At 34.2% G+C, this 60,948-nt stretch overlaps 4 protein-coding genes across 22 annotated transcripts; 3 read left to right on the top strand and 1 right to left on the bottom strand.

The window, feature by feature from the left end:
* The first annotated feature begins 484 nt into the window (after positions 1-484).
* LOC119081637 (bromodomain adjacent to zinc finger domain protein 2B) lies at positions 485-31,155 on the top strand. Of its 16 annotated transcripts, XM_037190703.1 has the most exons (27): positions 485-1,023; positions 12,615-13,216; positions 15,434-15,655; positions 16,937-17,229; positions 18,172-18,466; positions 18,555-18,720; positions 18,786-18,803; positions 18,936-19,024; positions 19,082-19,498; positions 19,565-19,716; positions 19,825-20,091; positions 20,164-20,439; positions 20,550-20,654; positions 20,847-20,912; positions 21,837-21,881; positions 22,961-23,002; positions 24,090-24,179; positions 24,241-24,469; positions 24,532-27,562; positions 27,706-27,914; positions 27,972-28,084; positions 28,383-28,543; positions 28,675-28,825; positions 28,866-29,104; positions 29,193-29,646; positions 29,710-29,831; positions 29,900-31,155. In XM_037190703.1, exons 2-27 carry the CDS (start codon positions 13,108-13,110, stop codon positions 30,054-30,056), a joined length of 7,518 nt encoding a protein of 2,505 aa, XP_037046598.1. In that variant the 5' UTR covers positions 485-1,023; positions 12,615-13,107; the 3' UTR covers positions 30,057-31,155. The 16 variants fall into 16 exon arrangements, with proteins under 16 accessions (XP_037046598.1, XP_037046601.1, XP_037046599.1 ...); XM_037190706.1 differs by lacking the exon at positions 18,786-18,803; XM_037190704.1 differs by having other exon boundaries at positions 18,936-19,498; positions 24,532-27,559; positions 28,422-28,543; positions 28,884-29,104.
* Positions 31,156-34,622: 3,467 nt separating this feature from the next.
* On the bottom strand, positions 34,623-35,892 carry LOC119081636 (pyrimidodiazepine synthase-like). Its single transcript, XM_037190692.1, has 3 exons — positions 35,741-35,892; positions 34,991-35,586; positions 34,623-34,924 (listed from the first exon to the last, which is right to left on the bottom strand). Exons 1-3 carry the CDS (start codon positions 35,841-35,843, stop codon positions 34,790-34,792), a joined length of 834 nt encoding a protein of 277 aa, XP_037046587.1. The 5' UTR covers positions 35,844-35,892; the 3' UTR covers positions 34,623-34,789.
* A 4,377-nt stretch (positions 35,893-40,269) lies between these two features.
* On the top strand, positions 40,270-41,179 carry LOC119081635. Its single transcript, XM_037190690.1, has 5 exons — positions 40,270-40,457; positions 40,533-40,586; positions 40,649-40,697; positions 40,772-40,889; positions 40,950-41,179. The coding sequence occupies exons 1-5, from the start codon at positions 40,365-40,367 to the stop codon at positions 41,038-41,040; spliced, it is 405 nt and encodes a 134-aa protein (XP_037046585.1). The 5' UTR covers positions 40,270-40,364; the 3' UTR covers positions 41,041-41,179.
* Positions 41,180-57,921: 16,742 nt separating this feature from the next.
* Positions 57,922-60,555, top strand: LOC119081634 (kelch-like protein 10). Of its 4 annotated transcripts, none has more exons than XM_037190687.1 (9): positions 57,922-58,218; positions 58,273-58,521; positions 58,580-58,847; positions 58,917-59,039; positions 59,092-59,242; positions 59,507-59,631; positions 59,688-59,898; positions 59,954-60,296; positions 60,357-60,555. In XM_037190687.1, the coding sequence occupies exons 1-9, from the start codon at positions 58,043-58,045 to the stop codon at positions 60,532-60,534; spliced, it is 1,824 nt and encodes a 607-aa protein (XP_037046582.1). In that variant the 5' UTR covers positions 57,922-58,042; the 3' UTR covers positions 60,535-60,555. The 4 variants fall into 4 exon arrangements, with proteins under 4 accessions (XP_037046582.1, XP_037046580.1, XP_037046583.1 ...); XM_037190685.1 differs by having other exon boundaries at positions 59,089-59,242; XM_037190688.1 differs by having other exon boundaries at positions 58,024-58,218; positions 58,278-58,521; positions 59,089-59,242.
* The last annotated feature ends 393 nt before the right edge of the window (positions 60,556-60,948 follow it).

The following is a 60,948-nucleotide window of genomic DNA, read 5'->3' as shown; positions in this document are numbered from 1 at the left end:
GTCTTAACCTGTTCTTTCAGAACCTTGCGAATATGTTCTTTCAGATATATAAAAAATTTGACAGCTTCCACAGTAGGTTCATTTTTTTGTATGAAACTTGTAAATTTTGCAACATTTTCGCCTTTAAGCGTAGAAGCTCAGCTATAATGGAAGTTACTTCTGTTTTCCTACTGGAATTATTATTATGAATGAAAAATTGATTATCTTTCGATTTAGATCTTAACTCGCCCTACCGTATACATATACAATTACTGGCAACTGTTTTGTTGCACCATTAAATTACGCAAAAAGTAAAACAGTTATCAATATTTATTATCTCACTTTGATACTTCACAATGCGATTAACAAACAAAACATTCAAACGATACGAACCCAAAACAAAACAAAACAAAACAAAAAAAACATCTGCTGCCGGCCCTGCATTTTCAGATGTAAATGCCTCTAGATTTGTGTACATATATTGTTTTATTGTTAGTATAGTCAGTCTTTTGATGCTTTTACAGTCGTGTTATGCGAAAAAATAAAAATGGCTGAGCGTATATCTTCCAAATTAAGAAGAACTCAGTCCAGGTGAATATTTCGCAGTGAATTTCAGTAAATTCTACCCCAATTTCGTGGGCAAACTATCGAATATTGACTGATAAATAAATGTGTAGTGTTTTGCATAGATTTTCGGACCAGCAATCAATGAAAAACATTGAATGAAAATTGTGCAAGAGAAGTGAAAAGAATTTATTGGGTGTTTTTGATACATTTTTTTTGTGTGTGGTCTCGGTTCACGAACGAATTTAAAGACAAACTTTTTTCTTGTCTTTCGATTGAAAAATGCTTTAAGTGAAACGATAACGAGATTATCTATTGGTGAAAAACAACAATAAGAAAATATTATTTGTTTGACTAAAACTTACAAACATCAAAATAACCGAAGAAACCAAAATTCATGGGTTTTTGGCTGAAAAATAAAATCTTCACCTCATCTTAATGTATTTCCACCTCTTGAAGGAATTATTGATTTTATTAGAGGTAAGTCAATATTTGCTTTTATTTTACAATTTTCTTTCATGTTTCGTCCATTTGTGTCGTCGATATCAACGCTTAATTATAGCTGAAAAATTTTATCTTTCGAAAAAAATCCATTTCACAATAATTATGAATGCTTTCTTATTACACATTGTACGTACGTAACATCATCATCAACATTATAATTCATTGTATCTATCATGATTTTGTGTATTGGCGGCCATATTGATTAACGCGATTCAGATTTTGTAGTACAAATTTTATTGTTTCGATGTGAAAAAAATCATTGAACAATTTATAAATCGACCATCACGATCGATGGCAATGTATGATTTTTCATTTAGAAATGAAAGCGGAGACTTTGACCAGTGATTTTGAAACGAAATTCGCCTGTTTTCCTTTATTTATTTATTTATTTTTTTTTTTTAAATTCATAAATCTTATCGTTTGTAATTATAATAAATTTCAACTTCCTTTCGGTTTGTATATACAAATTTTGTTAAATGCGATGCATCGTCACTTGGTGCGACCTATAACTAATAATAGAAAATATTATGTCGACGAACATTTTTTTCTTCATTTTTTTTCTATCTCACTTACTGCCACACTCAAAGTTTTATTCAAATAAATTAGTCACTCTATACCTCCATTACACCATGATGTTCGTCTATTCAATTTTTAAGTGTAAAACATTATTATGAAGCGTCACCTCTTATTATATTTCGACAATATTCATTTGACTTCCTTAGTGTTTACCGATTTGCTGTCTTATTCATTCGTATCGAGATTTATATAGTATCAACTGGTCCGGAGTGTAATTGCTTTAGTGTTTTGCGTTCGATGGGAAAATTGTGATGATGGAGCGGAATTTAATGTTCTGAGTGACTTATCTATCTAATAACGCATCCCAATCTTTGTCGACATTGAAGTATCAATCATATTTTAGATTAAGAATCAAAATTATACAAATTTTCCTGCTACTTTTCTCACCGCTAAGTAAATATGACTGCGAAGGGATGACCAAAGTATCTTTCTGGATTTCCTTTTCAATTTTACACATTTTGCATATTTTGTAGTCCAAACCGATTAGATTTCCTTCCACAAACAGAAAGGTCATGCACCAACAATACACAGTCTGGACTTTGAAGTATGTAAACATAAACAAAACCTTGCAGCAGGTCACTCTTATAATTTCGTTACCTTGCACCTAGAGTGTTTTGGCCATGGCCATGAAAGCACCACTCGTAAAACTTATCTGTAATGGGTCAATGATTCCTGACCATCAAAGTAAAAATTCCTTTGAAACTTTGGTCAGCTTGCATTAACTTGTTGAGTGACGATGCAAAATTTTAGTTTTGTGTGTACTAATGAGGCTTGTTAGTTTTGACTCAGCTGTTTTCTGTTTATTCAGGGAAAGAGTTTACTTAAAACTTTGTTTTTAAACTGATTGTGTGTCGCCAATTCTCTCTCAGAAGAGTGTTTCTTCTGCTTAATGCTGACAGAGATTTGGCAGACACTTTTGCTCCGTTAGCTAGTTTGAAATTGCATGTACGTTACATTTTATCAACCACAACATTTTGATCAGCTACCACATTTCTGTCACGAGACGGGCTCATGTAGGCTCTGGAAATGATAATTGTGGGTGGCCCTGTATAAAAGTAACACATTTTTTAGCTATCATACTAATGATAAGACTTATCATGTTAATTCAAGTGAACAATTTGATTTGACAAATTATTACACTCATTGTTTGATTGCAGTTCGTCACTTTCACCTCTTATAACTGCAAAAAGAACAAACTTGAGTACTTTTCTTCCCCAAGTAATATCTGTACATACGAGACCATTTACATTCGAAAAATATTTTCTACTAAATTTCGATTCCACTTCCTTTCGTAACTGCTACAAAATACCGTCAATAAATTCTGCCTCCAGCACTGTATTTCAATTTCATATTGATAACTGCTGGAATAATAAAAAAAATGCCATACCGAAACCAATACATCTTGAATGCTACTTCCATTTTTATATGTTATTAAGTTTAGTTTGAATTTTATATTTCAACAAAAAACCAATAAAATTGTGTACAAAAATATTTTTCTGTAAACTCTGGGTGTACCGTGTGTGCTTTTGTAATACACACCATCAAACAATCGAAATGGACTCGACGAGACGACGACCTAACCGATGGAATTGAATGCAAGCGGCAGGCGCGCGTTTTACCTAAAAAGAAAAGACAGAAAAAAATGGAATAATTTATATATATATGAAACTCTGGGTTTTGTGTGAATCACTTTCCGTATGAAACGAACATACTCTGAATAAATGAGAATATACACCGAAAACTACAAACACCACATGCTTATAACCATGGCAAATGTTGTGGTGTTAGTGTTTAGCATTTTTAATGATGGTTGAATGAAAATCATAAAAAAAACAAATTTGGTATTCGGTATAGCCTAGTCTATCAATCAAAATTATGTATTTTAAGCCGAACAATAAAGTGCGTATGCACTATTAGGGTAAAGTTTACTGACAACTGCTTCAGCTCGACATACGAATGCTGGTAAAGACGACAATTATTGATTTTTTAAATTTTTTTCCATTTATACACCACATTTGTGTGGAGGTACATGGCGTACGATACTATACACAACAGCAGCAACGAAGAAGGAAAATTTATTTTCCTTGTTGTCTTCCATGTTATAAAGCGAAAATGGAGAAAATTTTGAGAATTTGTATTTATAGAATGTACATCACTCTCCGAAATGAAATTCACCACCGCCCTACAGAAAAGCCAAATGGTATGCGATACAAAAGATGTTGGACACCAATATTTGGGGTAGAATTTTCTGTACTTCATCGTCCACACATTAGTTTTCCGATTGGTACAATGGTTTTCTTGGTTGCTATCGATTTATAGCCGATTTTCATATTTTTATATTATTTTTATTCCGATCTGGATGTGCGCTTGCAAATAAATACTGTTTTGTACGAGCATGTCTCTCCGGTTATAGAGCGCAATAAATGAAATGATATTGACCCCATACCATGTGTGTAACCATCATATTCGTTGTGTGTAGCATAAAAGCGGTGTTTCAACAGCATTATTCGTTGTAAAAATACAATAATTATGCGACGCTGAATCGTAACCGCATTGTGTTATTTCGATTTGTTGTTTGATTGGAGCATTTAATACATATGATGATATGTACACACATTGTACACAGCGTTCGCTATATTTAAAAATCATGGAATGGAAACTCATCTGTCTGATGATATTCTTATAATAATTGTGATGTGCGTGTAAACTAAAATAAAATAAAATAAGTAAATTGTTAGGACGATGTTTATTGTTGTAAGTGAAAGAGTTCAAATACTCTCGTTTCTCTTACAACATGAATTTCTAATACAATTATGTCCTTTAGTCTGCGGTTTCCTAAAAATTCTGTGTAGACTTTCAAAGTTGAGTTTTTAATTTTTACACCAATGAAGCACAAAAGTCATCTCGCAAATGGTATTTATACACACTTCAATGCCAACAGTGTCGATTTTATTTTACTTGTTTCACTTGTGGTAATTGCAATTAAATTAACTTCAGTGATGTTGTCAGTTTCATTTTATACTCACTGGTCTGCAAATGATAAACTCTGTTTAATCGCGACTATAGATAGAGACTGTCATTTACGCTCTAAAGAAGCGACTACAAGAGGCTGAGAGGTAAACATTAAAAGTTACCTTAACCTTTATAGTCCTGCTATCGAATCACTCCCCGAATTTCCGGTTCGTTAGTTCGAGAGCTGTTACGAGGGTTTCTATTCAAAAAAAGCCGACCGAAATCGGACGCATTTTCCAGTTGAATGTTTTTATGTGTCCAGAAAGGTATTCGACCTTAGAAGCCAAAACCACTTTCAAAAAAATTCTTCGAAGCTTGTGTGGCTTTGTGGCTAGTGGAAGGTGATCAAAAAGCAAAAACATGCATTTCTCTTACAGAAATTTCTCCAGTTACACGATCCGTTCAGGGTCGTGTGGGGTGTCATTAGAAAGGTAATTGCATGTACTTCCGGGGTAAGTAGGGTGGAAAATGCGTCTGATTTCGGTCTGCTGTTTTTCAAAAAAAAAATCCCTCATATTGTGCATGTCATGTACATTTTGCTAATATATTCAATTCATTCAAGACGAACTAAAACTAGGGAAACCTTCTTTAAAATGATAATCATTCAGTCTAGTCTACAGACTCTTCTATAAGGCTTTGAGATCATCATCTCCAGTCTATTTGTAATAGTTTCCTGATTTTATATAGACCTGCTAAGTGCGACGGTAACATAAGGAGTTCAAATGCAATGCTAATAGTTTTTGAAACAAATTACAGACATGATGGACTTGATCGTATTATACTCATTCCGATGAGTTTTTAATTTCCCAACAACTGTTCATAAACTCATCTTCACTGTAATTATGCTAAAACGAAAAGAGAACATAACATCACATCTTACTTGGATACAATTTTTAAAACGAATACTAATAACGGCAGAACAACCGAACGATCCGATGTTACATGCTCTTTATTTGAGAGTTTATTACCCAGCAATAGTAATTTTAATCTCCAATATGTATACGAAACCTCTGCCTTTCTCGTACAATTACTTGCGTTTGTTATAACAATCTATATATTATTTTCCAAATTGAATAAAATTTATATTTGTGTATCTTCGTCGCCGCCGCCTTGTAGTCGTTGATGTCCGTCACAAAGCATAAAGATGGTTTTTAGTTTATACATTAACATTGGATGTATATGTATGTATAATATGCTTATATCACATAAAATGGTTAAAACATTTAGATGATGTGGTGTAGTTTCAAGTCATTTTCAAGAATTATATTTTCCATCAAACTGAAGTCGAAAAGTGTATACAACATTCGTAGGTTACAATAATTAACGTGACGTGTAGACAGTTTGTTTTATACGATGTTATGGATGGTAATGTCATTGTTATAATAGAAAATAAAATTTAGTTTTTTTTTTACTTTACGTAATTCAATTTTAGTGTGTGCGGTTTGACTTTTAATTGATGGATTTGGTAATAAAATGTTAATTCATATAATTTACTAAATAATCGAATCAATTTTTTTATTTAATTTTTTTTTATGAAAAATTGATACAAATAAAATGAAGTGAAAGTCTCGTTTAATTTCGTGGTTTTGTAGATTTTTTACATTTTGTATACAGTACTGTTACGGTACACACCTAATTTCAATGCTCATAAAATAACGAATTCCGAAACAAACAACGACTTGTCTGAGAAATAAAACAATCTCCGAATTGTGTATACATTGACCGCTCGCCGTAAATATATTTGACTATTGTAGCACTTTTTTTTGTTTAAAATAAATGACGTCATTTCCATCTTGTACAGTCAAGTTAAATGTTAGACTCAGCAGTAATAGTTTTACGATGTTTTTTCTGAACGAAACGGTCATTTGATGTTTTGTTGAATTCGAATGTTTAAAATGAAAAGTCTGAAAGGATTCTATTGAAAAATTCTAGACTATTTTGTCACTGTTTTTGGATTCTATTACTCCAACGGAAGAACGGACAACCCTCGGTACGTACCTGACTTGTAATTGTATTTGTAATAAAAAGAATTTCATGTATCCGTTACTGATGGTCGTTTGCACATTACAAGTGACAAGTTGGCATTATGTAAATCGATACCAGTTTTATAATGTACACAACTAAAATGTTCGGTGCGATTCGTTGCTATTATTGTGGGATCATACCATATTCGATGTGAATAGGTACATTTAGCTGAACTTTATTGGATGAAATTGCGGTCTAACAACACTTAAAGAATTAGACTTAGTGGTTTACGTTTCAGTTAAGTTTAAAACGAAATTTATGTTCTTGTTAATTTCGAGACAAGCGTACAATTCATTCGAAGGTTTTTCCTAGAATCTGGACTTATTCTGATCTAGTTTTACATAATGCACTGGAAATTATGCTTGCTGTTAAATCGCTGGATCTGAATCAAATGTAGAATGTTGATTGTAATAGACCGGCAAGATTATTTCAGTTTTCCAAAGTTTCAACTCCCCACAATTTTGTTGCTCTATAAAACGACCTCATATGTTCCTTTTTTATGTGTAATAATGTCCGTTGAATTATCATCTGAGGAAGTATCTGTTAACATAAGCAACCATCACTAAGAGAATCAAGGAAATATAGGTCGTTGGTTGTCAAGGCACAGTATCGAGCGAGACATACACGTACAAAAATATGATACAAAAAAAACACGTCGGATGAGCAGAATTAAATTTATTTATTGAATGTGGTAACCGCACAATGAAAACCCGAAACTGCTTTCTACCGGAGAGACGAATCGATTTCGTATACCTACACGGATAATATTTTGTATCCGATGTTTTGATATTGCGCGGGATGTACGAATTAAAATGGGTGAAACACGGAATCATGAATATGCTGAAGATTCGTCAACTTTGTTGGTGGTTTTATTTTTTTTTTTCGTCTTTTTTAATCGAATTGTTTTTGATAATAAGTTGGATGTTAGACCGAACACAAGTCGAAAGGGATGGCGAACGTAAATGAGAGGGAGATTAAAATGAATAAATTCTACGAAAAATAGAATGAAATATATTGGAGGTTTTTTAAAACCCGAAATTCGTCGGTAGACAGGTAAAGCATAAACATGAGAGAAAATTCCAGATGTTTTGTGCGGTCATTAGTACATTTGACATTTATTTTGAAATTCGATATGAATGCATAACCAACATAAAACGTTATCTGCTTCATGCGCACGTTTTACAGCGTACATTTTTCACAATCAAATGCGACTACAGCTCTGGGCTTTCGTATTATTAAATTACATTTATTTGGTTTATGTGAGTACCTGATATTTGTTTCTCTTTGTACTTGTATTTTTTGTAAGAAATGGACTCATAAATATTGCAAATGTACGTGGACAAGTAACAACTTTTGTATTTTATCGAACACAATATGATTTGAATAAACGTTCCGATATTCTTAAATGTTTCTCGAACATTTCGACAACATCGCAGCCTTCTTCTATTTGGCTTATGATTACAGGTATAGCGATGAGGGGATCGCACATGAAAGTGGGAACCTATCTCATTAACGATATTTTTACGATGGGCTGTGGGGAAAAGAAATTGATATGCCCACTCATCTCGAATTAAATTCATAAAAAAGTCAACAAAGATTCAGAAACCGCCAGATTTCTATTTTATGAAGTTTTAGTAGGCACGCGCTTGCAACAGAAATGAAACACTAATTCTAAAAAAATCTACCTCATCGGAAAACATCGGAGAATTTCTCTCCCTGTACTCACTAGAAATCTTTTACTTCGTTTGTACAATCACTTATATTCCTCGCTTTTTTCGACAATAGATGCTTCGCCGGTTCTAAAAGCTTTAAAGTAATGATCACAGCTGATAAAAAAATCTGACAAAATAGCTACTTTGTCAAGTATTTGAAACTTGAATAGAATTTGACTTAAATTGTGGAATAATTTATTCAACAATTCACCCGAGAAAATGCAATTTCCAACTTTTCTTAACAGTTAAACACAAATTTTTAACAACAGAGGCTTCCGATATTTCAGAGAAGGGAAGAAAATGATTATTTTCCCACCTGCATTGTTAAAAATAGTTGAATGTATCCGTTATTATACGTTTACTCCGTTTCCTTATTATTTAATTATTTAATTTCGCAAGCAATAGACGTAAAAGTTGTGTTGAGATAGGTCATGAGCTAAAATCATGTACTGTTTACTAAACATCCTTATCGAAATTCAATAAGTACAACAGCAAAAATTTCTGATAATTTAAATATTAAAAGTATTCTCTCGTCATCAATTTATCTCTGAAGCTAAGCCCTGTGGATCACATTTTAAATAATAATTGGAAAGAACCATTTTACACACTGTATAGTACACAGTCTCACCCTCACGAACACAAATGATAGTCCAAACTATTTATACCAAAACGAAACAGAAATATTTTCGCACTATTCTCCGTTTTCCTTCATTTCATTAAATGTTTCACGAATATAAAAAAAAAATTTAAAGAGTAACTTTTGTCATCGCACATCTAGAGCTTTACCCACTAATTTGTTTCTCTTTTTCATATGCTCTTTCAACACAGTCTACTCCAGCGTTACACAGAAAATATTCTCAACATGAGACTTTTTACATAAATTCACCGAGTGTTTCATGTGCATATATAAAACATAATGGGCATGATTGTGTATATTACCTCAAAATGACTGGATATATATATGTACAATATCGCCAAACTCAAACTCAAGCTTGAATTCTTCCTATTCTGTATAATATTTCTCAGTTTCTCTGTTCGAAGCCATCTTAAACGTTCGCATTTTTTGTTCGTTCCTCCGTTTTTTCTTTCAAATCGATTCAGAATGGCAATTGTTTCCATCAAAATTATTAAAAAAAGAAATTGTCATCTTATGTGATGTGTGTATACATTAGTTGTGTAGAATATGTGTAACGTAATCAAATGTTTAACAGTTAAAATAATATCTAAAATTCATCAGCAAAATAACGATATGACCAAAACATTCATGTAACCGGCATACAACTGTCGATGGAAAGAAGGAAAAAAAAACCAACAATTATGTGTGATATGATGATCAAAAAGAAAAATAATGAAATGATCTGTGGTGGTGTGAGTGTTTTGTAATATTTTAAGATGCATTCCGTGCATCGTAACAGACAACATTTTAATAAAAAGTGCTAAACCAGATGCATTTTTACTTTTTTTTCCGTCATGTGAAAGAAAGGCAGCCATTTTGACTATTCTTTTGGTCATTTAGGATTCAGATGAATAGCGAATGGGATATATAATTATCGTTTGGAGATTATAATGGATTGATAAAATTCGATTTGAATTGGTATGACAATTTTATAAAAACTTTGTTTTTTTTTGTATTTTGAAGAATTTATTTCCTTAAATTTTTAATTCATCAAAATATCAGCAGATTCATATTTTCTATATATCCAATCTATACACATTAAGAAACGATGTATCTTAGAAATTCTATAACAAATTCTCAACCAATCCGATACAAAAAAGAATTTGTTCAAACATAAAAAAATCGATTTTATTTCGAGAAAACATTTTTTTTTTCCTTTGTGTATTGCTCGTCGTTTTATACCGTCTTCCATTTGCTATGGCATTTAATTTCTCGTTTTACTACTCTTATACAAAATCCATAAATATAACATTGCATTGTAACTCTCCTTATAAATCCGCCCAAAGTCATCATCATGGATTCTTCCTTTTCTATCCTGTGTGTAGATGTTGTTATTTATTACGCCATACACTCAGTTAAACAGTGCCACATAATATATGTAATGTGTTACTTTATATTTGGCTAGCTCCCTATATCGAAACACACATGTATGTCACTTAAATAATATCTATCGGTTCTACATCAAAATTATTCATGAAAACATTCAAATTGTTACCAGTATTTTAATATGAGTTCACTGGGTTGAAGAGAGACTGACACTTATCATGGGTATATGTGTTCGTTGGAGGGTTGGAAAACAATATAGTTAGATCATTGCTTATGAGGGTAGATGGAGCGTGTATACAATCTACAGAAAAAAAAACCGTCAAACTCTTTTGATTCAATCAGTGTATATGAGTGACTTACGGCCAATTAATAAGTTGAATTTCTTAAACCAGCGACGACAAACGAAATTAACGATTTTTTTTTTCTTTCATTGCCTTGTGCAAGCAAATTCAAACCACACATACTGTGGTACAAAGTACATGGGCCAACCGTGAAAATGCTAATTAAAATATGATCCTTTACGTTTTTCGTTGCGGTTCAAGGATCGATTTCGTTTCAACTCAAGCAATCATAACCATGACACATGGTTCGACATTTTCTGAGAAGCAGTTGCGAATAATTCGTTTTTTTTTTCTTTAATTTCATTTCGTTTGCAATAATTTTTATTCATTGTGTGAGAGAGGTATACCATAAACCATAGACATATTAGTACTTTTGTTGTTGCTGTTGTTGTTTTTCATATTTTTTTTTTCTGTTACATACTGCGAGGTGTGTATGTGAACTGTATATATAAATTCATAAACCAAAAACTTAAACATTTAACTCGGGGGGAGAGCGTTCGATTTTTTATTCTGTACTCAACTTCAACTGTTCAGTGTTAAGCCGTACAGATAATAATCAATTTGTTTTTGTAATAATAAAAACGAAACGAGTTTTATATTTCAGACGAGGTTGAAAAAATAAAAAAAATTGTGTATGTAGAATGGATGTAAATACCTTACTACATGTATAGTTAATAAGAAAAGGTTTCATTTATACATTTATTCGGTTATTGTGCACATTTTGTTAGCTCGCTTTATAATTTAAAAAAAAGGCCTGTGCGTGCCCTATGCGACTTTTTCTTTGATTTTTTTTTCAGCTTGTATTGCTAGCATTCCATTTTATGTTAAAAAAAAGTTTTTTACCAAGAAATTAAGAAATGAAATTACAGCTACAGCCACTAACTAATTTATTTCTTTTTTTATTTGTCCCGTATGAGAGTATCAAACGTTAAATTTTTTTTTTCCGCTAGGATGTCGTTTTCGTGTAATTTATTTACGACATGTTTCTATAACGACAATTCCATCGGTGTAGTACATGGTGAAAAAAATCGATATATCGTCACATTATAATTGTTTTGTTTCATTGGTTTTTCTATTTTAAATAACCCAACGAATTTATGTCCATACTCCAGTCAGAGTCAATGGTCAACTGGGTAGACGTTCACTTAAACTATAAACTCAAAATACATAAATTTCAACATTAGTTTATCACTGGTATCGTTTCGACGTACAGACCTTGTGAAACTCGTTTCTTTTAAATATAATGTACTTCATGTATCAATTCTGCTGATTGTATAAGCAATTGAATGATGAATTTTTGTATTGTTTGAATTAGATCACGTATATGTTTTAATTGGTTTTCAAATTAAGTTCGTTCTGATTCCCCATTCATTCAGTTGAGTTTGCTTTTGTTAAAAGTTTTTTTTTCGTAAACTCTCTCTCTCCTGATGGCTGGGTAGTTCAAATAAAATTTGTCTAGGTCGTACAATAGTCTTCCTATCTTCACAAATCGCATGATAAAAAGTGCAGCATGAAAATAGTTTTTACTCGGAAATTAAATGCATCGGCAGTCGGTATATACTTATAACAATAATAATAGTGCAGCTGCAGCTTGACGATTGCCTGAATTCTGGATTTTGTTGGATTAAGCAAGAAATGTTTAGACATGAATCATTAATGATCCAATTAGTATTTATTTTTCAATCGATTTGACTGTGTACGTACAATATTAACAATTTGTTGAAAAAAATAGGCAAGACCGACCATATATTTTTATGACGACAACTAGTCTCGATAATGTTTAACACGAATTTAGATTTTAACTTTTATTTAACAACAAAGTCATGCAATAACTCCACGTAAAATAGGCTTGTAAAAGTTGGATTTTTTACTAATTCGTTTTTTATTTTCTATTTTCAGAGTAATTCAACACTGTATTATTGGAGTCTTATCAGCAAGGTGTTACTAAATAACCATCACAACAATCACGATTAAATTTTTCCATACGTGACACTGAAATTAATCTTAATTCTATTGATACGCGTACGTTTTTACTTAATTCGTATTGTGAGAGTGCTACTGAACTTAATTAGAAAATATATTACATAATCAAATTATGTTACTTAAACAACTATAACTATTGCCATTTACTACAAACAAAACAAAATTTCTATCAATTTATCTATGCTTCGGTGTTCATGATAAAGTAAATAACGATAAGCTTTTAAGTGTTAATTCCTACATTGAGTGTAATAGCACAATATGTGTTAGAGTGAAAAAAAATTTGGAATTATTTTTTTTTTCTCGTGAACAAATTTCATCAATGGAGGTACATAATACAACAATTTGTGAAACATAAACCAAGCGTTGTGTGATTGCAACCAGTTTTCGGAACAATTCGGATTACCAAAATATGGATAAAGAGAATGGCGACAATAATGAGAAAGGGAAAGGAGGAGGTCATTCCGGTGGAGGAAGTGGACAGGATCCAAGTTCACTTCTTGATGCAGCTTCCTTATTCGGTAAGTTAATTTGGTGTGAAAAAAGAGTGCTGTCCACGTAAATTTGTCAACTGAGTTTGTAATTGAAACACACCAACTTGACGGTATATCTTAATAGTTCCGATAGTCAGAAGGCAGAGTGGTTGTTAAAAGATTTGCTGAAAAATTGACAAAATTTCTTTTTATTGAACAAGAATGAATTTCATATTCAATGAAAAGAACTTTTTTGAATTAGATGTCTTTCAGCAAATCTTTTAACAACCACTCTGTCGTCCAGCGTACACTGACAATCGCAATTATGAATCAGACTAAATGATAAGGGGAATTAAAAATCGAATTAATGACGAACATTGCAAATCTATTTATTGGTTTTTGTTTTTCTGTTGTCAAAGTTATTGTTATTGTAAATGTCGCTAGTGTGCCGAATTTGCAACAGCAGGTATATCATCGGCTGGTTCTCATGTTATTGTGGTAGTTTATTTGTCGGCTTACTCACTTACGCGTGTACGTGTGTGTGAATAAACCGGCTAATGATACACTACTGATATAAACAATAACATGAGCACCAGCTGATTAAAGACCAGCTGTTGCAAATTCGGCAGTCCAGTAAAATTTGCCAAGTATACTCTGCAATAACCTAACAGTTATATGAGATCTGTAATTTTGCCCTTTCCCAGGAAGAGCTAAAATTCAGCCTGAGATTAGAGATTTTATTTGTAAGGATTGATTTCCATTTATCAAAATACTACTCCGTGTGATAGACAAAATTGAATTTTTTCAATTTTTGCTTTGTTTACTTGACAGCTCGCTCTCTCACGGCTCTCACATGGAGTACTTTTTGTTGAGTGGAAACCATTACATAATTCGCGAATCAGCTCTAATCCAACTCATTTCTATAAAATATCTGTCTGAATTCATAGGCAAGGCCTAGAAGCTAATTTAATCGTTGGGTTTTCTCCATTCTCATAATATCACAAAGCTACACCCTGCTAACGATTTGCTAGAAATTGGCCTTTGTTTTTATTCAAAAATTCAACCCATAGCCTTATCCTGTGAGTAAAGAAACATAAATCTAATAAGATCTTGAATTCTTCTGAATTTGGTCCACTAGATGAGATAAAGTTTCCATGAACTTTATCCAGCTATTTCTAAACTTGCCATATTAGGTACATAGAAGTAATTAAAAGATCCAACAATTTTAATTACTTAAAACGAAAAATTAGAATTAAATCGTTGATCTAAGGCTAACTGAATATGAACTTAGGACTTAGGATACCGAAATCACAATAAACCATAAATCAAGGTTTTCTGTTGATTATTTACTGGTCTGACTGTCCCTGCTCCCTTCAGCTTGTAAGTAAGGTTTGAGTTTCAGTCATTTGACTGCTATCCTATGTTATGTGCCATTTTGATGTAATTTAATAAGTACCGAATTTGCAACAGCAGGTCTTTCATCAGCTGGTGAACATGTTATTGTCTTTATCAGTAGTGTATTAGCCGGTTTATTTACACTCATATGTGTACGTGAGTGAACTACTATTATATACAATATCATATAGACACCAGCTGGGGAAAGACCAGCTGTCGAATTGTCAATATTTTTTTCCACTACTTCATTAAATGAAGTTAATTCTAAAAGCGATTGCGGGTAGTCAACGGTAATTCTACATATAGTTACACTAGCTGTACAATGTACAGTGTAAAATCCAGATATAATATTGTTAACCTAATAGGTTTGCTTCAGATGTTTTGCCAGCTGGTACACTAATACAAACACAGTCTTTATTCCGGTTTCGTAGTTATACGCAGGCGCGTGTTAGTGGTAAATTCATGTAAGAACGCATAGCAGTATGATTATATAAGTTGATCAGCTGGTACAACAGCTGTAGCAACATTAGACAAAAATTTGGTTTAAATTAACTGTAATTCCAGATCGAAAGTATGCAGAACACACTTCAAAAAATTCCTCTAATTGATTTATATTTCTGTTCATTTTTGGAGTATATTTTTTCATCAAAATCACAAACCGTGTGAAAAACTAAATGTTCACATTTAACATCTCAAACAGAGAAATTTTAAATGCGTGTCTTAATTATGATTCCGAAACTGTTGAACTCATAAACTAATCCATTTCCTCTTAACCAAATTCGTATCATGTGAAAAAAGATTGCAAACCAGTTACCATAAATTTGTTTCTCGATTCATTATACGATTTAAACAATTTCATTATTATTACAGCCTATTGGGGACGTGACCCGACTGCAGCTCAAGCAGCAGCCGCTGCATCCAGTCAATTATTCGGTTCTCCATTTGGAGCCGCTGCAGCTGGACTGGGACTACTACCAGGATCTGGTGGATCGAGTAATGATCGATATTCGATGAACAATCATCAACATCATCAAAACACAATGGCTGTAGCGGCATCACAGGCAGCCAGTCTTGCTGGACTCCATCCTGCAAGTAAGTTAAATAATCATGACATTTATAGCAAGTAAAGTGTGGGTTCAGTCCATGTATTTAAATATTCAATCTATAAACACAACCGTTGACCCATTGTCACAACACGCGAGTGGCCGATTTTCTCAGTTCACGTTGATAGTCAGATTATGCGAAGTATTATGTCATTTGGGTGTAGGTTGTTTCATTTCATATAAACGTTAAAAGAATTGTTCCAAGTCAATTTTTGATTATTTTCGGTATGTAACGATTCAACAATTGTACTAACACAGAAGTAGAGGCAAGGAGATTCTTCGATTTACTTTTTTTTAATCTGATAAATAATATTGTTAGCTAGGCGTCAATAAACTTTGTGTGTGACGACATGCAAATTTTAATCAATATCAATGTCAAGGTTGTACAAACGTACGATATTTATAAATAAACTTGAAAATAAAATCTTTATGTAAAACTTAATATATAATGAAAAGTATGGGTTAGTTAGTATATAATGTAAGGTCCGTGTGTACACACATATGTATCTGAAAACCATTTTTTGACCAGATTGCACAATCATTTACGTTATGTATTCAGTCAAAAAGATCCGCAATTAACTTAAACAAATCCTTGGTGAAAATGTGGCAACCGTGTAAATACAAACCATCAATGTATGTTTCACTAATTAAAACCGAATCAATGAATTACCATGATTAATGTCATTTTGGTATTTTTCTTTATTATTTTGTTCGTGTGCTTGCATACATACAATTATATTCATAAAGAGAGATAGCCATTACGTTGCTTACGATTACTTATATAGTCAATGAAATTAGCTCACACATACATGCACGGTTCAGCTATGTACAACATTTTCTTCATTGAAGAGTTCAAAACTAAAGTGAACAGATTCAAGAGCATTTTCTCTCCGGAAAAAGTTCTACTCATTTTAACAGTAAGAACGGTAATGTGAGTGCGCATTGACAGATTGAGCGTATTGCACTGTTGCCAAATTGACGTAAACACATTGAAAGCAACAAACATTTTGGTATTATATACAAATGTTTGTCGAGTTGTTAGGGATGTGTGCGGTTCACATGTGCTTTTTGTTTATTCTGTAAAGCGCTACCTGGATTTTAGTTTTGTAAACAAATGCATATGTGTGCATCGGATAAGCTGTACCTCTGTACATAAATTGTTTTGTGTAAATGCACTCGTAAATTTTTATCTTATTTCTAATAAGAAAAATCGTCGCATGACTCCCAATATTAATAAATTAATTAAACAAAACCGTATTTACTTGTCCAGGTTGGTGGTCTATGGCACAATTAGCTGCTCAGGATTATTTCGCCCGATTGCAAGCGTCAGGCCTATCACCATTTCAACATCCCGAATTAGCTGCATTTCCTGGAATGGGAATGGGAGGTAATGTCGGTGGTTCATCATCCGGCACCGGTAGACAAGGTGCCGGCGAAGGAAAAAGTAGCACAAAAGGTCGTAAGGAGAAAAAGTCCAACAACAGTAACAATTCAATGGGTGGATCGAGTGGAAATGCATCGACTACGGTAACATCATCGGCAGGCACTTCATCCGCATACAAGGTATGGTATAAATTTGAATTATTGATATTATGTATGCACCACCAAAATGCTATTAAAGTTGTATCCACCCGAAAACCCTGTGGAACTGATTTTATTTAAAAGTATTATTTTGTGTTAGCGTTTGAGGGAGGGTTGTGAATCCGTTTATTTCCGAAAAATAATTTTCATTATTGCTGATCGCTGTTATATAGGATTAAATGCGTGTATAGCGTTGATGCAACATTTTGATTTGAAGGGTATGAGAAGAGCAATGACCCATTCACGCTAATTATTTTGATTTTCTGTGAATTTATGTTTTTTAATGTTGCTGGTCGTTGCTTTTAAAATTATTGGTTGTCGGTCCAGCCTTTTCTACGAATTGTTTAAAAAAAATATTCCCGGACATCATCAGCAATTTTTACAGCTTAACAGGGCAGTGAAATGAGTTGAATAAAATGAGAAATTTTTGTTTAAAATTCCAATTTTTATCTGTAATCTTCTCATTATAAATGTTCACATGCGGATAGCTTGATATGGTTGGTTGTACTTGCTGCAATAACTTTTTAATCGATATGAGTGAGTGGGGCTGCACATATAGAAATAAAATCCGGAGCGAGCATGCAAAAGCACCACAACGAAATTCATACGCACACCTTTCGACAACCAAATCCACCCCACAACATATATCCGCAATGCATTGACAAAGTACCCATCTATTTTATAATTTTATTAAATTCGTTTACTGAGTGCCATAAAATAATATTTATTGTGCATCACACATCATTTCTCTCGTCTATCAAATAGCCAACCGTTTTTCGGCGAATGTGTTTCAGTTTCGATTCGTCATTATAATCAATTACATCGAACATTCGCATAGAGAGAGAGAGCTCCCTCTGTCCAGATAATGTTTGCAGTAATTACATTTGGAAGAAAATATTTCACATTTCCATAACGCAATTTCAGCAATCATCGTCACAATCCTACAAATCGGCTGCCAATCAATACAGTCCGGCTACGTTGCACAAAGAACTGCTAGCTATGCAGGCAGCTGCTGCTGCGTCTGGTTCCGGACATAGCTCGTCCAGAAAATCCAGTCAATCAAGCCATAAGCAGCATCAATCGTCTGCACATCATACATCATCCTCCGGACATGGTTCAATGGGAAATCATTCGTCTGGGCGTGATAGTCATCATGGTTCGAATAGTGGAAAAGAGTCTTCATCGAAAAATAGCAGTAGTGCATTGGCAACGAGCTTGGGTGAGTTTGACTAGCTTGACTCATGCGATAGGAGGAGTTTTTCGTACGCATATTCGAACGTCACTTTATGTTTCCTTTCCACTTATAGCATCGTCCAACGCAACATTGACAATGAACGCTCTTAACTCCTTATCGCAATTCGGTAACTTGGGATCGTTATCATCCCAACACAGTATGCAAGCCGCGATGAACGCACTGGCAGGAAATAGTTCGTCGAAATCCTCAAAGGATTATATACCATCAGGCATTTTAAGGTAAGGGCGTGCGTAAATTCTATGAATCTTTTAATTTTTAAACGAAAAAACGCTCTATTTATTAGTGCTGCCTTGGAGAGGAAGTAAGTATGATAAGTGTTGTGTGTTACGCAAAATTTATAATTCGGTGTCTATGTCCATTGTGAAATTAACCCCAGACTCGTCATTCATCACTTACATCCATTAACAAAAATATTCACCTTCACTTTTTGCAGCGATCCATCGTCATTGTTAGGCGTCCGCTTACCACCCGACACCGAAATCATCAAATATACATCATCCATAGTTGGCCCAAAAATACCAGGTACAACAAATCGTGGTCGTAAGAAAACAATATCACTAGATTCAAATCCATTATTAGCTGGCATACCTGGTTTGACAGCAGGAACTGGTGTGAGTCCGGCCAAACGAGCTCGGCTCGAAGCCGAATATGGTAATATGGTACAAAGTGCTCATCAAAGCGATCGCGATCGCGTTGAAGTGATCAAATTGCCATCCACGATTAATTCAAACGGAGCGTACAATTTATCTAAGTCAAATGCGCAAGCCAAGGACACCAGTTTCGATTCGTCGAACGAATGGGCGACGGGCTTAAATTTAAGTGGTAAAGCATCGACCACATCTAGTACAGATGACGGTGATGCTCCACTGAACTTGTGCATGAAATCGGACGGTAAAAGTGGTGATGCTGGAACTGGCACTACTGGCAGCAATAGTTTACAGAGCTTGAGTCACATAACGGCTGCCTTGGGCTCGGGGAGCGGAAATGATCGAATGTGTAAGTTGTTTTTTCAGCCATTCAACATGAACCGATCGACTTTGATAAAGTGATTTATTATCGCAGTGCATTACAAGGAAGGTCGTCCTCGTAATTTGGGGCGTGGCGTATCTAAGCCGAAAAAGAATACCGTTGCCTCATTGCTGGCTCAAAGCAGAGCTGTTGGTCTGAAACCAATGTTAAATACTCAGCAGCTGTTGAGCCAAGGTGCCGATTTGGTAAGTCAAAATTTAATTTCTAAATTTACGAGTTGGTTTCGTATGTCGTATCTAATCTAGCCACACAAAAATATAAAATGGAAACCTAAAATCTCATAATTTGTTTAGGAAAAAATTCGCCAAGCAATTGCCGAAGCTCATTTGGCTATGGAAGTGTCAACCGATTCCGAAAGTTTGGCCGATGCTAGTGGCATGTCGGATTCAGAAGGCGAAGAAATGGTAAACTTGGCTGAATTGCGAGCACCGTTAGACAAGGGATGGAAACGCGAAACAATTATCCGCGGTCTAACAAAGAACATGCAAATTCGAGGTGACGTTTGTTATTATGCGCCTGGAAGCCAAATGAAATTGAAGCACATTGGTCAGATTCAAACGGTAACGTAGCTTCGCTTTTAATCGTAATAAATGACGTCCGCTTACTCTTGCTTTTTCTGTTTCCGTTATTAGATCCTTGAACAGCAGTCATCCAATTTCACCACCGACAATTTCAGTTTCTCCGCTCGACCAATTATTGGTTCCTTTTTACAACCATACAGCAGTGCAACAGACGCCGAATGCATTCGTATGACCGATTCGGAAGTAGCTAAACGTTTGGAGGAGTTGAAACTATACACCAAACAGTCGTTGAATGTTGAGCAACGAATTGAAATCGCTCGACAGCAACAGGCTTTGCGTGATGCCAAGAAAATGGCCAAGGATGACATGAGCCGAACTAAAGAAAAGGTACGTGTCTTCCGAACCTAGATAACTTGAACCAATATGTTCGTTTCCCACAAGCTGTGTGTAAGTGATTCTAGATGTGAGCTAATCTTTCTATTTATTTTGATCGACAGCCCGTATCTTATCAGAGAGGCAAACAAAATCGAGATGTTGAAAAGGTCGAGAGATTGGAGGCACAACGAAAGGAGCGCGAATTGAAGAACCAACAAGCTCTTGAGGTGAGTACTTTATTCCGACATATTTTGCATAATATCATAACGTCCAGATCAATGTTAATTAGTGCTTGTTCAGTTTTCGAGAGAGATAAAAAGAAACCTTCTAATGAGACAGGATTATTCAAACTTAATTACGAAGAAAATCACAGTTCCGTTTTTTATAATTTTATCATTTCTTTAATGTCGCATGCATAGGCTCGTCGCAAGCGTCAGGAAGAGATCGAAAGACTTAAGCAAGAAGAAGCATTGCGAAAGCAACAGGTAAACAATTTATCTATATTGTCTGACCTGCTTCCATCCTATAACGGGAGCCTGTATGCGTATTAGCCTTTCATTAGGCCATGGTTTGAAGACTATGCCATTAAAAAAATTATATCGTGTCAGTGCCACACAAGGTAAAAACATGAAAATTGAACGACCAAACTTTCGATAAAAATATCGTTTTCAAATTCTTTCTTCATTTGGTTACTGATCATTTCATTTTACCACAACTTTGGATTTTCTACAATGTGTGAGGTCTGGAGAGACCCACCCTTTTGTTTAAAAAAGTTATGTAACAAATATTTTTTATGTGCGCACGGCGTGAATAAACCATTTTTATCCACGAAACGCATCAAATTGTTGCAACATTTTTCAAAACCAAAAACAAGGTGACAGCTCGGGGGCGAAAATTACTGTTTTATCCCTTGAACCTTCATCAGACGAAGCGTTAAAAAATAGTTATTTGTTCACATTGGGAAAAAAAGTTGGAAAGTTTTGCTAAACTCCGTCCACAAGTCACCAGAGAAAATGTTTTTTTTTTTACTTTTTCCCAAGGTCCACACAACGTTTTTCACAGCAAATGCACCTGAAGTTTGAGCTTAGAAGAAAATGACTATTTTCTCGCTTGCGTTGTAAAAACGTCATTTTCTTATGGCATTTTTAGTGGAGAGAATTAGATTATTCACGCTGCACGTATGAAAAACGTTGCAGTCACTTCGGGAAGAAAATGGAAAATTACAACTCGAGCGATTTTCCTATTTTCGTCCCAAATAACTATTTCGTATGGGATATTGTAATAGCAGGTTTCAAACCGTGGTCACTGAATGAGGGGCTGACATTACCCTTAAAGATCCGAAATTTTTCAAAATTTTATTGTTTTACTGAAGAAGATTCACATTGCAATTTATTGTTTGAATTTTCCAGGAGAGAGAAAGAAAAAGACAGGAGGCTCTTTTGCAGAAGGAACAGGTAAAAATCTATTACCTTGGAGTATTTTAGGGTTTCTTTGATACTGTAAAGTCATTTTACAATACAACGGCAAGACAAGACAATTGGATGGTTTAGACATTTTCATTTTGTTGTTCAGTTCCTGAATAAGATTGTGTCTGCCCTCCATATATGCTTTCATAACTGAGTATGGACTAACATGATACTGATACACGTATATTAAATAGGTTAATTGCAAAGCGAAACTGACTTGCCCCTCGACCATCAAACTCGATTTTGGTCGTGGTCTGGTCAGGTCATCGTTAACCTAGAGTATGCAAGAGTATGTTTTCGTTTAAAGTGTCAACTTGATCCAGAATTATTTACTTCATTAGCTTGACCATACAAAAAAAGACAGGTCAGAGCTTACCTTTGTCTCAGTTAATTTTACACATCCTTCACTTTTTCCTCTTTACTCACTTCAATAAAAGCTACTTTGGCTGATGGTTACCACAAACTTCCTGATAATTATCAATGCATTTACGCATGATATTCAAGCGTAGGGTTACGGTACAATTGAACCAATATATCAAGGATGTGAGACAAAAATAATTGCCCTATCCTACAATCGCTAAAACGAACTGGTGTGCATACGTTATTTTGCACCAGCTGGTCCCATTTGTAATTGTATGTGACCAGCTGGTGCAAAATAACGTATGCACACTAGTTCGTTTTAGCGATTGTAATAATCCGATTGCTTGGGAACCTCCTAAAATGTCTTGTCTTGAACCGAGGTATTGCTGGATAAAATAACTGAGTCACTGTTCAAGTGCTAATGTGTTGTACGATTGATTTAGTTTATATTTCGTGTGTGTGTGCGTGCGTGCATCCTTAGTTAATTCGTTTTGTTTTCGAAATAGTTTTGTTTCTATAGAACCGAAAAAGAAACCAAAGTCCTTCTCTTCTGTGCACCATTTTTTATACGAATCGTATTTTCTGTTCACTTTATTATTATCCTTCTTTTCATAATTGTCCATTTTTAATATAAAATATTTACAAAATAATATCGAAAGAAAAACCAAACAAACAAAATTAATGCTCATACGCAGATCTATCTGCAGGATCTCAACAAGCAAAAGGAGTTACTCTACACCGTTGAATTGGTATGAGAAAATTGTTATTCATCACAAATACAAATTTTTTTTGACTTGAAACTTTTAAATTTTAACATTTTTCCGTTCATTGTGTATATCATACCCTTTGGCTTTGTTTTTAAAAGAAAATCTAATTTGCTCACACAAATTTTAATTTTAATTCTTTATTAACATTTTTGCCTCTAATCTCACATCAACCAATTCCTAAACGATTGATAATAAAAAGGAAATTATTTGGATTTGTTCAGAGACAATTTTAATGAGAAGAAAATGATCAAAACTCTAGTTCTTGCATTAAAACTTTTAACGAACAAATCATACATGATTTTCCTATGGAACTAACATACCAACCAATAATATGCTCGACGATACTTTTTCTATTCACCGACTAATCATGAAATTACATTATTGCATGAGTATGATCTTTATTCTCTACTAGAAATTGGATTCTCGCGATATCAAATGATTTGCATGAATGATTTTATGTCTTACCTTAGGTAACTATTGGTATGACCTTGAGCTTTTCAAAATCGAAACCAATACCAGATCAAAAGAATCTTAATTATTGTCAAGTGGTACCAAATGTTTAAATGTTGGAATAAAGGTCACTTAGTACCCGATATGGTTTCCTCAAAACTGGTATTCGAGTTGATTTCTTAAAATGACTGAAAATCATTTTGAATTGTTGATTTGTGCCTTTAAATTTAATGAATTTTTATATTCATTATTCTATAACCAATGTACGACCGATAAATGACATCACGTTTTTTCAGTGCCCATCAGATTGACTGGGACATACTAGTGACCTAAATAAGGATGTACTTCAGTTCAGTTATTACTGATTTCAAACTGATGGAAACACTGAAAAACTGTGACGTCATTTATGTATGGTTGAAACTATTCATCCAAGTCTAACCTTCTTTCTATCAGTTTGACATAATTTTATAACCCATTTTATAAGTGAATTTTTCCGCACGTTTCTATTTCGACACGCTTAACACTCTAGCTGCTTGTTCATGGTTTTTGATCTGTCATTCAACTAAAACAAAATTAGCATTTCAATTGTGAAATAAATTTCTATTTCAATTATCTAAAGGAGCGAGAACGTCGCCGTCAACATATGACTTTGATTCGTCAGCTGGAAAATCGTCGAAAATATGAGGAACGAGAGAGGAAGAAGCATCAGGTAAAGAACCATTATCACCGATTTGACCAGATATTTTATTTACCGGAATTATGACTTTCAGATGGTTCTCGACAAACTCATCAGCCGTGAAAAGAAATTAATGGTCAAGAAGCGGGATGCTGAAATTTTAGCTGAACTACGAAAACCCCAAGAAGACTCAGAAATTCCAAATCAGAAAGATTTGCCTGAACTTCAGCGATTGCCTGGATTGAAACTAACCGGCCAAGCATTGTCAGATCTACTAATGGTTTTTGAGTTCCTCCATAACTTCGGTGAAACGTTAGGTTTCGGTGAGTTGTGCTGGCAACGTGATCTCAGAATTTCGAAACTAAAATTCCGTTTAAATTTCCAGACATGGATTCGCTTCCAACCCTTCAAAGTCTTCATCAAGCCCTGTGCTCCGATGGTACGGCAACCGACGCAGAAGATGAATTAATTTCCGTCATGACACATCTCTTAGTATGTGCGATTGAAGATCCAGGCATACCCAATCCAAATCGACACACAACTCTGCTTGGCCAGTCATTACGAACAGCTGATATAACCAATTCCAACATATCGGAAATTCTACGCATTTATTTGTATGCAGTCGCCACTGGTGAAGTACGTCAGACCAGTGGTCTGACGTTCGATCGGGATCGGGAACGTCGTGTTGCTGATCACCATTCAACGGAACAGTTTGACATCTCCACCAGCAAGAATCAACAATATTACGAACAGCTGCATGAGAATACCACTTGGAAGTTATCCGAATGTTTGAAGGAAAATCCATTCGTCTCGTTGAATTCGACAGTCAAATCGCAGATTTTGGCCCATTTGTGCAATGATTTGCTGTTGAACAAAGCAGTTTCTAAACAGATCGAGGGTAGCTTGGAATCGATGGCTCAATATAAGCGTGAAAAATATCTTCTAGACAATCGAATCCGCAAGTACAAGCATTTGCATACGAGGAAGATTCGCATGGAACAGTTTGAAAAGCAACAAATGCTAGCCAAACAATCCGAATCGATTCCGAAAGACGGGTTTGTTGAACCGACACGCCAGGGTCCGGTCGGCGATAATTTGGTAAACGAGAACAACAACGAAACGCCAGACAAATTGAACGAATCTGTGTCAAACTCCAATTTGATCAGGACAGCGTCTAATTTAACGAATGCTTCCAGCATTGACAATTTGACAGATGTATCTGATTTGGCAAACCACAAAGATGATTCTTTGCACAGCACCGACGTAGCTTTGACTAAGAATGGTGATGAAATGAGTCCAGTTAAGTCGGTTGATGACATCAAGGCGAATAAGTCATTGGACGATTTTTCATTAATTGACACTCCACGATCGTTGAACAACGGAACCAGTACACCAGATATGAATAGCTTGTTGAACAAGAAAATTATCAATCGCGAATTGAACGATGTCTCATCGACTGCTGACTTGAATTTAGATGAAGATCTGAGCGATTTAGAGAGTGAAGGAACAATCCTTGAAGAAGATGAAGACAATCGAATGACCGCTGAGGAAGTGTTGAAGAAGCTGGAGAAAATTATGAAGGCTGGCCAGCAGAACAAAATGCTGTTGGAACAAAGTTGTAATCAATTGAGAGCAACGTGCTACGGTCAAGACCGATTCTGGCGTCGATATTGGTATTTACCGAAAGCAGGTGGTATATTCGTTGAAGGACTAGAATCAGCTCAGCCAGATATATTGAAATACCATAGCTTGGACGACGAAGTGTTGTCAACATCTAGTCATTCAGTGTCAGTACCAGTCGGTGAAAACACCGAAAAGAAAAAGCGTGGAAGAAAGCGAAAACATCAAACCGATGAAGAGGAGTCGAGTAGCAAAAATGTTACCGAGGATGCCCAACGTGTCAACAACGAAACTAAGCCAACGAATGAAGTGAAACCAGTGACTGAATTGAAACCCGGTGATGAAGTAAAGGCAACAAATGATATTAAGCCCACAAGTGATATGCATCAAAATGACGACGGAATGATGGACATCGAAGACTCTATTCCACGTGCAATACTCGTACAGAAAGCCTGTACAATAGACGATGTAGAAATGAACAGCAAAATTAGTGGTGTCAGTTCTTCGGTTGTGGATCATGTCTCCCAAACGGCAACCAATTCGACTTCTAATCCGATTTGCAACCAAGAAGAGGGTAGTAGTAATAGTGGTGCTTCGTCGGACGTGGTTGTGGTCGCTGACGATACTCAGATTGCCAAGCTCGAAAATGGAGCAGTGAAAGAGGAACCAGCAACAGAAACAGATGCGAATCCTGATCCGTCAAAAGCTGGATCCGAAGTAGCCGTAAAACAGGAAATAAAAGATGAAATCAAAAATGAAGGTGACGATGACACAGATGGAGTAGTAAAGTCAGAAACGTTAATGGAGAAGTGGTTCTCAATTGCAAATCGAGAACTGCAACTCACATCAACGGAATGCACTCCGACGATGGCATGTCAAGCCTCATTCTCAAATGTAACATGTGATAATACAATTCAATACCAAGGAAACCGATGGGAAATTGGCAACAATGCTCAGTACTTTAATGTACCGGTTGAAGGTTTGACTTCAACTCTAACATTCAATCGTGATTCATTTTTGACGCTTTCTGGCTTAGACGAAGACATGATGAGTCAAGCCCTGAATTCTACGTTGAAACCGAAGGACGATACTCTCCAAGATGTGACGATGGTGGATGACGAAATTGCAAAATCAACGATCAATAAAATTGATGTCAAACAAGAGGAAATGCTCGTACCATTCAATTTGCCGTCATTCATAAATATGTCCCTGGGCAACATAAGTGCCTACATTCAATGTGATAATCCTAGTCCCCTTCAAATGACTCCCGACGAACAAAAACTATTGGAGGAAGTCAAAATAAACGGCTTACCGAAGCGTTTGGAACGCAATTTGGTGCCAAAGGATCTACGATATGGATGGTGGAAAATTGATGATATCGAGGTGATCAAAGAAATGATTCAATGTTTGCACGTCCGTGGAGTTCGTGAACGAGAATTGCGTCAGCATTTACTAACAGCGTTGTCCGAAAATTTGGATCTGACGACCCAATGTCATGTGGCTCATGTACGCGCACCTCCTCCATCAAAAGGATACATCGATCCTGAGCCGATGAACGCATGGAATCCTCAAATTGCCAGACGCGTCGAATTGAATCTGTTGGATCAGGTGGAAACGCTTGAAGATAAGATTGCTAGCGCTTCGATGCAAATGAAAGGATGGCAAGTGCCAAACAAAGACGATGTGGAGAATGGAATGGATATGATTGGTGGAATTTCGTTGATTCGGGAGAGAATACTCGGATTGGAGGCAGCCATTGAGCGCAGATACTTGAAACCTCCACTAGGCACCAGGTAGTAGTACAGTTTTTATTTTCGATGTCATTCAGTCAGATTCAGTTTTTCGATTTTTGATTTAATTTACATCTTGCTATGAAATTGGTTCTGTTGTTATGACCGACACTTTGACTGATTGTTCTTTTTTAACAAATCCAAAATAGCACGGCTGACGCTCATATTGCCGCAATCGCAACTCAAAACCAGAATCAGGCAAATCCACCAACATCAACATCTCAGGCCGCATCCTCATCAACAACACCAACTTCATCCTCTGCAACAAGCGCAACAACGAATTCCGATCAGCAAGCCAATGATACTGATCAAGATATGGATCGGGAGGAATCGCCCGAGCCGGAAGTCCTACCGAAAGGTAAATCAGTTGCTGTGGCTACCGTAGACTTGAAACATTAAACAAATATTTCGATAGCTCTTCAATCATGGCGTGAAGCTGTAGCGCGATCTCATACAACTTCGCAATTGGCAATGGCCTTGTATGTTCTTGAATCATGCGTTGCATGGGATAAGAGCATCATGAAAGCAGTAAGTCTCGCTTGAGAAAGTTTTAAATTTAGTAATTTTAGCGAAAACACCACCAATCCTACGTTTGCTCTAGTTTTACTGTTTATTATGATTTCCGTGCGCTTTCGTTCTTCAATTTTTCGCATGATTTTTGGTTGACTATTTCTTTCGAATATTTTCTTTCCTATTTTTGTTGTTACTAATTTGTCAATTTCGATTTCTTTTTCTTTTCTTTTTTGTTTTTGATTTGCATCGGGGGCTTCATTGGTATTTTCGACTAACAAATTTTTCATTTTCTTCTTGTGATTGGTGTTTGAAGCCCACTCAAAATGGGTCTAACACACAACGTTCCTTACAGAATTGCCAATTTTGTTCATCCGGCGAAAATGAGGACAAACTACTTCTGTGTGACGGCTGTGACAAAGGCTACCATACGTACTGCTTCAAACCTAAAATGGTGAACATACCGGAAGGCGATTGGTAAGTTCAGATTTTCATAAATATGGATCTACCGACTTATACGAAGCCGGTTAAGATGAGACTAGAATCAAGGACCTGAATATGCACCACCCACAATTATTTCCATTTACAAATTCTAACCAATTTTGCAGGTATTGTTACGAGTGTGTTAACAAAGCGACTGGTGATCGTAAATGTATCGTTTGCGGTGGTCATCGACAACAGCCTGTCGGAAAAATGATTTATTGTGAAATTTGTCCACGCGCCTATCACCACGACTGCTATATTCCGCCAATGATTAAGGTAATTGTTTGCTGTTCGCATGACATCCATTTGTTCTTAGTCGGTATTACTTTCAAAGGTTCCACGCGGTAAATGGTACTGTCATGGCTGTATCTCGAAAGCTCCACCGCCGAAGAAAAGGGGACCAAAGAAAGGTCATAAGGAGAAAGGAGAAAAGAGTGAGAAGGGCGAAAAGAGCGATAAAACGGAGAAAGCCGACAAGGCTGATAAAAGCAGCAATTCCACGTTGACTGCCACTCCGACATTGAACTCTTCAGGGCAAGAAGATGGTGCATTAAGGTAATTATAATTACATTTCGATGTTGGCAGTTTCTCATTGTCATTAAAATTCACAATCGAAATCATCCAATCGAATCATTTGTTTCAGTCCCACTCACTCAGTTGCATCGACATCTTTCGAAGAGCATTCAACTTCGGTCGATTCAAAACCACCATCCACAACTACGGCACAAACTGCACCAATCATTTCAGCAACCACATCCGCCGACATTGTCGATGAAGAAATGCCAATCGCTGATGATGTTTCAGACAGTGCCGCACCATCGAGTCCACCCCATACATCACAAACGGTGGCATCAGTACAAAGTCCAGCATCATCTCCTCCACCATCGTCGCCGCCGCCGCCACCACCACCACAAGCTGTTCAACCGACTACGGCACCAATAACAACAGCAGCCGCAGCAATGGAAGAGCTCAATCATACAGCTGCATTACTGAACGAAGCCAAAGAAAAACTAAAATTGGAGAAAAAGGAACGTCATGCTGCCAAGAAGTTGATTAAAGAGTTGGCCGCTTGCAAAACGATGCTGGAGGCAATGGAGGTATGATTGACTTTACAGCGAATTCGATTTGAATTGAAAATCTAATTTTGCATTTCATTACAGTTGCACGAGGACTCATGGCCATTTTTATTACCTGTAAATACGAAACAATTTCCCACTTATAAGAAGATAATCAAATCGCCGATGGATTTATCGACCATTAAAAAACGCATACAGGATTTGCAGTAAGTGTTGGCTATACGGGACAAATTTGAGACTTAAGATGCTGACAAGATCCATTCTCCTATTTCAGGTACAAATCGCGTGATGATTTCATAGCCGACGTTCGTTTAATATTTGACAACTGTGAAATATTCAACGAAGATGATTCACCAGTGGGAAAAGCTGGTCATGGAATGCGAAAATTCTTCGAAGTTCGCTGGGCAGAGTTGACCGACAAACACTCATGATACAACAATATGATGCATTTCAAATATTTGAGTGAGTGAGGTGGAAATTATTTCGAAAATATTCTACGCGTTTGCCACAATTATTTTACCGTTTGATTCATTTGAATCAATTTTTATTCAATTTCTAATTTTGATTGGATTTACTTAATGAACTTTATAACAAATAATTCCTAGATAGCAACATTCATGTCCTGATTATTTATGTGTTGGTCAAGAATAATTTTTCTGCAACCAAATAATACGAGACGTTTGCTTTATTGAGTGATTGAGTCACAGAACTCTCTACTTTTATTTAAATGAATTAAAAACTTTGGTTTCATACTCGATTTGGTCATTTCATTAAAGCTGTACTCCTCTCCGTTAAAAACCATGCCAAACGATGTAATTATGAAAGCGTCTTTGATGTAAATAAAAGGTAAAATGAACATTGGATGGGAAACATGTTCCATTGTGGAAGCGATTTTTTTTAAAGATAGGAGAAAACCAGGCCCATTGGACATGATGATCCATTAACAGAAATATTATTAAGTATTAGCGAAAATAGCTGTTTGAAACGGATGTATTTAAAGTGTTAAAATTAGAAACCAAAATAATTTAAAGGAAAAACTAAAACTCTACATTGATGGATGATCAATTGGATGATCAATCGGCTAATATTTAAATTAAAAAGAAAAAAATAAAATCGATTTGATAATTCAATCATTCCAATTCACAATAAGCGGATTTTTTTTTGAAAGAAAAGAAATTGAAACTTATCTAGATCGGAAAGTATTATTTTACTGTAAATATGAACGAAAGTATGGAGGAGAGACGCTGAATAGGATTGCAAAATATCTTCTTTTTTTTTAAATGTGTTATTAAACGAAGTAAAAAATAAATAAAAAATGGAAAGGAAGTTAAGGAAGAAGAAGAAGAAAAAATATTGACAAAAATAGACTGTTTAATTATAGTACACACACACACTCATAACGATAATAAATGTTTTCTATGTAAATATATTTTTATTTAAAATGGTAATTGATGAAACTAAACTGAATGTTTAGTTTTAAAAATAATTATTGAAATTAATGAAAATGAAAAAATAATTATAAAAAATAAAGAAAGCCGTTCAGTAACAATAAAACAAAAAAACAAACAAAAAAAAATTTATTTTTAAAATATTTATTTCCCTAGATATAAAAAGAAAATTCTTTTTTTATGTTGCCAATATTGTTAGAAATAAAAGTAAAATTGAAAAAGCAAAAACAAAAATTATTTAAAAAAGAAAGAAAACCAACTCTATACGCGTAATAATACATCAACGATGCACAATTAATTTAATAAAAAAGAAAAAATTAAAAACAAAACAAAAACTCAATAAAATCTCATTATTAGGTAGATCGAGTACTTATTTTTTATTATTTTCCTTATTTAAAAACAAAACAACAAACTAAAAATAGATTTTCGTGATATTTTTCTTATAACCAATAAAACTATAACTAAATGTCAATACACAAAAACACACAAAACAAAAAGAAGTGATCACCAACATCAACACGAAATTTTTTTACATTCTCTTCGTGGACTCAAAACTAAATTTTTCCAGCGAAATGTTCTGATTAATAATTTGAATTATCGTCATTTGCAGCAGATTCGATTTAATTAAAATCTTTAAAAATTTCATCCGAGAATTCTTAGTTCTGTGGCGGCAGTCGGAGCTTTATTTTTAAACTTTCGTATCATTTGATCCATCACCCAAAGCTCTGTCCTTTTCATTTTGTTTCACAGTTGTCCTAACATTCAAGACAACAGTTATGTATCAAAGAAGGTATGCAGACTGATGATATAAGGGTAATATTGTTTGTTGTGGAGGGTAATATTGACCAAAACGTGGTACATTATTGCCTCAAGCGAATTTTTTACTGTCAACCCGATAGATCTGAACATATATTATACAGAAACCTTCGGCTATGCAGGCTGTTTCTTCACTGTGTATAAACTTATTCCCTAAATCTATGGGATTTATCAGGGTGGGACGATCACTAAGTACTCTGGGAATACAGATCTAATGATCCTTTGTTTCTTTGCAACCTTCCAGTCGCCTCCAGGAACTTGTCTAAAGTTGTAGGTCCCAGAGCGGCAGCTTCGGAGGATTGCACAACGTAGTCTCCAACGAGCCTACGTCTTAGTTGAATGAGTTTAGGACATTCACTAATGATGTATATGTCCGTTTCTTCTTCTAATCCGCAGGAGCACCTACTAGCCACCTAGAGCTTATTGATTCCCATTACATTTATAAGTTCTAACGATGACGAAAAGACGTATTATATTGTCTGATGTCTGAATCATTTTAACCTTGTTTTCTACAAGGTAAGCCTATCGAGATGTTATAACAAAATCTAGTACTTCTCTTGCTTAAACTATTTGTGGTATTGAAACGAGGTCTTCTACGTAAATAAATACATTTTGCTCAAAAAAAGCACGCTAATTCAGAGCTTATCGATTATTACTGTGACTGCTGTCGATAACTACCCGCATAATCTGTTTTGTTAAGTTTGCATTATATCAACAGCTTAAACGGAATAAATAACAAAACAAAAAATGACAAGAAATTGTGAATCTGCATAGAATTACCGTCGTATTACGAATTTTCAAATTGTTTTACACTCATGTGCTAGACTATTCAATGTGTTGATATTTGTGTAAACTTACAACCGGTGATAAAAACAATTTTTTTAGACCAACAAAATGGAACATAATAAAAACTAATAAAATTTCATTATAAAAATAGAAATTTGTAGATGGAAAGAGACGTGATGCTTAAAAAAAATGAAATTTTAAATAAAATAAATTGCAAAAAAAAATTAAAAAGAAATGAAAACCAACTGAAAAAAAATGGAAATTTATAAAGAAAATTATGTGTAAAAATAAATTAAGAAAAAAATGAATTTGAGAAACACAAAATAAAAATATGAAAAATTGTAGTGTATTTATTAATTGTCAGCTGAAAAAGCGTATTTTTCTTTTGTTTTGAACGTGTTATCTAAATAATAAATTTAAAAAAGCAATTCTAATCATAACATTGACTTGTTTCTTTTACCTGGAAGCTACATTCGATTTATCCTAGAGCCAGTGGACTAATTAGTTAATGTTTCGATCCCTGTATCTCACAGCAACTGGAAGCCCCACATTCAACATGACAGCAGCAACATTTGAATGGTTCACTCAACCATTGGTTCAGTCACTGAACTTCAGCGCATTTTTTCATATAACATTTTCATCCGTGCGATGTGAATAACCTTATTTTCTCCACTCACATGCATAACGTGTTGTTGACAATTCGTCTGATGACAATTCAGATGAGAAAATTCATGTTTTCTTACCGCTCTCTTCTGCGAAGAAAGAGAAACAAGAGCAGAGTTCTCACTTTGTTTTTGTTTGTGAAATGGTCGGTGAAACAAAGTGATGTGATTCTTTCGTGGATAAAAGCGGTTATTCACGCTACGTACGAATAAAAAACGTTCACCTCTGATAGAAATATAAAATTCCAACCCGAGAAAAATCGCTCCACTCTGGCCGCAAACATCGCTCTTGTTAGATTTTACTATTTTGTCCATCTATAATCATCAAAACACTAGTTTTGGACTCCTAAGTCCATCGAGTAGCGCTAGGTTGTCGTGGTCTGAACATTTTCACTACACCTTTTGCAATACAACTCTGTAAGCTCAACTTGAGGCCGAAGAAGCTTCTGCTTCCATAGGTAGGCTATCAAAATTTACTGTGATATCAAGATGGCAAAGGGAAGAGTTAAACGTTCTTTCAAAAGTGCAATTGATGTCGGAGTTGAAGGTTCACTTGATGTATTATTAGTTACGAAATCTTCTGATCCTGAAGCCATTGGAATGAAAAATAATGAACTGATATGTAGGGCTCTTTCGATCTCGTGTAGGGCGATCAAATAGTGATGAGCTTCTGAATTTGACTAGGTCGGAATTAAGGCGAATAGTTGGGGTGCTGACGAACCACTACAAGCTTAACGATCATCTCCTTCTCCATAAAATAGATAGGTCAATCGATCCTATATGTTCTTGTGGTCTTTCACCTGAGACTTGTGTAAACAGATATTGACCGGCCTCAGGCTTAACATCTTCGAATATAACAAACTCAGCGATAAGTATTTGTCATCTTTAGATAGTGCTTCAATATCACGTCTTCGTCGCTCTTTTCCAGAACACTATAAACAAAACGTTGGTCCTAACTTATGCTAAGTATCTCAATCGCTAGAAAAGCTGAGAAAATGGTTGTAAAGATGTCGAATGTTCTGTGTCGAATGTGTTCCCAATTGGGACCATCAATTTCTTTACAAATATGATTCGATTTAACTTCAGCTATAACATACGGCCAATCAGCTGTTATCGATAACGACAACAAAAATAATGAAAAGCTCTGGGTAATATGGTCCTTTGTATAGTAAAATGGATCTTAAAAAAATTGAAGTAAAAGATTTGATCAACCGATTAAAAGTACTTTGATCGATGGAAGTGATGGAAGTAATAGACTCGATAATAATACTGGTCGTACGCTTGTTTCAGTTTTTAATTTGCAACATTTATTGTCATGGATACACGATCAAACACGGATACAAAATTTACTTTTTAATGATTTTATAAGTGACATCTATCTATCGCCAAAATCGTTAAAACAATTTGTGTATTAAGTACGATGTGCACTAAATTATAATACTGCCAAACGGCTTACGATTGACCCACCAATATATTGTAGTTGGGAATTCCACCGGGTCGTTCAAGCGAGAATTTCGTGTGAATTTCATTCGGGGCATAATGTTTTTGCACAGCAGCATCGGTTACCATTGCCGCAGTCCATTTCGCCTAAACATTAATAAATATCTTGTAAAAGAGTTTCTTACAGCGCGGGTAATGGTAATGTTGTCTTACCAAACTAGGAAACGTCGAGTCGTCGATTTTAAATTTATCTCCGACGACCGCATTTAGTACACCGAAACGCTCGAACCATGGCCAGATTCCATAATCAAAAATATTCGGTCTATCACCGCCGAAGTATTTAGTGCCTCTTTTTAGCAATTCTTCTTCGTATGCCTTTAGTCCGGCGATCAAATCACTCAACAATTTTCCATTAACTTCTTCGTTGTTCTTTTCGAAGACCAGACGATAAAAGGCACCACCTATAGATCCGAAACGATCGATCCACAATTTCGTTTGAGCTTTTTCCAGTGGATCAGTGGGATAAAGTTTGATTTCCGGAAACTTTTCGTCCAAATATTCACAAATGGCAAGTGATTCGAAGAGAATTGGATCACTTTTTTCGTTGACCAATTGAATTGCTGGTACCTTGCCACTCGGATTTATGTTGTTGAGGAACCATTCCGGTTTTTCGGACATATCCACATTGAAAACATGGTGCGGAATGTTCTTCACATTCAATACAAGATGAGTTCGATGTGCGTATGGACAAAAACGCATCGAATACAATCGCAATTTGTTATCATTGGGCGCTGTCGGCTGTTCAGAACCTTGAATTTAGATGCAAAAATTGATCACGTCATCGCATTTATAAATAACATTGTAAGTAACTACAACACATTAAATACTCATCATGATATCAACACAAATAACTCGAGTAATTTTGATAACATATTTGCTGTTCAACCGCAAAAATTTCATTACCTTTTTTATAATGACTGTTTGTGTCCATTGTCATTGACTTCGATAATTTTACAATGGTTTGGTTAAAGTTTTTAGTGAAAATGGTACCAGGTCGTACGAACATCGACTAATTCCAGTTCTTACAATTAATGAACTGAGAGGCATAACAAATGCATTGACGTTAACATTAGGGATAGTCCCGGATATTTGTAAAGTTCGTAGGTTAAATCTAACTGTTGAAAATTTTATAACAATTTTATAACCAGTTAATGATGAAAAACGTAAATTTTATGGAATTTCAATTGAGTCAATTGTGGTGGGTTGAGTTATTAGGATCTCATGCGGATATTTTAATGGTTTAAAATAATTTGCACAACATTTTGATACCCAAATTATCTAGTGGTGCCTCCACTATCTGGAAAATATCCACTGAACCGTTTAAATTTGGGTGCAAGCTGCCTTCGAAGGTGAATTAACCAAGGTAAATATATGAGCGAAGGTTATGCCAAATATAACCGAATCAGATGTGCAGTGGCACGAAAGTTCGCTATAAACTCCATCTCTCCCTTTTAGAATCACAAAATTTCTTAGAGACTTGTAAACTATATCTAATCAACCAACGTCAATTAGAATTTTATCTTTAATGACTTACTGTTTTATCGGTTTTTAGATATGAAATATAATGAATGCACACTAAAAATAACATTAACATTACAATTTACCAAAGAAAAGCTCGTTTACGAATCAAAAGATTTACCCCTAATATATGCTGCATTACCTTCAATTCAAAGTTTTGTTTGTAGATGTGTTTCTGCTTATTCCATTCAATTCCATAAAACTATAAACTACCATGCATGTATATGTATTGAAAGTCAGTTTATATTTATTCAGAACTAGTTTCAACTATTGAATGGCAGATGGCGAATCATGATACAAAAGGGGTAACGCAGCGTTTTTACTGAGTGAATGAAGGTAAAAGAATCGTTTAATAAATTTTGTTTTCAGTAAATTTGCACCATTGATAAAAATTGGATGGAAATTAGGAAAAGACTTGAATGGAAGATTGTTTTCAAATAACAGCTTATCCTGTGTTGAACGACAATTATTCTGAAATTCTAAATCAAATATGGGTCTGTACAGAATTTTGAATCATTTATAAGCGCTCTTATACGACAGGTGCTGCAAATTCATTCACGTGCATATTCAACTTAATTTGCCAACATCCGCATAACTCCGCAAGTATTCATCATAATAATCAATAAACAGGCAAGCAATGGAATTGCATGTTATTATGCGATTGTTCGATTTTATTTTCTTTTATTTTTTCTCTCAAAGTACAAACAACAATTACCTATTTACTGATGCTAAACTATTTGTTTCTGTTGTATCATCTGTTAGCATCTTCTGTATATAGTGTGCATAACATTGATTCCATCGATTTGGTGTTTTGCTAAGTACATTAGCTGTACAATTTTATATAAATGATACGGATTATTATGGTTATTTACTTAATTGATAAATTACATGCTGTTATAAATGACGTGCAAAAGATATCGTTGATTTTCTCAACTAGATCAACTTTAGTTGGTAAATGATGCTAGAATTTATGCCAATATTATGTGCATGTTAGGTTGATGGAAGGAAATGAAGATTGATAGCGACAAAAGTGAGTTGTTTTTCTTCTTCATATTATGTTTTTCTATGGCAAAAAACATCGTCCGTTGTCGCTATGTAGTGGTACTGAGAAAGCCAATAATAAATTAATTATGAAAAACTTAGAAATGCGTCAAATGTCCTGTGATGAAGTTAACTATCTGGTTTTCTTTCGTTGTTCCAATTTGTTTTTTTTTACATTCTAAACATTTTTACATTTTACATCCGAAACTATTAGAGAGGGATTATTTCATAGTTCCCCTTTTTCCGTTCATTGCTATCGGTAAAAATTGAAATGGCCGTCAAAGAAAGTTAAATGGCGAATTCTGGTTTCTATTCCAATTTAACCCAGTTTCCAACTAACAATAAAACCGTTCTAATCTACTGATAATCTGAATTTCATACGATGCATTAACACAAAGTATACTGAATGCATTGATGTAACATACAACCCAATGTACATCCAGTAGTTGCAATAATTCATTTATTTCCATCCACACTTTCTAAGAAGAGAATAACTCTCAATTCCTTTTGCTTTTACGTTACGTTAATTGTAGTTGAACGCGGCATTCAACTATCGCACAGCAGTTCTTTCAGTTCAGTGCGATCACTATAAGTAAATCTTACAATTTGCAACCTAAACGAAACTGGATCATTTTCCACACTGAAAAATGGCTGGTGTAATGCCACACGATATAATCTTCCTCGTCTACATCTCTAAAATATTCAATAAATTCATGAGAAATAAGATTGTTATCGGTTCGGTTTTCAATTACAAAATAAATTATCGATTTGTTAAAGAAATGTTAAAATTTTATCCGCTTAGCATCCGACAGTTTCTTGTTTCCTATCTTAAATGTATTTAATATCTTTAAAATGTAGTTTTCGCATTCGGTTTTGTGCATCTCTTACTTTTTAAGCTGACTTTTATCTCACTCGCCACATGATGATGATGATAATGATGATGAATGAAATAAAAATTCCATCATTCACCGAATTAGAAATAACAAAATGAAAATGTTTTTAAATACTTACACAAAACACAAAAAGTAAATAAATAATATTTACCACCTACACGTAAGAGAAGAAAAAAACATATCTTACCTTACACACACAATTCTTTGTCGGTACCAATTGACTCTTTGAAGACAGTATTCTATTATTCAATTTTATAAAACTTTCTTGTAATGTTTGCCGTTTTATTGTCTGCTTTTATCGCATTATCTTAAGATTTTTCTGTAATTTTTGTGTACCCATTGAAATAAGATAACAAATGATTTTCTGTATATATACACAATATTTTATGGAGTTTGTACACCTCTATTCTCTTTTTGCATAAATCTCAATGTTGTGACATGAACTGACCACATTATATGACAAAAGGCAAAATATTTTCTTAGATTCTTCTCTATTTTTTTTTACGGATTTGATTGATACAAATCATTTGTTACGAAGCGCTGCAGGATTGCATAGGCCACCCACGCTTCGGTAAATGAATTGAGCAAGTGAATCGTGTGCACAATTGACAAATTTCTTGTTTATGAAATAAGGGAATATGCCTGCTCTCTGGATATTATTTATAATATGGAGCGAGCAAATATACTCTACATTCAACAGCTGGCATAAGAAGTTCTGCAATAGTCATTTGTGTACCTGTTTTGGACGATTGATTTTTGGCAATTTCGCGGATTGTAGGCCGAACGAAGTGAGGTCTACAAGCGAAAGTGCCTTAAATCAACCGTCCCAAACAGGTGCACATGTGAGTTTTCATGCAGAGGGCCGGAAACCCGAGAAAATTCGAAAAATTGCACTCATTTTCGGCCCTGAAGCATGAAAAAATCAACACTATACGCTTAGAGTTCCACTGACAAACAATCACCCTCGTGGTATCCATTTTCCATTATTTCAGCGTACGTCTGTGAAACTGATGTTTTGTTGACTCTTGTCTGATGACAGTTCGGGGGAGAAAATATCTATTTTCCACTCTCTAGTTGTGACACCTTTAATATTTGTTTTGTTTTGTTTGGAAAAATTGTGTAACAAATTGATGTTTGTGGAAAATAATCGGTAATTCTAAATCGAGCGATTCGCGGTCTTTTCTCCGTTCTAAGCGAAAAACCTCGCTTATATTGAAAAAATATTGGGATTGATCGAGGGATTGATACAGAGGTCGAATGTCTTGCCCTAGATGTATTTATTCTCTTGAAAAAAATCATCAGTTTTTAATTGAAATTGTCAACCAGGACAGTACATTTCACATTCCAACATTGCAGATCAAGGTTTCCGAGATGTGGATGTAAAGAACTCATGCAAACTCGTACATAAAGACTGATTATAATTATTCCATCTGTTATTGACAGAACGGCCGCAATGAACGATGAATTCTTGCTATTGGTGTTTTTATATATAACAAAATACTTGATCAAACAAATGAAGTGACAGATTTATCTATTGAAAATGGTTTGATCAACATGGTTTGACAGTGCTATGTTTGATTGATAAGAACTATCAGATTTGGTAATTATTCGCTTGACATGCCACATGTTAAACGCTGATGCTCATCGTATTATATACACAACATTTACTGAAGAGGTTATTAGGCTAAGAAAATATTTCGTTGAAAGCCTGCATGGAACAAATTAGTACAACGACATGGCATTCAATTTGTACAATAAAGATAACGTTTTGGAGATCGTAATTTAGACTTTACGTTCCATTTTCGGAAACGTTGATCTGCTGGCTCACCAGTCGAAAAGAAAATTATGTTGAAAACGAACTGTTTCAGTGTTACAGCGGCTTCAAGAATCATATGTTGTCCATTTTTTGGCAGCTTTTTTAAAACAAAGGAGCCTCTGGGTCAAATATGTAAATAAATGATTTTACAAGTTTGAGAGGTTTTGCATTTTAGTGCACTTTGGAGCAGGCAAAGCGAATAAGCTATCTGAAATATTTTGACTAAGTAGATATAATCGACTCATACATTGAAGTTAAAATGTTTTCGAAGCCATCAAAGCAAGAGCACCATGAGCAGCCAATCCTTCATGTAGCTTCCCGAGAAGCTCCTAATGATTTTAAAGAAATCGCGGTAAGCTTACTTTTATTGTAATTGAAGTCAATGGAAAGTAGATACCAAAATTTCTTAAAAAATACTTGATTGTAGCTGAGCAGTACCAATAATGTGTTTTTCAAGGCATTGTTCGCTATAATGAATGACGTAAGCTTGAACTAAGATTTTTAATTGATTCTGTTCTCAAACGTTATTTTTTGCATGCAAAGTTTGACGAAGTTGGTGAGGTCAGCGAAACCAGTTTAGCGAAATTTCGAGGTAAGAAAATCAGTCAAATAGCGACATTTTGAAAGGACTCTGTAAAACAAAAAATGTTCCGATTAATTCGATAGACTCCAATCCTTTGGCAAGAAAACGTATTAAGGAGTTGAAAGGAATGAAAAAAACTTTTTTCAAAGAGCTCGAAGTTGAAGCAAAGAAAGGAAACGAAATGATTCAAAGAAGTCTGAGGTAATATAAACGTTAAATGTTAAACATTTTCCAATAATTTCTCCACACAATACAACGCAGATTCTACGAAGCATTATTGGAAGCCGACAGACTTCGATCAACTAAAGATCTTAAACGGAAAATCAAACCTGCCCCATCTGAAACAATGTAAACATATAATCCACGAGGACCGTCAGTAGTGAACGGAACAAGAGAAACTTATTCCAAAATGGAATTACATTTTTATTAATTTATAATGAAAATGTTGCGGAACTGCATTATGCCCATCATTTTAAATAAAAACTTTTGGATACATGAAGAAGCTGTTTTAGCTGAGGAAGATTTCGTAAACTATAAAGGATGATCCCGATCAAATAAGAAAACATGCAATTGAAATAAAGGCTGATGCGGTTGTCAAATAGGATATCAAATTAGTTTTCCCATAGATTATAACGGGTATGGCTTATACGCAACGCTCTTAATTGAAACAAATCGGCTCCGATACTAAAAATAAATGATGAGCTCCATAGTAATATTCTCTTATAGCCGAATGCATGACATGCATTGCAAGTTGACATTAATGAAGTAATAGATTTTGTTTTAACTTGTTGAAAATATTTAGACGAAATCAATTAAATGATTCGATACTAGTCTGCGTGGTTAAAGTTGCAGCTTTTACGAAACATTGGGAGGTTTTTATTTATTTATCGTATGGTTTGACCAATCGTCAAAATTCAAAAAAGAAGGAAAAAAAAGAAATTGAATTGAAATACCGTGACATTTAGTGATCAGATTTCTACATTCAGATTGTTCAGCTACTCGATTGGGAGGTTATAAAAGTCATCACAGTAAGTAGTTAACCTCCACTCGTGAAAGATGATGTGCAATAACGAGGCACTGTGGAGCAAAAGTGCTATTAGTACACGAGATGTTTAATTGAAGTTTTGTGACGAGACGATATCTATAAAAATTACTAAAACTGTGGACAGGTTCAACTTTCAGACAGCCTCTGAACAACCCATCCACTCCGATCTACTAATTTAATTAACAAAGTTCAGAAGGTGTTTGAAAAATTACATGTCTAGTTGCATTTAATTAAAAACTTCTTGTTACGTTAAATAAAACCGTCGCTCCTATGTATGAGTTAATGTGTGCACATTACACACACAGCAGGTTTCAATGATGTTGTGGAAAATTAAAACATTAATCGCACGCTATTACTTAAATAAATTATCCAAAAGAAAAACGAAAGACGAAATAAATTGCACATTAAAAGCGAGGAAAAATATCCTCAACCGTGCATGTAACTATTAAGGCCGTAGTGCATGCACATATTAATACTCAAGCAACGCATATACATACTTATATACTACACCAGTAACGCATTTCATTTTTTTCGAATCTGTTTTTTCTTTCATTTTTCCTTTTAATGAACTGGCTGAGATGGATATCTCATTAAAACGCTATATCATCGAGTCACATTGTACAGAAAACTCGCGAACGTACTTCATATGTGTGATTAAATGGAAGAATAACTTGATAAACGAGTATAATAGAGAAGAACCCGGCCACAAAGCAGTTAAGACGATCACCGAATCACGTATATCTTAAGGTGAAGTAATTATGATACGTTTTAATGATATAATTATATAAAAACTGAGAAATATACATCAACTGTATCTACTAATGATAATCTTCTTTTATCGCCCCGTTCGCCAATGTAGACATATACTTCTTTTCTGATTGTTATATAAATTTTCAACTCAATCAAGTTTTTCGTTCTTTCTTTTCTTCGGTTTTTTTTGTTTTCTCCTCTTTAAACACATAACATAACTTCAACTCAAACATAACATAAGCAGATTATTTTACAGATTCACCACTCTGTTTTGCGGTTTTAATGCCCAATCTATGTTAAATGTTAAACTCCGCACGGGAATAATATTCTGTCTGCGGCCCGATGTGTATGCGTTGTTACTCAAGTATACACGAACGAGTTTATAAAATGCTTTTGTTCGTTATAAATGGACGTCTAAAGTTATTTAGTCATTATGTACCATCGTGGTTATATAAAGTTGTTTTTCAAATTGGCAACAACTACACATAACCGCTTTTCGATATACTTGTATGAACTTGACGGTTTCATACACAATTTTTTTTTATTCGTCTACTCTTCGGATATGTTTATAAGGAGCTATGTGTAGTCACTGTCGATTCTGTAAATTCTTTTTCTTTAAACAAAAATTGATGAGAATATTTTCGAATTAGTCGATGTGTATCGATATGATGTGATACTGTACGGATATAACATGAACAAAAAAAAAATTATCTTCGCTATACCGACTAATTCAATTATCTCATGTCCGTATCGGTTGTCTATTAAAATCTGTTTTTGGTCAAGAACATGATGTTTTGTTCATAGTTGGGATCAGTATAAAAATGTGTATTTCAATTACACATGAAATCATAGCTGTGGGAATAAATTGGATCCACTTAAAATGAGTGGTGAACCGAGATGGTGACCGGCTGGAATGACCAGAAGTTGACTGTGACGTAAATTTTGATAAAAACGATTTTCAACTATCGATTCCGAAATTGAAATTTGGTTAAACATAGTTATTTATGCCACCGAATAATAATAGTACCTAGGACTAAAAGTCTTTTACGAAATGTACTATTACATTAAGGCGAATCAAAAACGTCATATCTCACCACATAGAAAGCCAAAACGAAATCAAATTTTCCCCGTTTTTCATCGTGTCAAATTTTGTTTGAAATGAGATTTTTCATACCTAGGACCTCGGCTTCGGCTCTGTCTGGAAACTTCTCACACTCTAAAAAACACTTTTAGTACTAGGTACAAAATGTATTATTTCAATCACATTTTCGCCTGAATATAATAGTAGATAACGTCCATGTTTAAAACATTTTATTTTGACAAGTGTGGCAGCTCGAGCTGAAGGCGAGAAATGCAACCACACATAAGTCAAAATACAAAGTCGTGCTGCCTCCAATTTGTAGGATAAAAATTGTTTGTTCAACGAAAAACTATAACAAATGGCATCTACAAAAATCGATTTTCAGCTATATCCTGAATTCTTCTTATTGAAAATAATTTTGTGTAACCCACAACCACAAAATGCGATGAGTGTGAACAACTACGTTCTAAACATTTCAATATATCATGATAAGGTCACACAAAAAAAAACACGAAAACCGCCATCATGACATTGTATAATATTCGACCATTCTTCAATATTTCTGCTAAAATTTCCTGACAATACAACATTGCTTGTAACACCAAAATCTGGGTAACCAGCAGATGTTTCAAAGTGGTTGTCTATATTTCATACAGCAATATTATACATAATGCGATCATCGTAAGAAATTATTGAAGTAAAAAAAAATATTTCAAACATGACAAACCGACAAACCCTCTTTCCTTTCATACATAAAGCATATACACATGAAAGAGGAAAAGGCAAACGTGTATCCATCGACAAACAAAACCGAAATATCTTTTCCACAATCAACACAGACAAAATGATTAAATAAGGGATGATGATACAGCAATTTCATATTAGTATATGGATATGGTTTACATGTGTAACACCCTTCGTTGAGTAGACAATGTGCGACGAATTAAGGGTGGATACTGTAATGGTGTATCCTACACACATTTACGTATGCATATACGTACGGCATATGGAATATTGAAAGTACCGTGTACCATTCCGAAATGTTTTATATGTTTTTGTCGATTGGTTTGAACAATTTAGCGAGTTCTACTATTAGCAAATAAACATATCTACATATGTTGTCGGATTGAATAAATTTCTTTAGATGAGAAATAAAATTGAATGTGGCGCAAATATCTGCTGGAGTTATCTGAAGAATTGTAATAAAATGGAAGTTTGTGGTGTTATTAGGTTTTGGCAGCAGATTTCCTTAAGTGTTTTTTCTTTCTTGTTACATCCGGCATATGTAATATTTCATTGGAAAAATTTTCAAGTAGATGTCGGAAGAAACTTGTAGAGGTATCGAGTCATAACAGAAGCAAATTCCTCTATAGTCTTTTTTACGTTACGATTTTTGCAACGGACCAAAAGCAACAATAGGGCTACCCACAGCACGAAGCTATTAAGCTAATTTCAGGTAACTAAAACATATCCTCCTTTTACAAATTTATTCGGGGACAAGAGCAAGGCAGTAAACACAAATTCTCCTTTCACAAATTTATTAGCGGAAAAACAGCTGAGACAGTAAAACAAAATTGCTCGAATTAAAACGTTGCGTCCTATTTCTGGACGTTTGGAATCATTGAAACCTTTCCCATTAGATATTATACATGATTTGAAAGGTTAAAACAGGCCTCAGACAGTCTCGATCTACACCTGGTTGCTGGTGGAACATCTCCGAAGGTCCAAAAGGGTGTTTTTTCGACTAATTTTATGACCGCTAAATAATATGAGCGATGCTGGTGGGAGTGGGCTCGTTGGAAAGTACTTTCAAGTACTTTCAGTGCATGACTAGTTTGAGAAGATCCATTGATATATGTTAGAAGAAATGTACAACAAAAATTTTCAAAATTCCCTGTGAACTTTAGACAGGTCTGGGCTGGCACTGATGACGGTGAATGTGAACCTAACATGCTATTTCTAACGTACATTATCTAAGCTTTCAATTGATACCTCGTGTGCAGTGCTGGTGACTGCCCACACTACAGGTTTTTATGTTAGTACACCCGCTACTCGTAAAATTCACCAGGAATCTTTCATAGAAACTTATTTTAAGTTCATTAAGAAAAAGCCAACTTGAAGAAGACTTAAAGATTTGTTGTCGGTGCTTTCTGAAGAAACGACGTTGCTGGTAGATATTCTTAGCAGCCACATTATCATATAAGACTTTAAAAAAATCTCCACCTTAGAGAACATTTCTATGCTTACCAACTGGATTTTTCTTTTTACAAATATGTTTTAGCACTTTATCGTTATTCAACTCAATTTCGACCAATATTAGGAATAACGATTAGCTTTGGCTAATGTAGCAAATTCATAAAAAGTTACTGAATCAAAAGAAGTCACAGATTCGATAACTTGAAGTGGTGCTATCTTGCCGCCTGTGAAAGATTAGGCGAATAAATATTGTTCAATGAAAAATATCTAAGATTTGACTAACAAATTTCTTAATGTGAAAGAAATTATCAAAATATGCCTGACTCGCCTAAATATTTTATGTAATAAGTAAAAAAAAAGAAACTTGTAGAACCTGTTCGAATATATTGTTACCACGAAAATAGAAGAGATAATTTCTTTTTCTCGTAGGATAATAAATTCAGTTAAGTCTGTACAAAGAACATATTGATTATATAATTCGAACAGAAATAAATATAAAAAAAGAAAGAAAGAATAAATGTTAATACCCGCCCAATGTATAAATGGTAATAGAAAGCCGCGATAAAATATAGATAACATAAATAAAAAGCCATTTATAAGTCAGCCATGACCATTACATATCATTTTATTTTTCCTTCAATTTCTTTTTTATTCCGTATCTGAAATTCTATTCTAATTTGGAGGGTTAATCTAAAGTTTCTCAGATTACCTATGGCGATGGAGGTTTAACGTTTTAAACGAACTGAAATTTGTAGGATGATTATGTAGTTTTTAAATGTAAATTAATCATTTTGGATTTTCAATTATGTTTGTTCTCATCCATATTAATACATTGTAACCTGGACCACTATTGTAAGAGGAGAGAGAGAAAAAATATGGAAGACGCTTTATTGTAAACATTCATTTGTATTAAGTCGTAGGGCGTTTTAGTAATTATTTACGATTTAAATAGCTCTCTGAAACTTTGAGACTGGTAGCTGAAGCTGAATGGTACAATGTTCGAACTTATTGTAAAACTGAAGTGAATTTTAATTTATTTACATGAATGTGGATCAAAAATCGTACAATATAGTAAATTTCAGAAACTTTCGACAACTCTAGCATATAAAATGTAATATATAACTCGAAAGTTGAGTTGAATGTCGCGCTTACTTGGGATTATTGAACTCGGCTTCGCCTCGGACATACAAAAGTCACACGAAAGTTTGATTCGAATTTTCCTTTCTAATCACGTAAATGATTATTATTCACTAAGATCCTGTCAAATACGTTTTTACGATCATGTCAAAGAAGTTGACAATGTCAATGAATACTCATTTGCTTCATTACACTGTTATATAGGTGTATTTGCCTAGTCGGTTGGCCTGTAGAGGCGCCACATTTTTTTATAGTACTTCATTCTCACTGTACTATTTTTTTGTGTAACAACTTCACATTGATTCATTCCCATGAAATGTCACTGCAGTGAAGTTTGTTCATGAAAAAATAATTCAGTGAGAGCAGACTTTTGATGAATTAAACTACTAAATTGTAATAGATTTTACCCTTAGTTTCTAAACTCCATTCTCCTATACTAGTCAGAGCCCGTTGTATATAACCGAGTATATAACAGATAACTCGTCTTTCCGGAACGGTCTCCGCACAAATGAAGTGTTTAGCTTGGTGGTTTTATTATCTACTATGAGATAGGAAGCTATACATTTTGGAAGTTGGTAGAGAATTATTGACTATGAGCGTTTGAGCTACAAGCGAAATTTCCTAAAATTAGTCGACCAAAATGCGCAAATAACTGTAAATGAATACGAACGAAGTGAGGGCGACAACCGAAAGTGCCTAAAACAAATCGCCCAAAAACCGATGCGTATACAACTTTTCATGCTGAGGGCCTAGATTACGAGAAAAGGTCCGTAATTTATGTCCAAGGCATGAAAAAGGTTATTACTAGGTAATTTAGGTCCACAATCAAATGAGGCGCTCCTGTCTGGTTTATTTTACTCTGTCGTGGTTGTGAAAAATATTATCCCCTCGAGGATCGCTTTCGTGTTTATTGATTCCTTCGATTAAAAATTGCTGGGCTTTTTGAATTGCGTCAAGAGTTGCAATCCACAACAGATCGTCATACAGACAACAATTTATGTCTTAAATTATTTGATTATTTTTTATTACAAAATGGCCGTGATTCATTAACTGTGTTATGTACTCGGGAATTAATGAAGTCTCAAATTAAGCAGCTATAAGTGAAATCACACTCTGTATAAATGGTTGTACAGTAAATCAAAACAACATAATACTCATAAAGCCAATAAAAAATTGAATTTAAAAAGTAATTTAGAAAATATGTTTACGATCAATGACATCAAACAAAATTTATTTGACCCCACTAAAATAATACCCGAGTGGAAGTAAAAGACGAAAAAAAAACAAACTCAAGTATAAAACGCAACCAATAAAAATGTGCTGGTACATATAATGATTGAAATTAAAATGTTTGCGTATGGTAATCATCACAAATCACAATCATAAATTGAAATAAAAAAAACACCATCGCCGTCCATTAAATATTTTAATGATATTGTTTAAATGTATTGTATAATCCTCATCGCATTTAAACTTTTATGTAAATTATAAAACACTTTAAACAAGACGAAGGCACCTAGTCGCATTACGAAAACATGTTAGATGCTTAATAAAGCTCTTCATTTAATACCTGAGGTCAAACACGGCATCCCATTCATTACAGTATATAGGATGGGATTTTCATATAGAACGGAATGCCATAGCACAGAGATAAAAAAGAGTTCTCTGTGCTTAGTGCTAGCAGTTCTTCTTTTTATGATGAAAAAATTACTTGCTTGCAATATAACCCGAACGATACTTATTTACCATTAACATATACACATGCAATTCGCGATATGAGATCGTTTATTAAGTCAAAAAGAAAATTATATGAAAAATAAATGCAAAAATCTTTTTTCTTCTGCACAAAAAAAATATGTTGCTCGCTTGACTTGATCTGCCCTTTTATGTGGTACCATGCGGTCTGATTTACAAAAGAGTTGAGAGATAATGTTCTGATTTATTGGTTGCATTTCTTATGGCATTTATAATGCAAGTTATTATTATTTATAACTTATTTATTTCGATTTTTGCAATTGCAAATACATCGATTATTCAAGTGTAATAATAATTATTGCTATTGTCGAGCTGATATGACCTTTAATGTGAACTTATTTTATTTATGGCATTTTTATTGTCTGATTGAAGAGAATAAGTTGTTAATTAGTACGAAAGCGATGCTTATATATTTTGAGAAAGTCTATAAATTCGTGAGATACTTTTAATACACTATACTCAGTGAATATTGAATATTGATGTGATACTGTAATTCATTCAAAAATCTTAGACCTGGTGATCCAAAGTTTTCTTGATCTATCCCCTTTTCAAAATCTTTCCTTCGTTCTTTCGGTGTGTATAATACAGAAAAAAACCGTGGATATTAAATTCTCTTTTCTACAAAGTTTCCAACTACTTTTACACTAATTTTGGATGTAATACTAAAGTTTAACCCATAGTTGATGGCAATCATATTGCAAGAACTATGATGAAATCTATTACTTCAATTTAAAAATATTACAGTTTTGAGCAACAATTGACCTGCACCAATCTATGTAATGCATGTACGTGGTATATCACCAATATATAATACCTATTTGGGCACGAATTTGACAGAATCCTACTACTACGATCATGTGTTCGATTCTGTAGAATTCTGCGTTAGTCACAGTTTGATATGTTTTTGCATGAAAATTCAGCTATTTTGCTAACATGTGCCTTAATGGAAACATGCGCAATAGATGTGAAAATTGTCAACCCGAGACGAAGCCGAGGTTGACAACACATCGTATGCGCAAAATTCCAGTTTAGGCACAAGTTAGCAACAAGATTTTATGTACAGACAAGCCAGTATTCATTTCAATTATAAACTGGCCAAAATCAGGACATCTGCTACCACAATGTTGTGTTTCCGTTTATTTCTAGGTAATAAATGTTATCAGTAAATGTTTGTGTAGTGAGAAACAGGACTCATTAATATGCACATATGGGATATTATTCCTTCAATTTGTGACTTCCTTTTTCAAGTAGAAAATCGGACAAAATAATCTACAGATCGTAACAAAATTGATATTGAAATGAGTTCTCGAATACCAAGATAAATGAAAAATAATCAGAATCTTTAGCCTTCTAGTGAATTTTAAAAAAATTGTTCGAAGACCCTAACATATTTATTAAAATATTAATCATTTTTACAAAGAATGAATACCTGTGGTGGAAATAAAGCGATCCTTATTGACCTTAAATACCAACCAGTCAAAATTAACATATAGAAATTTGTAAATAAATACTAATATAAAAAAACAGCTCAGTCATGTGCCTGATGTTATTCGTTCCTTAAATGTATATAATAAGCCATTGAGCCATACTTAATGCCAGCAATTTGATTTATACTCATATATCAAAATGGTTTTTGTTTTCGGGCTTTAGTCGTACTTTTTAAACATTTTTATTCACAGACATATTTTTGGTTGTATACTGTAAACATTAAGGTTAATAATTTACAATCTATGATCTAGGAAGAGATAAGCATATTTTTTTCGTTCTATTACGAAACCGCCCTGTAATAATTTATGAACGATGAGGATGCATTAACTATCCTTGAAAATTGTTCGTTTTCCTTTTGCTTTGATCGTATCCATACGTTGTCAGCATAAGATATATGAATAAAATAGAAACTCGAAGGGCAATTCTTATTTGTGAAATAAAAAATGAAAAAATGTCTATTACAAATACTACCTTTGGAATCAGGACAAAACGTTTAACGAAATTATATACTTGTGCAACAATTACAGTAAAAAAAAAGAGAGTAAGTAAATAAATTATTGTAATGATAACTATTGCTAACGCTAATTTTTGCCCGAGTTTTATTTTCCATTTTAATGTTTCAAATAAATAAGTTTGTGAAACAGGACTCGTGTTGCGGGACTCATAACATCATAACTTCAGCATTAATAGATGGTAAATGCTATTCGCACATTACGAGGAAGTAGCCTTTTGTCAAGGTCGAACAAAATGAGACGCAATTCGTCAAAGGATAAATTCAATAAGAAAACTGAACACCTTCATCATTTAATTTGTAGAAGGATGAATTCTGTTGATCAAAGAGACACCTTCCTCATACAATTTATGAAAGTATGAATTCAGTAGATACACACCAGACTCATTCTTTACACAGTTTGTAAAAGGATGAGTAAATTTGGAACAAACCAAACTCCTTCCTTACACAGTTTGTAGAAGGATGAATTCAGTTGGAACAAACCAAACTCTTTCCTTACAGTTTCTAGAAGGAAGAATTCAGTTAGAAAAAATAAAACTCTTTCCTTACACAGTTTGTAGAAGGATGAAAAACCAAACTCCTTATTTACACTGTTTGTAGAAGGATGAATACAGTAGGAACAAACCAAACAACATCTTTACTCAGTATGTAGGTAGAGGAATGAATTCGGTAGGAACAAACAAAACTCTTTCATTACAAAGTCTGTAGAAGGATGAATTCTGTAGGAACGAACCAAAATCTTTCCTTAACAGTTTGTAGAAGGATGAATTTAGTTGTATCAGACCGAACTCCCCCCTCACACAATCTGTAAAAGGATGAAGTAGGAACAAAACAAACGCCTCAATCATATGATTCATAAAAGGTTAATAAAGGCTGACTATTTTATCTATTTAATATTATAGTTAATATTCTAGTTAATAAAGACTGGAGAAATACATTAATAATATTTGGTTTCGAAAGCTACCAATACATAACTTTTCTGGCACGATCATCTTCTGGTCATTTATATCATCATCTCTCCATATATTTTCAGTTTCTGAACGAATACTGTCCTTAAAATAATATTTGGATTCATGCTTTTTACCTTACAGTGTGCGAATAGCGAAGAAGAGGCTATGAAATTTCATAAATTTTCCCGAAGTTAATACAAAATTTTTCACAACAAAGACATCCGAAAGTTTTGTCAATTTTTGTCTAGTAAGTATTTTAAGTTAGTTTTTAAGTAAGTTAATAGTAGGTATTACAAAGTAATGAACAGTTTTGGATTGCTATGCATCTGTCATCAACAACAATAACAAGAAAATGAACGATGAGCCCTGACTTACAAGATTTTATGTAGCAAAAAGCGTTTCAAAAGAAATGAAGTAGAAGATTTCCATTTTATATTTTTTTAAATGAAGTAGAAGATTTGCAACTTATACTTTAAAAAAATCAATTCTTAGATTAAAGACAACTATACAGGTCAGTGGAAGTAACGGATTTGATGAGCATACTGGACGATTAACCAAAGTTCTTTTGTGTATGTGAAGTGAAGGCACTACGTAAAATGTCAAAATATCATTCAATGAACGTATATGGAATGATGAGAATTTAAATGTTCCGAAATAGTTGATTGTGCTCATTATTAAAACCGATTAAAAAAAAATCTAAAACATGAAACTAATTCAATGTATTTATTTATTTATTTATTTATTTATTTATTCCGTTTATAGACCAAATAACAGGCCGAAGCCCAATAACAATTCAGTCTGATCACAAAAAACAAATAACTAGATAAGACAAGATCCGTAAAACATTATATAAGATAAAAACAAAATTAAGAAAATGAAAAGAAAGAAAAAAGTCAAATAAAAGAAACCATCAAGATCAAGCATAAATTAAGTTATAAATCAATCAAACAAATAAGATCACCAGACAAAATATCTCTTCACTGATCTAGCAAACGCCACTGATGAATTGTTGACAATGTCGAGATCTCTGAAGAACGTATCATGATTCCTTTGCATCCTATGTAACGGTGAATTCGATTGATAGTTTGTGACCATCCTCGGAGGATAAAACACATCCATCTGCCTCGTGGTCCTAACTGGATGCCGAAATGAGAGACGCTGAGAAAGCACAGAGTTAACACGATTATGAATCATCTTGTGAAGCATAATTTCATCCCCGACCAGGCGACGCGTTTCCAACGATTGAAGTTTTAGATGCATTAGACGTTCATCATACGGAGGCCTCGGGTGTGCAATACCAAACTTGAAATAGAACATTCTTGTGAACTTCTTCTGAACTCTTTCAATCTGCTGCATAGCCTCATGATAACAAGGACTCCAGACCGATGAGCAGTATTCAAGCCGGCTTCTGACGAGTGATGAGAATAGTAGCTGAAGACTAGACTGGCTAGTAAAGTACCTTCCACAACGGAATATGAACCCAAGTGTCTTGTATGATTTACGAACCAAATGATCAATATGCTCACTAAACGACAACTTGTCGTCCATAATAACTCCAAGATCCTTCTTTATTGAGACTCTTTCCAGCAATACTCCATCAACAGTGTAGGGAAACGATATCTTGTTTAGACTATGAGTAGTAGACATAACTGCACACTTTTGAACATTAAGAGTCATGTTATTTTCCTTGCACCATTTGACCACCGTCCCAATGTCATCTTGAAGTAGTTGGCAATCGTAAGATGTACTTATCATTCTGAACAGCTTGAGGTCGTCCGCAAAACCCGAGCACGATGGCAGCGAAGCTAACAAGTCGTTTATAAACATAATGAACAACAAAGGACCTAAAATAGAGCCTTGCGGAACTCCTGACGAAGGCACCAATGCATCCGATCTGTAGCCACCAATAACAACGATTTGAGTCCTGTTACGCAGATATGACGAAAACCATTGAATTATGTCAGCCGAAAGACCAAACCGTGTCAGTTTATTGAGAAGAATGCCGTGATCAACTTTATCAAATGCTTTAGCGAAATCTGTATACACTGTATCCACTTGTCCACCATTTACAATGGTATCAGCAACTGACGAGACATATTCCATAAGATTAGTTTGTGTAGACCTCTTCTTGTAAAAGCCATGCTGGGATTGATGTATAATTTAGTCCTAAAAAATTTCTTGATTTGACGTCCAACGAAAATCTTTATCATAAAACTAAAATTTCATTATAATAAGATAATTGCATTGGATTAACTCGTTTTCTTTATTCTTATTGTATAATTTTCCATTTTTTATTTTATTTCCAAATCTAAAACGAAAACATTTTTTTGTTACCTAATGAACCTAAAACCTGAAACGCGATTAACTCATATCTTGTCTACAAAAAAAATGATGCGAAGAAAGAGTTAGATAGCCTATGTCAATTCTGTGATTCACTAAAAAATCGGTTTCATTGAAGTATATTAAAATTATAGGGTCGTCGGATATATGAAGGGTTTCGAAATATGCCTTGTTCTAAAATTGTTGTATAGCGTTTAAAACGTACAACAACGTTTTTGGTTTTGTTTTGTGAGCAAACCTGATTACCTAAACTTTCGAAAACCAAATATTAATTGGCTGGTCTTCTTCATCTTCAAAAATATAAAGATATTTAGTCTACGTTCCGTATATATTATGTATATATACGTAAGTCAATAAATAAATAAAAAAAAGAATGTAAACGCACAGCGCACCAGGCGTTCATATATATACTATACACAATAAAACGCATTGGAATAAATTTTGTTTTTTACGTTGATTGCTGTATCGTTCCGAGACAAAATATCAACGAATACCAAAAGGTTTTAATACCAACTCTAAATGAGTTCTTATGACTTTATAATGGTAATTAAAGACTGAAATGTTTTTCTTTTTTTCCATTTTTTTGTTAAGAGATTTCTTTTCTTGTTGCTTCTTTTCTGATTCGATTATGGTCTTAATGTATTTTAAGATTACGTTTAGAAAAAGAAGATGAAGAATTCAAAATGGTGGTGTGATGGTTTCGGGTTATCGTGGTTATTTTTTTGTTTTCTCGAACGAACATTAGAATTGTCTACGGAACTTGTTTGATATAAATATTTATATGACGTTCAAATATATTCGAAAATAACAAGTTCAACGAAAACATTATCAGAAGAGACTGCAGTTAGAATCGAGGCGTGGTCCATTGGGTATTTTTATCTTTAATACTGAAAATTTCTATTAACTGCAGTTCTAAATACAGTATCACTATCATAAAATAACTTAGAAATGGCTAGTCATTTGCAAGATAAAACGATCAGCTCTGCTAACTTTTCACTTAAATAGCGGAATGCATGATAGAAACATTGAAATAATAGATTTTTGATCAAACAATAGAAGATAATTTACACACATGAATTTCCAGATTTAATGGTTACTTAGTTTTGGAAAGACAATAAGAAAATGACAGGGACTATTTTTGAGAGTACGTTTTCCTACATTTTCTTAAAGTTTTAATAAATTTTCCTATTTTTTCCCTAATTTCATTTTTCTCAATATGAAAAAATTTGAAAAAGTATGTTAAAATTTCTCCCTGCAATATGCGATAAAGAGTTGGGGAGTTTTCGTTTTATAGTGCAGAAGATCACGTGAAGTTTATGATCGATCTAAAGAACGTCATATCATGCTGCCTAAGACATTGTTCACCATCAGGGTTCTCAAACGAACGTAAGTAACGCCTTAAACAAAACATATTGGCAAAATTATTTTGAAACGAATCGAACGCTGAAAATAGTAAAACCAACAGAAGTAACAGATTCAACGCATTAATTATAAAAGGTTAAATCCTTCCCCCGATCCATTGACATCACATTCACGGTCGACGGCAACTCTGAAATCTATTAAAGCTGGAAATGATATTTAAATTAATCAATAAACCTTTTTTGCGTTTTGAGGCGTCTTGCATGCAGTTTTCAATTTTTAAAATTGATTCGTCGAATAATAAGATACAGAAAGCCATAACGAATTCACTCCAATATTTTATAATAAACCTGTTATATTCACTCTACATATAGCAACATTCACGTCTACTTCGTATATATATGTGCATTTAACATGGGCTTTAATCGTATTATTGATTTGGAATTTCATTTTAATTGGTTTTCTCGAATGTTAATTATTTTTATTTTTCAGATTCAAGTTTGATCTTCATTTTATATTTCATTTAAGTTTTTCTGTTTCTTTTTTTGTTCATTTTCCTTATAGCCTGAAACTGGAAAATAATAAAATATAAAGATGTAAAAATGTCGATTCGGTTCGTGTTTTTTTTGCTTCCTTCATTGTATGGTGAATTGTTCGACATATTTACAAACGAACAAAAAAATTAAGTGTATTCTTGCATATATCCAATAAAATGGAGTGGTTTTTTGTGTTGTTGGTGTAATAAAAATTCAATTTAATGTACATAAATTATGAAAAATTATTACATTCAGGCATGGATAATGCTTATGATTTTCAATTAAATTTCATCTTGCGCTCGTTTTGTGTTTTGGAAACATGAAAGTTAAATAGCCTTTTAGCAACGGTAATTTGCTGGTAATTGATTGCAATTCATGACACTGAAGTTTAAGTGACGAGAAACGTTCTAATTATACATACATATTTATATACATATTTTTACCATTTCAGAAGAAAAAGCAATTTCTCTAAAATCTTTAAGTGCAGTGCCATATTATCGATTATCGTCTGCAACAGCGGCAAGCATATGACCAGTATTGTTATCGGGTCTATTACCTCCACCGATCACAGTATTTTTAATCGGTTGATTTCAAATCTTGTACTTCAATTTCTTTAACACGCATTCTACTATACAAAAGACCACGTTGCCCAGGGCTTGTCATTATTTTTGTCCTCGTTATCGATAACAGATGAATATCAGTATGTTACAGGTTAGGTTAACTGCTTAACCTGACAGTTATAATGTTTAAAGTGGTTTAGCTTCATTAGTCTTAATCAAAGGAAAAAAAGCTCATAGCATTTTGCCGTTTGTACACAGTTGGCAATCAATTCTATTGCAACTTTTTCTATAGTAATTCGATATCAAAACAACAGTTTTCACAGCAACACTCCTATAGAAGTCGTTCGAGAGTAACACCTTCTTTCAAGCTATCAATCTTCGAATGTTACGAGTCACTAGTCTTGTAGATATATGAATCCTTTCACATGTGCTCGAGAGATATGAAATAATAATAATTATGACTCGAAGCTCGGCTAAAAATTAAAGTTAGAAACTTAAACTTCAGAAAAATGTATTTTTGTTTCTCATAGCCCCATATAATAGCTAATTTTGGTCGTTCTTGTCGATAATAGATCTACAGTCGTTTTTAAAAGGGTTACATTTTACAAAGCTACAAATAAATAGTTTACAAATAAATAAATGAACGACAAGAATATCCAAACGAGATAACCGCATTAATCTTAACATATCAACATTTTGAAAAGCTCATGTGTAACTATTTAACAAGTGCATAATATGTGAATATCGTAATAGCGTACTAATGATGCTGGTAATATGAGTCGATAAATTGTACATGACCAAAACGGATAAACTTTATAATGACATATTCTACATGTACACCAGTTGTAGCTGTAACCGTATTATGTATTATATACATGAACTTTAAAGAGATTGTTTAACATTCAGTTAATGGTTTGACGGTGTGGCTGAGGTGATTACTGTAATTATATGTCACAATTACTATTATAAACGCTTCTCGGATTGAACAAATAAACATAAAGTAGTAGATTAATTGCAGTAAAAATCGCTGACTGGAATGTATAACTTGAAATAAAACTAAAGTGTCGATTCAATGGTTGATGGATTCAAAATATCTCAACTATGCCTTCGGTGAGTGGTGGTGATAGTGTTGATTATATAGTGAAATTTGTATCGAAAATACCGGTTAACATAAATAGATATGATGGACAGTATTCGTCAAGACAATTTGTCAATTAAAATGGAAACATGTTTCAACGTACGGCATGGCTCAGTGGTTACGTAGTAGATGATCCGGGTAAGACAATTCCACATGGAATTCTTCTAGCGATCGCATTCGTAATTTGGGTAGTTGCAGTGTGTTTGTTGACTGCAACGATGTTCACGTTAGCGATGGCAAAACATTATGAGAAACTAATGAAGGAAAAGAACTTCTGCCAAACTGTTGAAAATACTTAGATCAAAAGAAGTAATACTCGGTAATTATACTGGTGATTGCCGAGCTGTCGTTCAGTGAAATTTCCAGCAGATTATTTAGAGATGTGTCTTAGTAGCTTTGGCAATGGATATTTCATTTGATTTTAGTAAAAATTGTTATTTTGAAAAACAATAACCGATTATTCCTAAGTTCATATTGATATTTGAAAACAATTCCAAAATTGTTGCAAATGGATACACAAAATTTAAGTCATGACAAAGATTCTTGTGTGAGCCATCATTCTATGCAAAATTTGTACAAAATGCGATTGAATAACTTACTATGTGACGGAACGATAGTCTTAGAAAATGGAACCAAAATTAACGTGCACAGGCCAATACTGTGCGCTTGCAGTGACTATTTCAAGTAATGAATTTGTTCAAATAACAGACTATCGACGACACTAACAACACTACTTAGTTCAGCATATAATTCCGCGTTCAGTGGAACACCGACAATGATCAGAATTAGCGGAATCAGTGATTACGTGATGGATAAAATAATCGATTACGCATACCTTAGATCATGTGACTTGACCGAAGAAAATGTTTTTGAAATTCTTGTCGTAGCTGACTATTTAGCGCTCAAAAGTTTGATGAACTATTGCATCCAGTGGATAGTCGACCATTTGAAGCCCGAAAACTGTGTCAATGTTATGCGATTTGCATTGTAAGTTGATTTGAAATGTCTTTTAGAAAATAAGTGGAACATTTCTAAAGGATTTCAGCGCAAGAGGACTAACGAAAGATTTGTACGCCAAAGCTAAACTTTATGTTTTACGAAATTTCGAAGAAGTTGTTGCCAAGAGTGATGAATTGCTGGACATTTCTATCGATGAATTGTATCAAATTATGAACAGTGATCTGCTGAATATTAAAGACGAAGCACTAGCCTGGGAAGGCATTTTGCGTTGGATTAAATACGATGCTGATCAACGAATACAACATGTACCATTGTTGTTGACTACAGTTAGACTAGGTATTTTACAGTTTCAGGTGAGCTGGCGTACGCACAACTAGAATAATTCAATCTGAAAATTTTATTTCTTACAAAAACATTTCCAGTATTTCATGGAAAATGTTAAGAATCATGTTTACGTGAAACACAACAAAGACGCACATCCAATCATATACGAAGTTCTCAGCTTTTTGGAAGACATGAATTCGGTGTCGATGAGAGAATATCAGGTACAGACTTGTGCTTCAAATTTATTACAATTTAATCTTACTCTTAAAGCAGATAATTACACCGCATATAGCAATGCCAAGAATTCCACATGATATCATTTTCTTAACTGGTGGATGGCATTACAATCATCCGGTAGCGACTATACAAGCCTATGATACTAGAGCCGATCGTTGGATAGACGTTCCACATGAAGATCCGGCAGGTATATAGTCCGTATTGATTTATTCTATGACTTTTCTTTGACCTTTCACTGACTAAGCATTTCATTAGCATGATTAGTTATCGAATCTATTACTTCATGATTTGAACTAAGGATTTTTAACAGATGTTGAAAGCATCTTTCACTTCGTTTGTTTTAACATACATTTTGTTATGTAAGGCGGATGGAGTTTATTATGACTAGGATATTTAGACTCTGTCGCTTTATCTCACATAGCAGAAAATAAGTTTGACTTTCTATTGACAGGACCAAGATCTTTTCACGGATCGGCTGTAGTTGGATACAAAATCTATGTAATTGGTGGCTTTGATGGCGAGATTTGGTTCAACACTTGTCGCGTATTCGATGCTCTCAGCAAAACATGGCATGAGGTATTGACGAAAATGAGAAAATAAATTTTGATTTTCACAAATTTTCTAATTAACAGATATCACCAATGCATTCTCCACGCTGTTATGTTTCTGTCGTTGAACTGAATGGATTGATTTATGCATTAGGCGGATATGACGGTAAGAACCGGTTAAAGTCAGCAGAACGATATGATCCAGCCACGAATCAATGGACCTTGGTTGCGAACATGAATTTTTTGAGGTCGGACGCGCATGCATGTACATTGAATGGAAAGATTTACATAACAGGTACGCGATTAAAGTTGATCCAAGAATGCTCATATTTAACTTCGACTGTACGCAGGCGGTATAACCGGTCAAATATGCCTTAGCAAATGCGAATATTATGATCCGCAGACAAATCAATGGACGAATATTGCCGATATGTCTAGCAGACGATCGGGTCTGACGTGCATTAGTTTCAAAAACTGTGTCTATGCTATGGGCGGTTTCGATGGACACTCCAGACTTCGTTCTTGTGAAAGATATGACCCGGTCGAAAATAAATGGACTGATATACCGAATATGTCTTTCAAGCGGAGTAACTTTGCAACTGAAATTCTTGATGATATGATTTACGTTATTGGCGGTTATAACGGTCGAACGCTCAGTAACAATGAATGCTTTAATGTGGCTAAGGACGTATGGTAAGTTTTTTTATCGCATAGATAGTTTTCTCGTAATGTAAAATGACATGAACTACTTAGGCTTGTCGCAACCAATTTGAGTTCTCCACGCTCCGGCCTTAAAGCTAATGTAATTAAAGGCTTACCGAATGTTAGTGACTACATTTACAAAAATCGAGAATTTCTCATCGAAGAGCAACGTTTGAATAACATGATCAACGCGGAGTTGTTGCACAGATTTAGAAATTTAACTTTTTAAATTTATCAAATAAAAAATTGAAAAGTAAAAAGTTTGGGTAATATCGAAACGTTTGCTGCAGTTACTAATATTTTGCGTTGGCTGCTACGAGTGGTAGATAAACATACAAAATTCTATTGCACTCTCGACTTGAATTGCTTAAGTTGGTTCCCATGAAATTCCAAAAAAAAAATCTTTAAAATTCCAAAAATAAGCAATGCTTTCCGAGTGAATAGTGTCTCGCTATTTATTGCCTATAATTTTCTTAGATTTTTATGATTTTTTGTCAATTTTTTTAAGGATTTCCTAGATGTTTACAAATCTTTTGAAATTATCAAAAAATCTAAGAAAATCCTTGAAAATATTGCAAAATCCTTTGAGGATTTTCTTAAAGTAAATAACAGCCAGATATTCACTTTGAAAGCATAGATTATT

The sequence above is a fragment of the Bradysia coprophila genome, unplaced genomic scaffold, assembly GCF_014529535.1.
Source record: "Bradysia coprophila strain Holo2 unplaced genomic scaffold, BU_Bcop_v1 contig_358, whole genome shotgun sequence".
NCBI classification, from domain to species: domain Eukaryota; kingdom Metazoa; phylum Arthropoda; class Insecta; order Diptera; family Sciaridae; genus Bradysia; species Bradysia coprophila.
The sequence above is the reverse complement of the archived record's forward strand: the minus strand, read 5'-3'. Positions and strand labels throughout refer to the sequence as shown.

Coding starts and splice junctions, on each gene's coding strand:
- LOC119081635 (XM_037190690.1), top strand. CDS start 40,365: ATGTTTTCGAAGCCATCAAAGCAAGAGCACCATGAGCAGCCAATCCTT. Junction 40,587..40,648: donor TGTTCGCTATAATGAATGAC/GTAAGCTTGAAC, acceptor TTGCATGCAAAG/TTTGACGAAGTTGGTGAGGT. Junction 40,890..40,949: donor ATGATTCAAAGAAGTCTGAG/GTAATATAAACG, acceptor AATACAACGCAG/ATTCTACGAAGCATTATTGG.
- LOC119081637 (XM_037190693.1), top strand. CDS start 13,108: ATGGATAAAGAGAATGGCGACAATAATGAGAAAGGGAAAGGAGGAGGT. Junction 20,913..21,836: donor AAGCATTGCGAAAGCAACAG/GTAAACAATTTA, acceptor TGAATTTTCCAG/GAGAGAGAAAGAAAAAGACA. Junction 28,544..28,674: donor AACATACCGGAAGGCGATTG/GTAAGTTCAGAT, acceptor CCAATTTTGCAG/GTATTGTTACGAGTGTGTTA.
- LOC119081634 (XM_037190685.1), top strand. CDS start 58,043: ATGGATACACAAAATTTAAGTCATGACAAAGATTCTTGTGTGAGCCAT. Junction 59,899..59,953: donor TGGAAAGATTTACATAACAG/GTACGCGATTAA, acceptor GACTGTACGCAG/GCGGTATAACCGGTCAAATA. Junction 60,297..60,356: donor AATGTGGCTAAGGACGTATG/GTAAGTTTTTTT, acceptor TGAACTACTTAG/GCTTGTCGCAACCAATTTGA.
- LOC119081636 (XM_037190692.1), bottom strand. CDS start 35,843: ATGTTCGTACGACCTGGTACCATTTTCACTAAAAACTTTAACCAAACC. Junction 35,587..35,740: donor AAACAGTCATTATAAAAAAG/GTAATGAAATTT, acceptor TCTAAATTCAAG/GTTCTGAACAGCCGACAGCG. Junction 34,925..34,990: donor ACTCGACGTTTCCTAGTTTG/GTAAGACAACAT, acceptor ATTAATGTTTAG/GCGAAATGGACTGCGGCAAT.